Here is a 57948-nt window from a genome sequence, read left to right as displayed (position 1 = left end):
GTTATTAATTTAGAAATATTAATAAGGAGGTATCTCAAAAGATAAAAACATGGAGGGGTTAAAAAAATTAGTTTAAAACATATGCGGTGTTGAGATGACATTCCATGTTGAAAAAGTTAAAAAAGTAGGTACCATGTGGCAAGGACATATATGGAATTTAACAATGATATGAGGCCAAAAATGCCCACAGTTAATCCCTTTAAAAAATTCGGTGTTGAAATGACGTTGATATGCTGAGAAAGTTAAAAAAATAAGTTCCATGTGACAGGGACATATAAGAAATTTAACAATGATATGAGAACAAAAATGCCCACACAGTTCATTTCTTTTCTTACTGGCTTAGTAAATATTTTAAATCTTACTAAGAGTCATTTTACTAAAATGATAATCCACATCAACAATCGAGCACTGCAATAGATCGTAGAAATAGATTCAAAATATAATTTCTTTTGAGTTTGATTTAAAATTTTGAAAATAAAGAATTATCAAATTTTCACGTAACTCTCAAATTTAAAATAAAAATTTAATGATGAAAAATAATTTTTTTAATTTTATTTTTTAAATTGACAGAATTTTGTCCTCTACACCCTTGGAGCCCAAATCATGTTTTTTTTATGTCACAAAGTGAGCCCAATAAGAAATCCTTTCTAACTTTTGGAGGCTAGTTTAACTCTCAAGCTTAGAGCCAAACTTTTGTAACTAACTTTTGAACGTGCCACCTATTAGTTAGTAGGGTGATATAGACATGGCACTTACTTTTTGGTAAATATTTATGAGATCCCTTTGTATTTTCAATTTGATGCCATGCCCCTATATGACATTGGTCAACTCTACAATACTATTTGAAAACAACCTAAATGCCCTTGTATTCAAATCCTAACCAAAGCCTCATGATTTTCTACACCAAAACCCATTTTTAATCCTATTTTCAACCTTAGGAATTAGGATAACATCTCCTTCAACCTTCAATCCTTAATAATAAGATAAGCTTTTCGAGAGGTAAACACAATGAATTTTTACCTTGACCTTTTCTGTTAAATCTGTCATTTAGGGTGTAATTCTTTTCACCCTAATTTTGATTTAGGATTTTCTCCATCAACCTTTAAATCTCAACTGAAGGATAAGATTTTCTAAAAGCAAAAGACAATGGATTTTTAGGTGAAAAATCAAGGATTTTCTAAAATGGATTGGAGAGACAAAAAGTTAAAGATGATGCATGAAAGATGGGATTTAGGTTGTAGAACTTATAGATGACTGACTTCCTGGGGTTTTAAAAATGATTGACTGTTAATAAGAGTCGTTTTAGACTGACTTCGTTTAACATTGCGTTGACGTGGCAGTGTATAGAGAATCATATATTTTTTTCCTCTAGATACAATGAAAAAATTGACGGTTCTCTATGCATTGCCACATTAATGCAGTGTTGAACGCAGTGTCCAATGAAATCAGTTCAGCATTTTCCTTTTAGTAGTTTTAAAATGATTGATTTTTGGCTAGTTTGAGGAAAATGAGGGCATTAAAGATCATTGTATAAAAGTATTATAGAGGAGACCGAGGTCAATGGAGGTATTTCAAAATACAGCGCCAAAACGTGGGGTTATTGTTAATTAACAAAATCTCTCAATCAATCCAAGGTCCAAACAACCGAGATTTGGATTTCGTTCTTACGAGATACGAATTACGAATTACGATCGCTCGTTTCTTCTCTACACGGATCTTTTGCAGAATCTTCGGATCCCAAATGTCCAGAAATCCTTAATTTAAGTCTCAGAGAGATCTGTTTCTTTCTCAAGAAAATTTTCTGAGATGGCGTCCGAGGTTGGAGCAGCAGCTGAGAAGCTCTCACAATTGGGTCTCAATGGAGATTGGGCTGCTTCTGCTCCCAATCTTCAGAAGAATCTCAGCATTCTTTCTCCGGATCAGGTGAGATCTCTAAACCTAATTAAGAGTTGGTTCGTATTCTATGATCATGCTAAGAGTTTATTTGTGACGAAGTATCGATCTTGTTTTTTCAGAAAACGTATTTAGATCCGAACTCCATTTTATGAATTTTTGAAGTCTAGATTCGATGCTAATCGACTAGTTGTGGCTGATCAGTTTCCACTTTTACCATTCTTTTTTATTTTTGTAGAAATCTGATAGTGTTTGCAGATGATCCGTCATAGATTCAATTGGTTACGTGGATGATTGGATTATAATGAAGTTGGTTTTAAGAAATTAACAAATGTTTGAAATTTTTTCGCCATTGCATGTGTGTGTGTGTGTTTGTGTGCATGTTGTGTGTGTATGCCATGGGTGTGAGTTGTGGGTGGGCATGTGTGTGTTCGGCTTGAAAGATTTCTAACAACTGGATTCGTGTGTGTGTGTTCTGCTTGAAAGAGTTTTAACGACTGGGATCATGTGTATGTGTCATAACTTAACCAATAACCAACACTCCTGATATTCTTCCATACAATTTGTTCCTATAAATAGATCTTTTATTTTTTTCCATTCCTTCTCACCGATCATTTTTTTGTCACTTAGAAAAGAGTAATGGATATGATAGTTATGCATGACTAGTGTTGCAAACCTTATTTTCTTTGTTGTTAGTACCCCTGCTATGGTGTTGAAATCTAAACACTATGTGGGTAATTTAGAGTCTATTGGTACTTGTTATATTCTTATAAATTTTTTTTGCCCCCGGTTTCATGATGTGATTTTTTATTACCAGATTGAACTTGCAAAAATGTTGTTGAACATGGGACAAAGCCATCTTTTTGAGCATTGGCCAGAGCCATGTACTGATGATGAAGAGAAGAAGAGCTTCTTTGATCAGGTTTAATTTTGTGTTGTGGTAGTATTATTGGTTGGGATTGTAATGAAAATATTTGCTAATGTTCTCAAATGAAAAATATTTGCTTAAATGCTGAAAAATACAGTAAACAAACAGACCCTTAGTCATCTTGCCTGCTTTAATAGAATTTGCATTTACCTATGATAAAAAAAAGAGGACCAAGGTTTGGGAGTTATTTCAAAGTGAGGTTTAATTAATATTTGGGTTCATATCTTAATTTACTGCTTTCCTTTATGAAATTCTGCTCGTTATTTCTGAGGTGTTTCTTTTCAGGTTAATAGGCTTAACACAAGCTATCCTGGTGGTATGGTTTCATACATTCAGAATGCTAGAAGACTCCTAGCAGATTCAAAAGCTGGGAAAAATCCATTTGATGGCTTTACTCCTTCTGTAAGTGGCTGCATTCTTCTTGTTCTGAAATCTCTGTTTTGGATACATGTTTGCTACCTTTATTTTCACCTCTGAAATTATACTCCTGAAGCCTTATTGCAATATCTCATCTGAATATAAATGCTCTGCTCAATCTTGATTGATTGGGTAGAAGTAGTTTCAACTCGTTTTTATGACGGCTTATGTCAGTGTTTGATGTTGTTGATGCGACACTGAAGAGAAAAATCAACTTCTTTGCTTCTGATAGCTACATTCTGAGAGAAGAACAAATATAATTTAACATTGAATAACTTCATCCTACACGCATGATCTATAGCTCTATGCAAACGATGAGTTTTGTTATTTCTAAAAGTGAACTCTCCAAGTCCATCACTAAAATGAAGTACTTGGCGATCATTTATTATGGGCCAACTGACTATAACAAGTGCAACCTGAATCGTGTTGTTGCTTCTAAGTTTTATCTGGGTTTAATCCATATAAAATTTCCATATTGACATATCTATGACTCAACATCGACAATTATGGGATGAGGTCCAAAGGGATGAGATGAACCATCAGCCTCATTAACGATAATTGAAAAAAAAAGAGGAAACTCGTAAAATACTTGAGGTAATAAAATGTTTTCAAGTTTGACATTTTTTGGTCATTAATTCACACGACCTATAAACCTCTGGAAGTAGGCAAATTATATATGTAATACGTCTTACATGACAATTGAACCCTTATTTGTGTACTTCTTGTTGGACTTATCCAAAGACCTGGACTCGAGCTATAGACTTTCAATGTGATACTTAGGTAGAACTGGATTCAGAATTATTTTCTCATCCCATGAATGCAGCAAATGCTGCTGGTGTTTCAAAAAAATAAAAATAACTCATAGTTTTATAGGATAAGGGATCTTAGTGAAGAACTAAAACATGCTTTACAATTTAAAACTGAGCAGTTTTTGGAGATGCAGTTATGAACACATTTTGATTGCTGTTGGGTTGGTGAAAACAAAAACTCTTTATCTAAATCTCAGATTGCAAATATATTGACTAATACCAGCTGTTGTACATGATGTAGTAGTATCATACCTTATGTTTTCAATCAAAGTTCTGAGCAATCGTTTAGATATAGTCCTGGACCCCAAGTAATTAAGTTGTGAGTCTCTGCTCATGAGAACACCCACGTAGTACGGTTGAGAAGAGCATTAAGTGGTAGGACATCATACCATAATCTGCTCTTGGGAATGATGTCACTTGAAGAAGTTTCTAGAATATGCACTAGGAATTCATCTGTGTCCAAGAAATGGCTTGATCCTTATGGTTATAGTGTCTAGAATGCTATTTTGAGAATACGTATGAAGCTAACATATTTGTTTCAGGTTCTATAAAGAGGGTGGGGTGGGGGTAGGTTTCTGGAGGATAGATGGTGTGGGGAGTCATCTCTAAAGGATAATTTTTGGTACCTCTCTTTCTCCCTCTTATCTAATAGAGAATTAGAGATTGCCCTGTTAAGGAGTTCATGATATGGGATGAGGGTTTAGATTGGAATTTTGGTTTCTGGTGCAATCTGAATGTTTGGGAGTTTAATTTGATCTTGGGCTTACTTTCTTGTATAAAGGCAAAAGCTTGTGGTGTGGGACTGGATGCTCGGTTTACTCCCCTAACCACTGTTCAAATTTTCCAACCTTGGATAATAGGTCCCTTCTTAAGATCACATCCTTTGTTTGGACCTCTTTTTGAACAGAATCCTTATTGTGGAATCTGGGAGGAGAAACAAGAGTTTTTTCCCTTTCCAGGGAAGAAGCTTGACTTATATAATGTTCTTTCCATCGAAGAGCTTATGTTAAAGTCATCAAATCTTACACCATCAAGGATTGCTTTTTGAGGATTTTGTATTTAGATGAGATTTCATTGTTTACGGGAGAGGTACCTTTTATTTTTTGTTTCTTGCTATCAACTCTATGGTCTTGTTTGTACCCTTTCCAAAGGTTCATATCCTTTTCCTTGTTTCCTACAATAATTTTCTATATTGAACTAAAAAAAGTGGCAGTGGATAATATTACATCCCTAGGGGTATAGCGAGGAAATTAGACCAGATATAATACTCCATATAGTCAGTCCTAAGATAGAAGCCAACCCTAGATACGTTCTTATCCATTATGTTTGTAGAACAAAATATCAACCTGGATGCTATAGTGTGCTTTGTGTCAGACCTAGTTGCTTCCTGTTAGAAGATTAGGTTTAAGGAGAGAGAGGAACATAGAGAGGAGAATGAGTAGGTCACTCCCAATAGGGTTCAACCTCTTTTTTATATTAAAAACATGTGGTTGGTTGTGTGGGCTTAAGTATTGGGCCCACACGGCCTTACATTAATGAGAAATAAGACATTGGTCGTGTGGGCTTAAGAATTGGGCCCATACGACATTAAATAAGAATTCTAACACTCCCCCCCTTCAAGTTGGAGTATAGAAATCTGATATGCCTAGCTTGATACAAAAAGTAAGAAAGAAACTCCTAGACAATGCTTTTGTGAGAACCTCTCTTAATTAATTTTCTGACTTGATATAGGGAGTAGATATCTTCTTAGCCATCACTATATCACGAATAAAGTGGCAATGAACCTTAATATGCTTGGTTCTCTCTTGGCATACTGGATTACTAGCTATATAACTAGTAGCCTGATTATCACAATACAAAGGCATAGGAGTAGGAACTTCAATCCCATCTCCTTTAGAAGACTCTGACCCCAAAGCATTTCACATGCAGTATGTGCCATCGCCCTGTATTCTACTTTAACACGAACAGGCTACAACTTGCTGTTTTTTACTATGCCAAGTCACCAAATTACCTCCCACGAAGGTACAATACTCAGAAGTAGATCCACGGTCAGTTCGGCTCCCTACCCAATCAACATCTGAAAAGCCAATAATGGATATAAGGGGTGAAGGTCTGTATAATAATCCTTTGCCTAGTGACCCCTTCAGATACCTTAGTATCTTAAACACAACATCCTAATGAGTTTGTCGCAGAGAATGCATAAATTGGCTAACTACTCTCACAACAAAGGTAATATTTGGGCGAGTGACAATCAAGTAAATTATTTTGATTATTAATCTACGGTAACGTCATGCATTAGGATAAATCTTCCTATGTTCAACATCAAGTTTAGTAGTGGGATCCATAGGAGTATCAAGTGGCTTGGATTCAAAGTACCAATCTCAAATAACAAATCCAGAACATACTTCCTCTGAGACAAACTAATATCTTCTTTGGAGCGAGCTACTTCAATACCCAAGAAATAGTGAAGAAGACTCAATTCTTTAGTGTGAAACTGTTTGGCTAATTGAGTCTTCAAATCTAAAATACCATTAGGATCACTTCTAGTGATGATGATATCGTTTACATAAACTATCAACACAATAATTCCACTAGAAGAGTGCCTCACAAACACTGAATGATCAGAAGTAGACCTAGCAAATCCATAGGCGAGAATAACTGAGCTAAATTATCAAACCAAACTCTAGTTGATTGTTTAAGCTCATAGATTGCCTTTCGTAGGCAACACACTAGTCCAATCTTACTAGAGGCGATAAGTTCAGCTGATTGCTCCATATATACCTCCAGCAAATCTCCATGTAGAAAAACATTTTTGATATCCAACTGATATAGAGGCTAAGCATAACACTGATGTAGATAGGTTTGCCGACAGTTATCTCAATGCCTATGATCGAGTTAAGAAGCGTCGAAGAAAGAAATCAACGGCATTGACCGAGTCAACTCGGCTTGATTAGGTCAATTCAACCCAAGCTTTGACCGGTCCACATGATTTAGTCCAACTTCTCTTAGGACTCTTTCTTTTATTGAGTTTCTATTTTTTAAGTTGCTTAAGTAGTCCTAGTTAGTTTCTAATTTAATTTTAGAAAGTTTCTTTTCCTAATTAGTTTCTAATTAGTTTTATCTTTTAAATTCATTTTTATTCTTTAGGTTATAATTAGAAGTCCTTTTAGATGTCCAAATTGATTTTTAATAGGATTACAAGTATTGGTTCTTAATTTTAGTATTTGCGATTAATTTCCATCAATCACGAACCTAGATTGAAGTTTCTAGTCTGTTTTGCTCAACATAGAGATTATTCATTACTCTTAGTTCTTGGGATTTCACCCTAGAACCATATTTTTAACATAAACTCCAGGTTTGTATGTTCTACCCTACATCAAACACACTGTAACTGAAATAAAAACTCTAACAGAGTTCAGATGAGCCATTGGAGAAAAAATCTCACTATAATCAATCTCATAAGTTTGTGTATAACCCTTGGCTACTAGATGAGCCTTCAACCTTTCAACAGATCCACTACTTGACTGTATACACCTATTTACACCCTACAACCTGCTTCCCAGGTGGAAGCGGAGATAGATCCCAAGTATGATTATGATGAAGTGTTGCAATCTCCTCATCCATTATTAGTTTCCACCCAGAAGAGGATGGTGCTTGCGTATAGGAAGTAAGAACATAAATAGTCGACAAGGAAAATGTAAATTGACGAAATAAAGGTGACATTCGATGGAAATACACAAAATCAGCAATTGGGTGCTTAGTGCAAGATCTAATACCTTTCCGTAAAGCAATAAGAAGATCACTAGAGGTAGAAGTAGATGCTGGTGGATGTGGAGGAACCTTAAGTGAAGCTATTGATGGATTTGGGTTGGCAGAGAAGATGAAGGTGCTCGGAAACGAGTGCGTTGATATACTTTAAGAGACACAATGGAATGATCATCTGCAGGAAGAATTGGAAGACAGGAGATAAGGAAAGTGTAGGAGATAGTTCCCCCTGATGAGAAGACATAAGATCCAAATCAAATGAGGTACTGACAAAAGAAAAATAAGGTGTAGCCTCAAAGAATGTCACATCAACGATTACATAGTAGCGTTGAGTGACAGGACAATAATACTTATACCTTTTTTGTGTACGAGAGTAACCCAGAAAGACACACCTGATGGATCTTGGGGAAAGTTTATCCGACCCAGGCTCAAATGAGTGAAAGAAGCAAATACAACCAAAGACTCTAGAAATAACAACAAAATAATGAACTTGAGGATAAACTAGAGAGAAAGGTCATTGATCATTTAAAATTGATGATGACATGCCATTAATAAGATGACAAGTTGTAAAGACAACATCACACCAATAAGGCTTAAGTACATGCATCTGAAACATAATGGCGCGAGCAACATCAAGTAAATGACGATGTTTTCGCTCAGCAACACCATTCTTTTGAGAAGTATTAACACAATTGGCTTGATGCCATTATTTGAATAAAAAGACTGAATAGAAGTTTGCTAAATTGGATTGGAATTTCTTTATAAAAAGTAAGCAAAACACGAGGAAATTCAGTGCGATCTTTCAATAAGTAGAGCCATATTATACGGGAATAATCATCCACAAACACCACAAAGAAATGAAAACTAGATAAATTTCGTATTTTTGACAGACCCCAAATATCCGTATGAATTTCATAAAAAAGATTTGATTGACGACTCTCAGTACGATTAGGAAGAGAACTATGGTGATGCTTTTCCAATTGGCAAGTCTCACATTCTAAAATTGACACTGAACTCAACTTAGGAATAATATGACGTAAATTAGACAAGGACACATGACCCAACTGACAGTGCCACTGAAGAGGTGAAATGGAAGCACTCAAGGCAGAGGTAGGCACATCGACATTAAATAGTATAATCCATCTTTCTCATGTTCCAAACCAATCATCCTCCTCGTCTTAAGATGTTGAAAGACACAATAAGAAAGGAAGAAGGTTACGGAAGATTGCAATGATTTTGTAAGTTGACTAACAGAAAGTAGATTAAAAGGAAAATCAGGGACTAAAAGAGCAGAAGGTAAGGAAAGAAATGAGTTTGAAAAAACATCACCTTTCCCAACTACATTGCAAGTGGACCCATCAGCTAGTATAATGTGAGAATTAAGAGAATGAAAATTAGAAAAGAAACGAGATATACTAGACATGTGGACACTTACTCCTGAATTGATGACCCAAGATGAAGGAGACTTGGCAACCATAAATGTGGGATTACCTGAAGTAGTCATATTAGCGGTGGATGGAGTAGGTCCTACAGTCAAGGTAGTCAACTTATGATGAATCTCTCCCAACTGTGTGGTAAGATCAGGAACACAACGCTAAATGTAGTCTAAGGAGTGGAATCGGTGGAGCTTTGATGAGGTTCCTCTTGAGCCTGATTAGCCTAAACAAGTTTACCCTATTCATCCCAACAAAATTGTTCAGTGTGGCTAGTGTAGCCACAATAGGTACACTTCAAAGCACCATCACGACTTCCTCCACCACGACCACCACGTCCTTTTCTACCACGACCACGAGGAGAATTAGATGAACCACTAGAAACTAATGCTGATAACTCGTGGGAGTTGTAGCCGAGACACTCCCAAGATAAGCATGTTGAAGACGAGAGAAGGCATTGGCAGGAGTTGGTAAAGACTTACTAGTAAGAATCTGACCCTTCAAAGAAACATACTCTGGATTCAAGTTTGAGAGAAACAGTGCAATATGAAATTCTTCTTACTATCTTTTCTAGGTCTCATGGTCTGTAGTCAAAGGCTGATGCTGATATTGCTGAAGTTCTTCCCTCATATCCTGAAGAGAGCTATAATAGTCATTCAAGGATTTGTCTCCTTGTTTAGTAGTGAACAGGGCATCAAATAGATCATATACCCTAGAAACGTTCTTTTCTTGAGAGTACATCTCTTGAATGACTAGCCAAATTTGTTTTGTTTTATCCAAATATATCACATTGGTGGAAATAGAGACCTTCATACTGTTCCACAACAATGTCATAACCAAGGAACAATCACTTTGCCAATTTTCATACTGTTTGTCATCCCGGGGATGTGCATCCTCAATCAAAAACATTGATTTCTTCTTTGCACAAAGGAATACTCTCACAGAGTGTGACCATGGGAGATAATTAACGTCGTTGAGCTTAACAGAGGTGATCTGAGTACCAACACCATCAGAAATCCCCAAATTTGCCATCCGGGGAGGAGTAAATTGAAAATCCACACAAAGATAAAAAAAATCTCAAACAAATATAGAGTATCCCTTGGGGTATTCTATAATATGCAGCTAGGGTTGAGAGGCCAACTAAACAATGATCAGAATAAAATCGCAAAACTCAAATTGAGATCCGGACAAAATTTCATACTATTGATTGAGAAGTCAAATTTTCTTTTGTAGAAAACATTGTTCATGGAGCATCGTTCACATAGACAACGCTGTTCACGAGCACTATTCACACGACCCTATTTTTCTTTTTTGAAACTGAATTTTAGGCTTCAAAATTGTCCACCAATTCCCCAATCATTCATAAACACCATAAACAAAACACAAACGAAGCCCTAGATAAACATCTAGGTGCAAACAAACAAACCTCAAACACCTAATCTCTTTTTGGAACCAAGGCTTTAGGGTTTGGAAGTGGGTAAAGAAAGGGATTAAGAAAATGGAAGAAAAGAAGAGAAATCAAGCAGATCTAAAGGTAGAAGTGTTCTGATACCATGTTAGAAGATTAGGGTTAAGAAGAGAAGGAGGAATATAGAGAGGAGAATGAGTAGGTCACTCCCAATAGGGTTCAACCTCTCTTTTACATTCAAAACATGTGGTTGGTTGTGTGGGCTTAAGTATTGGGCCCACATGACATTACATAAGAACTCTAACACTTCCAGTTTCCCCTTTTAAAAAATTCAGGCCAAATGTCTAAGCAAAGATGCTAACTTCTCTAGTCTATACTACTGTATAGAATGTAAGCGCATATTTTGAACTTGTTGGGGGCCATCTTTTGTTGCTTTTATATGCCATGGGGCGATTTTCTTACCAACTACTTCTCAATGTGAGAGATGTTCTTCCCAGCATTCTTGTACCTTTGCTCGTAGTGCCTAGCTAGGTCATCTCGATCTTGCAGGCTTGCCCTCTTGATCTTTCTTGTCTTGATTCTTAATAAAATTATACTTGCAGAAAAATGTGAACATGTAAACTTTTTTGGCTTTTATAGACTACAATTTTTCGTATTGAGTAGTTTCAATCGGTAAGATATGGATTGATGCAAGACCTTGGACCATATCTGTTTCCATGGTTAAAGTTTTGTACCATCTTGGAAGTTTTGGTTGAGACTTTCTGATTTCAGCCAAGACCAAAACAAAAAATTGACCATTTAATGTTTCGGAATGTATCAATCAAGACATTCTCTATTTTTCTCCTGACCCAGACATGCGTCGAAACATGATTTTAGACCTTATATATATTATTATTTTTTTTGGTAGGTAAAGGGTTAGTGGTTAGCAAGGTGAAGGTGGGTTTGAACCTAGGACGTGGGAGCATCACTCCACACATCTTACCAACTTAACTATTAGTGGTTGGCACTTCTTGTATATTAGTACATTACCTCGTCATATTTGACTATTTGGTCTCTATATGAATCTTCATTGCTGATCACTCGTATAATGTGCTGTTGTTCTTGGTGTTCTGTGGTAGCTTGCATGAGCATGCATCTATTGTTCATAATATTTGAAGTTCAGAGAAGCTACGTCGTACTTCTCTGTAAATATAATGATTGAAATGATCATAATGTTTTATTTTGAGACATGGAAGTAAATGTTTTGCAGGTTCCATCAGGCGAGATTCTGACATTTGGTGACAATAACTTCGTCATGTTTGAGGAGGCTGGCATTAGGGAAGCACAGCATGCTGCATTTGTTCTTGTCGCAGGTGGGCTTGGGGAGCGTCTTGGGTACAATGGAATAAAGGTAGACTCCATCAGTGTATATGTGCATTTAATTCTTAGGTGGTCCACAATTTTGGATGTTGTGATTTAATATTTTTGCAAAATATGTAATGCCTTTGTTTGCTTATCGTAACTAGCTACTGGATTACTATGTCTTTACATGTATGTATAATATGTATGATTACATCCTTGTTTGTAAATACCCATTATCTGTTTATTGTTTAATTAGAGAAGCTGTATCTTTAACTGTGCGTACTTACATATTGCAGTTGGCTCTTCCTTCAGAGTCCACCACAGGCACTTGCTTCTTACAACATTACATTGAGTCTATTCTGGCCTTGCAAGAGGCTAGCTGTAGATTGGTTAAAGGTTGGTATAATATAAGTTTTCTTTCTTTTTTTTCCTGAAAGATAGTGCTTTCTTAAAAATTAAGTATATTTCTACATTATTTGCCACTTTTGCTGCTTTTCTTCATTCTATTGTTTACAAACAGTGGATGTACATATTTTATGGATATGTGTGACCTACATTATGAGGTGTTTGTCTTAACATATTCACGGGGATCCAGATCAAATGTTAGGATCTTGCCTAGCTAGCCATTTGTAATAGTGTCTTGTGTAAAATTTCTCTTTATCAGAAGCTCCCGTCTCTAATAATAAGAAATCCTACAATTATTTATTTATTTTATTATTATTATTATTATTATTATTTATTTATTTATTTTTTTTATTTTTTATTTTTTTTGGGGGGGGGGGGGGGTGTTCTTGTGATTTCATATTTGTTTACTTTTGTTGCTGAAATTGCAAAAGATTTTCTTCCTCTGAAGTTTTGTCATCTCCTAAGTTTGGAAAACCATGTTTTAAAGTTTCTTATTGTTTCAGAATGTTCTGGCCTAGAGTGAAATGAATAATTGACCGTGAAACATTAATTGTTTCAGGAATGTTTGGGAGTGTTTTGGAATCTCTTAGTTGAGACAGTCTTGTTTTTCTCCTGACTGAGTTATTTCCTTGAGACAAGATTTTAAACCTTGTGGAAAACTATTTGAATTGTTAATATTTGATCATTTTTTTTAATTGGACTATTCTAGTAAGTTTTGCATTCTTTGTATGCCGTCCTAAAGCCTGTTTTTGACTAGCAGAAAGATGAGATTTAGTTTCTTCTTTCTACAATCTACATGATTTTGTACAGAGGCCTGGGTCCTGGACGTATGGTCCCTGCTTCTTTTCTCAACCTACAAGGTTTTTTCATTAGCAGGTGGCCATTGTAGGAGAGTTAGGGTCGTCATAGGTATTTCTATTTTTTTTGGTAAGTTAAAATTTATTGATAAGAGCACAAGGTGTCCTCAAAAAGCAAAATCAGATTACAATCTCCCCCTACTAATAGTTTCCCATCTAAACAATAATTCTTCGAAAAACAAACCCCTAAACTCCTTTAACTGCTTACACCAGAAAAACAACAAACCAAGAATACTACAAATAATCTCCTGCAATGAGCTTTCCCTGCCATTGAAAGTGCATCCATTCCTCTCTTTCCACAAGTCCCAGCAAATCCCAAAGGGAGTAAACTTCCACAAAATCTTCATCCTGCCAGAAAAGGATGGAGACTTCCAATTGAAAAGAAGAGAAGTAACTGAGCTAGAGAGACACGAAGAAACCTTAAACAACGAAAGGAAGTGAGACCAAACACCAAAAGCTAAATCACAATGAAGGAGAAGATGCTTCACAGACTCCTCACTCGTTTTTCACATACAACAATAATCCACCAAAAACAGACCTTTGTGTCTAAGATTATCAACTATTGGAATCTTGTTTAAATCTGCCAACCACATGAAGAATAACACTTTGGTCGACACTCTAGAAGTCCACACAAAAGATGAAGGAAAGCAAGACTCATGATTTCCTTCCAACAAAGAATAGAAGGACTTGACCGAGAAACAACTATCACTAGTACCTTTCCAAATTCGACGATCCTCCCTACCAAGAGAAGAACCCGACGAGGCTAACAAATCAATGATAGAAGTTTCATCCCCCATCTCGTAGTCATTAAGTCTTCTTCTTAGACCAAGATCCCAAGACACACACCTCTCACTTGGAACCAAAAAAGCAGTGACAAGCATTCCTTTCCTCATGGACAATGAGTCCAAACTTGGAAACAAAGTCTGCAGAGGAGTCTCACTGCACCAACAATCCTCCCAAAAACAAATCCGGTCTCCTCTTCCCACCTCATAGCGGATATGCTCACCCAAGGCAGCCCCCACATTAGAAATACTTCTCCAAAAACCACACCCATAGGAAAATCTACTTTGCTTACACTCCCAATCCATAGGGTCCTCTCCAAAACTTGGCTGCAATGACTTTCCTCCAAAGCTCCTCGTTTTCATTTCCAAAACGCTAACACCACTTACCTAGCAAAGCTTTATTCACAGATCTAAATATCCTAATCCCAAGACCACCCAACTTTCAATTCACTAAATGAAATTTACGATTTCCCACTTTATCGTTCAAAAGAAAATTTCTCACCAACTTTTCTAATTGCAACTCAATCTTTCTAGGCAAAGTGAACAACAATAAAAAGTGATTAGGGATGCTTGAAAGAGTGCTCCTGATTAAGATCAACTTCCCACCCTTAGAAAGATACTTGGCTTTCCAGGCGCCCAATCTCTTTCTAACCCTGTCAATCATAGTTTTTCAAACCGATAAGGACCTGAAAGTCGCACCTAAGGGAAGACCCAAATAGGTGCTAGGGAGAGAATTCGTTTGACACCCCAAGAAATCTACCCAAGCATCGATGTTAGGAACATCTCTTATAGCATGAATCTTACTTTCTCAAATTAATGGGAAGGCTTGACACTACCTCAAACCAACACAAGAGGCCCTTGAGAAAGCACACTTGCCCCAAGTTTGCGTCTAGGAAAACAAGGGGGTCTTTCTTGTTTTTATAACCACATTAAGGGCATTAACACACACTCACACCCTCTCTCTCTGTTAAACACACATATAGATATACACGTATATTAGGGAATGCTACCATCCAATGCAAGCATTGGTCACTACCAACCTCCAACTTTTCCCCCATAAAATAAATTTAATATGTCTTTTAGTGTCAAAAAGTAAGGTATCAAAACAAAAATGAGAGTAACAAACTAGGCTAGGCGAGCCATTATAGTGAGTGTTGATGAGATGTAATGTGGAATGCAATCAATGATGAGAATTACTATAACTTTAATTTGCCAGTGGTGAAATTTTCCTAGTCGAGGATAATTGATGGGGACATCAAAGCTTAAAGAGTAGATTTTAGTTTTTATTTAGATTTATGCTTTAGGACTTTATTTTCAGCTTTTTGGATTTATTTTGATGTTTTATTGGCTCATGGTCTTAGTATAATATTTAGGGGCAGTTTAGTAATTTTAGTTTCTCTTTTATTTAAATTTATTAAGGTTTGGAAATTAAGAGAGAGAAAGTTACGAAAATTAAGTTTATTTATTTGGTATTTTAGTTGGACTAGGATTCTTGATTTATTTTCTTTATAGAGATTGTATTAGGATTTTTTTATTAATTAATGAATGATGAATGATGAATGATGAATAAAATTGAGATTGAAGACTTGATATTCCCATTAATGGTGTGGTGTGGTGTGGGACCATTTTGGAGTGAGTCAAATATCTCTTTCTTCTAATTTATTTTTTATTGTTTTATTTTTCTTGATTTTTTTGAATTCTTGATTTTTGAAATCCCTTTCTTGATTTTTTATTTCTTGAAGTCTTGGATTCTTGAAACCTATAAACCTTAATCTTTATCCTTTCTCTTAACCTTTAACCATTCTTTAGTCATTTTCATTGAGATTGTGGTTATATTTGACCAAAAATCCGAAATTAAAGTCCTAAAATATAAATTTAAATAAAAACTAAAATCTACTCTTTAAGATTTGATGTCCCTATCAATTTTCCTCGACTGGGAAGATTTCGCCACTGATGAAATAAAATTGTTGTAATTCTCATCATCGGTTGTGTTTCGCATTATTAAAAATAAAAGAATATAAAATAAAATAAAATAAAGATTAGAAGAAGAAATAGATATTGGCTTCACATCACACCATTAATGGGAATATCAAAGCTTCATTCTCAATTTTATTCATCATTCTTCATTCATTAATTAATAAAAAAATCCTAGTACAATCTATATAAAGAAAATAAATCAAGAATCCTAGTCCAACTAAAATACCAAATAAATAAACCTAATTATCGTAACTTTCTCTCTCCTAATTTTCAAACCCTAATAAACTTAAATAAAAGATAAACTAAAGTTACTAAATTGCCCCTAAATATTATACTAAGTCCGTGGGCCAATAAAACATCAAAATAAGCCCAAAAAACATGAAAATAAAGCCCTAAAACAGATATCTAAATAAAAACTAAAATCTACTCTTTAAAATTTGATGTCCCTGTCAATTGTGCTCATATTTGCCTAAAAATCCGAAATTAAATTATACCCAAATCCTTAACCCAATCTCCAATTAAATTTCCTTAAATCCTTCATTTTTTCCAAAATCAAATTCTATTTTCTTATCTCTCCTATTGTCTCTCAAATCCTTAACCCAATCTTCAACTAGATTTCCCTAAATCCCCTATTTTTCCAAAATCAAATTCCATGTTCTTATCTCCTCTTGTTGGTCCTGCATCAAGATGATAGTGCTGGATGCAGGCAATACAAGGAAAGGTACAATCAGAAACAAATCCATTTGAAAGAGCCTAGGTTATAGCTCCTATAAGTGATAAATAAATTCTAGTTGACCGAGATGGTTTGGCCATAAGAAGCATTCTGGTGTGGGTTGTAGGCTTTAAGAAGACGAAGGAAAGGTTGAGGAGGACATTGGTTTAGGTAGGTAGAAAGCATTTTTTTGTTTGTTTTTGATAAATAAGGTGGGAAGGAAACATTAAACATCGTGTGTTAGTAAAACTTAAATGGCCTTAGACAAAGTTGAATAGTGAAACATGATTTGTGTAGCTAACCTAAACATGTTTTTAGAACTAGGACTTAAAGTTCAGATCATGTGTTTTCAAGATTGGGTTCACTCTAATGATCCAACCAATTTGTTGTGAGCCAAAAATGAGACAGGTTGGATTCAGGTTGATTCACTTAAAGGTCAAGGTTGAGTCGATTTTTGTACCGGGCCGTACAAGAAATTAGTTGATATATGGCCTTTAATGACGATGGAGATAATGACAGTGAAACACATCCATGTAGCACATTATGCTTATGGACATGATTAAGCATAATGCATATGATATATTGTAGTGTTAAATGTATAAATCACAATCTCTACTGTCAAGCCTAGAGTTTTCATAACCCGCCCCCACACACACACACACACACACACACACATAGAAAAAGAAAACATACAAAAAGAGATATGTGATGGAAATTTAACAAATATCACTTTAGATAAATTTTGGAGCTCTTTACTATTGGATTTTCATTACGGAAAGTAATTGTCATGGTAAAGTTAATAGTAGCATTTATTTACTTTGCCTTTTCAACTGATATTGTTATTGAATTTGTAGGTCAGTGTGAAATTCAGATTCCTTTTGTGATAATGACATCGGATGACACACATGCACCTACTTTAAAGCTTTTAGAGTCAAATGCTTACTTTGGAATGAAGCCTACACAAGTGAAACTTCTTAAGCAGGTCCATAATTGATCGATGTTATGTCCCATTTAAGCAACTACTTTGCAATTTCTTGAATGACATTATTTCCTTTGCTTCTTTTAACACTTATTTCAGGAAAAGGTAGCATGCTTAGATGATAATGACGCTAGACTTGCCATAGATCCCCACAACAAATATAGAATTCAGGTACAGTTCTTATTTGATCTTTGTTTAAGACTTATATTTTATGGGTTCCATTTATAACTTCAAGATGTGCAAATGCTCTTACGATTTTGGTATTATCTCTATGCTCAGAGTCTTTTTCCTGTGATATGCTTTTGATAGACAAAACCTCATGGCCATGGTGATGTGCATTCACTTCTTTATTCTAGTGGTCTTCTAAATGTGTGGTATGTATCATTTTTGACCTAGTAGTTGAATTTATCAATTTATGTTTTTTATATTCTAGTTTTGGCTTCTTACTAAGATTTTATGACATTTGATCTTTAATACATTGGTTGGTTCTGTGCTACCATAAAATTTGCTCTAGTGGTTTTAGAGCTTAAAATTTGATGTCCTGACTTTTACGTTGTTAATCATTGTCTCAGGCATGATGCAGGTTTGAAATGGGTTCTGTTTTTCCAAGATACTAATGGACTACTCTTTAAGGTTCAGATGATTTGATGTTGCATGGCTTGATCTTTTGTCTCCGGGAAGAATCTTGTTTGGGGTTAAATTTTCAATAAGCTTACTCTTCCTTCTTTTATTTATATTCAGGCAATTCCAGCATCATTGGGCGTTAGCTCTACCAAACAATACCATGTTAATTCTCTTGCCGTTCCTCGCAAAGCCAAAGAAGCTATTGGAGGAATAGCTAAACTTACTCATTCTGATGGTATTATTATTATTATTATTATATTTAAATAAATGATGATATCATTATGCTACTTTTGCCTCTCTGTTAGCTTGCATCTAGTGAGCTGTGTAATTGTTGGGAAAATAGTTACCTGATCAATACATTTGCTTTATTCTTTCAAGTATAATGCTTCAGAGCACCAAGACCATAAATAAAGCTTTAGTTATATGCATAAACGGCAAATCTGAGAGATGAAAATAGCCAAGTACTTGATTGGATATCTACCATCATTAAGCAAAGAGTAGATGTTGCAGCGCCACTTTCTTCCTCCATCTCTAAATGTCACCTAGGGATTCACATATGTGTGACATCTTCTTTGAATAATACCAGTTGGTCCAAAATTAACTATAATTTTCTGATGCATCACACTAGTACTTGATCAATACAGTTGCTTCTTTTGATTTTTGAATGGAACTGCATTATGAAAATTGTTATGTATGTCAGATGAAGCAATAATTAAGCTTTTGGAGGATGGCTTATCACTGGCAATTAGATACATGAGAGATCAATTTTCACAGGAGTTGAATGATATCCATGGGTTGTTGGATCTGCCTTGGTGTATTGGTTTTTTTTTTTTTTTTTTTGGGGGGGGGGGGGGGTGGGGTGGGGTTTTGACTTCAATGTGATCTGGTTTGCCAACGAAATGAGAGGTGATAAGATCGGGTTTGCCAACGAAATGAGATGTGATAGTGGGATAATTAGAAGTAAGAGGGATTTCTTTGAGTTTGTGGAGAGATGTGAGCAGTTGATCCCCCTCAACGGAGCTTTATTCATTGGATGGAAAACCTATGGTGTACGGACTGGCCCACTTCTCTGATATTTTCCAAATAACTGTTTCAAAGCTTGCATCAGATCATGGTCCCACATTGCTTGATTGTGTTGGTGTTAGTTGTCATTTTTTCCTGTTTCATTTTGAGGTTGTGTGGTTACAAGAACCAAGGCTTGTGGAACATAGCAATCTTTTTAGTTAGAAGGCCGACCCAGTTTTTTGCTATGGAGAAAAATGGAAGCTCTTAAGGAGAAATTTAAGGCATGGAAAATGAATATTTTTGGGATTGTAGTCTTGAACAATAGGGGTTTTTCTTGATGAGATTGGTTGATAAGTACATTTTCTGAGGAGGAAGTTAACATAATAAAAGTGGAGGCCAAGATCGAAATTTTAAAATGAGCAAAATGAAAGTATATTAGTGGAAGAAAAAAATCCTGTGTGTGGAAGCTTGAAGGAAGGGATAAAAATACTAGCTTTTGCCACCATATTTGCAATGCTAGAAAGCGCGGGAATAACATCTCCAGTCTGGTGATTGGTGGGCAATTAGTCAAGGAGGATGAACAAATAAGGGAGTGTGGTAGGGTTTATTAAGAACCTATATACGCATTATTATTAGTCTTTTACTGGGCAGACCCCAAACCAAATTACTATTTACAAATGCTTCCTTCAAATTGAAACAATTCTCTTTAAACCTTATCTCTCTTTACAACCGTTGAGTAAGAAATTATGAAAGGATAATTATAAGGTGCAATGATGCTGGACATAAATGTCCAAAACCATTAATATATTACTTATTTCAAAAGAAAAAAATACCCTTCATTTTTAATTGGATCATTAAGATATGAGTTGTGCTGGAGTAACATTGAAATTGACGTCGTTTCACACATTGGTGTGCACAAAACCATAGATGCTTCTCACTCATATCTCGATGGAAAGCATCTATGGTTCTGTACACACATCCATGTCGGCAATATGTGAAACGATGTCAATTTCAATGTTACTTTATCATTTTCCTTAAGATATAGCTATTTGTATATTATAAACTTGAAGATGATGATAGGCTTCGTTGCTATTATTTCCTTTTTTTTCCTCCCTCATGCTGTAATAACACAAAGAGATCGAAAAAGTTATATTTTACTTAAATTATTTATTTTTAAATAATTAAATATATATATTTTTCAAAAGTGTTAAAAAAAATTCTATGATTTTTTTTTTGTATTTTTGTATTTTTGATTTTTTATTATCTTTGTTTGTTACGAACCTTATCATGAAAAAATGGTAAGGAAACTTGCAATGATTTTATATTTTTAATATACGTATAACATGCTCTTGATGCTGATAGACATTTTTTATGTACAATATTGATGGATATAATAATTTTCCTTTATATTTTATTTATAAAGATGTTGAATCTCATTCATTGTAAACGAGGGGTAATTTCTTCTTCTATAAATAATTAATATTTTAATGATATTGGATATTTTGTGTCCTACATTATTGGACCACATAATTATTCTTTTATAATTTTTATCAATCTTTACATGAGGGGTGATCCTGTCACTTTGAAGTAGATGCTTTAGTGAAGGGGGGAATTTGTAACTAAGTTTAAAAAGTAAGGTTTAGAGGGAGTTTATGTAAATACTACTTGGGTTTGAGGTCTGTCCGACAAAAGACTATTATAATTATTATTTTATACCTACTTTGAATGGTGAGTAAGGTTCAAAAGGAGTACATGGAGAGATCATTTGAAGATTAGGGTTTAAAAGTGACAACAAATTTGGGAGGTGTTAGAGCTCTGGGTTCAAATGGCTTTTTGGTTTTCTTTAAAAGTTTTTCGCACATTGTGGTTGATGATTTGATGAGGGTGATGGGGAAGACCAAGATTGCTTCGTTGCCTAGATGAGCATTTGTACTTCTATCCCTTTGTCCACTGAATCCGATAGATTTAAACCTATCAACCTTGTGTGTCATCTCTTCTTTCATTCTTGGTTAATGGGTCCTTGGATTGATTTTATAAAAGCTTCGAAAGTTTAAGACAGAGATCCATTGTCATTGTTTCTATTCATAGAAATGTTCGGGTCATTAGGACTTATGGCTTGCAGTTGTATTGAGATTGTTGCAGTAATTGGGTTCCAAATTAGGGGAAATAGTTCAATTATTTATCTTCTACAACTTGCAAAAGATGCTAGCCGACACAAAATATTTGGGATAGTAGTTTGCAAATGGTGCTATATTTTTCACAAAGGCCTATCAGGATCGACTGGAATATTTGAGATTTCTTTTGAGGCGTTTTGAAGGGATATTTGATCTTCTCATTAATTTGACGAAGAGGCAATTTTTTGGGATCAAAGAGGATTGTGGATTGGAATAGTTTACAATTTGCAGTTTGATTGGGTGCCAAATGGGTATGTGCTTTTGAATATGAGTAGTTACTTCATCTATAACTAGAGCTAACAAATACAAAAATAAAATTAGAAGTGAATACATTTGAAAAAAGGTTGTAGTAGCTCCTATAGGCGATTAATTGAGAGAAAGACAACCGAGATGGTTTAGGCATGTTCAACGAAATATCAAAAGTTGAATGCAATCATACAAAGAATTCCACTAAGCATGTTTGCTTGGGAAAGACTCCTATGACCAAGATACTCTTTGGGCACACTAGGTAGCAACGATATGCGTTTACAATGACCCCTAGAATGTGACCGTGGCATTTCCTGCACTTATTTCATATACATCCTTGTCGCCTTCTCACTATTTTTTGTGTTTACCAACTAAAACATTAAGGTCTTTGCATATGCCCAACTTGCTTTGGCATCTGGCAAGTCTTTCTTTTTAGTAAATACTCAATGTATAGCTTTTTGTCCAAGGTGCTACTCAACCTTGGCGTTATTGTCACATGAGGAAAATGGTTTAGTGGAAGTGCTTCAAATGGGACCTTCTTGGTTTGCATGGCATTCAAATTGTTGGCATGGAAGACAAGATTGATGTGGTGAACTAGTGTGGTAGCTGAAGCTTGTAGGAGACCTTGCTTATATCGATATGTTATATATGTGTCATAAGGGCTTATATGTAATTTCATTTGTTTTCTAGTTTTATATATACCACGGTTCATAGTGAGAGAGTGAAGTTCGACTTCTCCCACTTTCTCAATTTTTTTCTTCTCTAAACCCTAATATGATCTTCTACATGGTTTTAGAGTGGGTAACTACAGGGATGTAGGAGACGTGTTACACGTGAGGGGGAGTGTGGGCGATAGTCCCATATTGTCTGGGTATCATGACCTTAGGCTATATATAAACCTCGGGCAATCCTCACGTTACAAGCCAATCAACAGAGTGTTCTCCTCCAATTAACAATCAAATACAAAAATATGTTGGTGTAAACCTAACTCATCCTCACAAAACAGGCTTGTAAGATGAGGATTGTCCTCGGTTTATATATAGCCCAAGATCATGATACCCAGGCAATGTGGGACTATTGATCACACTCCCCCTCACATGTAACGGGTCTCCTACATCCCTGTGATTACCCGCTCTAATACCATGTAGAAGATCAGATTAAAGTTTGGAGAAGAAGAAAAGAATGGAAAAGGTGGGAGAAGTCGAACTTGACTCTCTCACTATGAACCGTGGTATATAAAACTAGAAAACGAATGAAATTACACATATCTCCTTATGACAGATATATAAAATACCGATATATCTAACACATATAAACAATGGCACCAACAATGTCTATTCATTTTTCACATGGGCTGTGTTATTCATTCTTGACTCAGTTGCAAATGAAATGTTACAGGGAGGTCGATGGTGATTAATGTGGAATACAATCAACTTGATCCTCTACTTAGAGCAACTGGGTATGTTGATGGAGACGCTAATTGTGAAACAGGCTATTCTCCTTTCCCTGGGAATATAAATCAGGTATGATTTTAACATATTTGGATTTTTTTTTTTAACTTTTGCCTTTGTAATGCAAGATTATGTAAGACTCTTCATGGTCATTTATCCTTGTAGCCATTTAGTTTCTTCATAGATTTGTAGAAAGGTTAGAGAATTATCTGTCATATAGTTATATTTGTCATTTGTGCCATCAAGCGAGATCAGCTATTTAATTCTCACATAAAATTCTATCTATTGACTATGCATCAAGATATGGAGGCGCCTGGAATGTTGACTTCTAATGTCACACATGCTTATGGGCTTATTTTTGGTTAGGATGATCTCCTCTCCAAGGAGATCATTCTCGTAAAAAATCAGCTCATTGTGAAACTTCTAGCCCTATCAAATGTGGCATTCAAGTTAACTTGAAAACAAATGGTCAATTATTGTTCAGTTGGTTTGTTGAGTCTTGAAAGTTGATGTAAAAGCATCACACACATGTTTGGTGCACCAGGAGATAAGTCAAGAGGCTGATTTTCGTGTGAGGATGATTTCCCTTGGAAAATTTCCATGCGGGCCATATGATCTCCCTTGCCCCTTTAGGTCTTGCATTGGACTCTTGCTAGTGTTTGTTCCCCCTTTAAATAGATTATTGGATTCTTGTCCTGAAGACCGCTAAATTGCAAAGTGAGTCACTTTGTGAAACTGAAGTTGACTAGGATGAGATTGAAGCTGAAAATGGACTCATTTCATTACACTGACTTGTGATATGTTGCAAGTTCGCACCAACTGTGTAAAATTTCTGCTGCATTTATATTATATTTACTATGAAACAGGGTTGAATTGATAGCACTCCAAATTATATTGGCTAGCAATTGCCAATAGGATTGGATATTTTTGTTTTTGAAAAACAAACAACCTTTATCCCTACTACATAACGATAACAGACCCTTTGTGACATTTATCACTTTGAACACCCCCCACCCCCCCGCCCTTTTTTTTTCCCCCCAAAAATCGTCCCTCTACTATGAACTCATGGTAATACTGTTATTTAGCAATATTGGAACTAGTGGATGGTGCCTTTATAACCATCCATCCCTAAAGTTGGTTGAGTTTACAATATTGCTAAGCTACTTTATCTACCCATTTTCCTCTTTTGCTGAGAAATTAGTTTTGGTTTTGTTCCAAAATTTTCAAATCCCTAATTTCGAATAAGTTGGATTGTGAAGAAAATAGTTACTACTAGAAAGTTCTCCCAAGATCTTTACAATGATACCAATATTAGCTATTTTATTTAAGTACGAAATTGTCATGGTATTTTGTATAATTCCCTTAGAGACATACACAAAAGTAAGTCGTTAAACTTTATGGACCACACAATGAAACTATGAGAAAGAGTGATTGAACAAGGCAAAACACAATGATGGATCAAAGTACTAATTTGGTTTTATGCTGGGTAGATCAACCATCAAGATAATCTTTTTTACTTGGACAATGATTGAAAAGTATAGAAAAAGGAGGAACAATCATCATATGGTTTTTATTAACTTAGAGAAAGTGTACAACAAAGTAACTAGAGAGCTAATTTGGTGGGTATGGGAAAAATAAGAGTTCAAAATTGATACATCAACATAATTAAGGAGATGTATGTTGTGGGTTGCGACCTGTGTGAAGGTAAATGGAGAGGTGATGAATGCGTTCCTAGTTACAATTGGTCTACATCAGGTATCAACTTTGAGTTTGTATTTATTTGTTGTAGTTATAAATGAAGTAACCATTCATATTCAAGAGCATGTACTTCGGTTTATTGTTATTTGCAGTTGAAGTTGTATTAGTTGATGAGACTCTAAAGGGAGTGAACACAAAACTATAATTATGGAGACATTTGTTGGAGTCCTAGGACTTTAGAATAAGTAAATTCAATATCAAGTATGTGGAGTGTAAATTTAGTACTCACATATAGGAGGAAGAATGTCTAATAAAAATTGATGGTCTAGAAATACCACAGAGCAACCACTTTTTGTATCTCAAGTCTACACGTAAGGATGGAGAGATTGAGGAGGAGTTTGCATATAGAGTCAAAGATGGATAGTTAAAGTGGAGGTGTGATTTTCGAGTGCTATGTGATAGACACCTACCAATCAAATTCAGAGAAAAATTTCATAAGATGGTAGTAAGACCAACTATGTTTTATGGAGCTAGATGGTGGCCAGTCAAGAAGTATCATGAAAGTGTAATAGAAATGAGGAGGTTCTGGTGGATGAGTGAAAAAACTATGAAAGTTAAAATTAGAAATAAATGTATTTGAGAGAATGTAGGAGTAGCTGCAATAGGCAATAAACTTAATGAGTGAGTCATTTGAGATGGTTTGGGCATGTTCAACGAAGGCCCGATTATATCCCTAACTAGAAGAAATATTCAAGTTGAAGATCCTAAAAGAGTGAGAGGAAGGCTAGATAGAATGTGGATGGAGATAGTGACAGTCGATATGAACTCACTTCCAAGAACTAAAGCCTTGGCTCTTGATAGTGGAATGCAGGAACAAGATTCATTTAGCCGACCCCAAATCTTTGGGATAAGGCTTTGTTGTTGTATACAAAAGTAAGACACTCTACCTACTCATTTATCTTTTTTAACAACCTTTCTATTTGTTTTATGCAAGAAACTCTTATTATTTAGAAAACTTTTATCAGTAAAAAATGCTATTACTTAAGAAATGTGCTCTGCACATGCATTTCCCTAGCAAGGGTAAATCCAATAAGAAAAACCTAGTAGTGAAATCTTATCATATGCTATATGTGAGAAGTATAATACCCACATGAGTGTTCTGCTTCCAAAATATATTACTGTGCAATATGTAATATTCCCACCTATCTGTGTACGATTAGATAGAAACACACATTAAAGTTAAAAGATACTTGTGCATATTATACTCAAGTATATTGTATGATTTTGTTTGATGTATGCATTGTTACATACCAAAGAGAAGATAAATTACAAGAAATGGTAAAAGGATTTCCAAAAGAGAAAAAACTATAAAATGGCTAACTTATCAAAAGAAAAAGACAAAAAATAAAAAATGTCAATTTTTTGCACAAGCATTAACCATGATCCAACCTCCTTTAATTATGGACCACCATTTACTTACATATTCCTGGAACCATAATGTGATGCAAAATTTTCAATATACACAATGTAAAATACTCATGTATGATGTGTTTGGATATGCAATATGAGAACTAAAGTGGATAATCTATATATATTTAAGTATTTATCTTGGGGTACTGACATGAGTGCTTGCACATGTGTATGGATATGCATATTTCCATAAATGGAACTGATGTCCATCTCACACAACAATTTTATTTAATATTCGATTAGTGTATGAGTTCAGATATGTTGGGCCTACCAGATTGACATCAAATGCGTTTTTCACTTCTGTGTATGTTCCTTAAAGGATGAAAGCTGGTTTCTGATCTATGGTTTCACATGACCGTGACACCTCATGGATTCAGAGGACATCCATATGTAGCTTACTTATGTAAATCTTTTTTTTTGTTTGAATCTGCGCGTCAAGTGTCTAGAAGGCATAGAAAACTTTCTAATATTTTCTGTATGAAGATGTTTAGAAGAGTACCCTGAGGTTTGTGATCAATTTAAATGGTTGGATGTGGCATCTTTTCTGTATACATTCTGAGAGAAATATTTTTGAGTTTGTTTTTTTCGCTAAGCATAGTTTAGTCTATTCATGATCTGGTTGAGACTGACTCATGGCTATGCATTTTTGATGTAGCTGATTTTGGAGCTTGACTCTTATATCGAAGAGCTCACAAAAACACAAGGTGCCATTCCGGAGTTTGTTAACCCCAAGTAATTCCCATTTCTCAATTCTTGTTACCCTGGATCAGATATTTTCATTCTTCCACTTGATTTTTGGTAGCTTGCATCATTTACTGTATTCTGTAGTCGTGGTTAAAATCCTAGCCATTCACACCTCAAGGTGCCGTTCTGGAGTTTTTTAAATCATTTGTCCCAAGTAATTCCCTTCTCTATATTGTTTGGTACCTTGGATCAAATCCTGTTTTTGTTGTTTTGTTTTGTTACAATGATGCTAGTTTAGTATTTATAGCTTATGGCCATTATTGCCACACGCACATGCATACTCACGCACATGCACGTAATGCTTAAGAAGTAGAATTTCCCTCAGATCCAATGTCTGGAAATCATCAGTCAGGTTAACTTTGGTGTGAAGTTCCACCAAGGGGTGGGCCAACAGTTCATGGGGTCATTATGCAAAAAGTTGTAGCATAAGGAATATTTGGCATGGCCATCATATGGGACATGTATATATGACCAACACATGAGATTTCCTCTTAAGATAAAACGAGCCTATTAGGAAATAAATACAATAATACATGTACTCGGGACTCAAGTCTTATCTTATGGAACATGGGGTTGAACGTTAACGTACTTGTGTTGATACATCACAATAAAAAGGTGTTGCAGAAAGTAAAACAATAATCTTGAAAGTAGCTCAAGCCTGCTTATTTGGTATGAATGCTCCCAAAACTTTTGGTTAATGTCCGTTCTTCATGCACCATATCTTATTAATTGCATGCCATCTTGAGTGTTGGAACTTCAAATCTCCAGATTGTTTTCCTTTCTCTATGCCACTTAAATTTTTTGGCTATGTATGGCATGTTCATGTATAAAACATCCTATATCAAACTTTTGACAAGGCACTTGCATGTATTTTCCTTGGACATCCAACTTCTCAAAGGGATCATTGCATCTGGAATTGGGAATTTTTCTGATTGGAGATCTTAGTGTTTTCCCTTGGAAATTGGTTGTCAGTTATATCCTTTATGGAATGGTTAACCACTTTGTAACTCCAAATTCCTGGATTCATTATACTCCCATCTGTAATAGACAAACCACCCCATGAATTGGCTATTCCTAGACTTGTCTTTCCTTTTTACAAAGGTCATTGATCCATTATGATGTAAGAACTTACTACTATGAATAACGAAAGTATTAAATTTCGATTTCGGTGTCAATTTCGATTACTCTGTAAATGGAAATATTTTGATCAGTGTGGAAATTAATACAATTTTTGGAAATGATAGAAATATTGAAGAAATTTTCATTGACAATGCAGGAAATGATAAAATAGGCATTATAACACTCTAATTAAGTCATCAAAATACAGAAAACAACCATATGAAGTGTGAACATGAAGATCAACAACATTTTGCCACACATACACGCAAGTATTCAAAGTCTGATAGTGAAAAATAATAATACTTTACATATAAATAAGAATAATAATGTTCCGTTAACTACATATAACTTATTATGTAAAACATTGAAATGAAAAAAAGTATTTAGCATTGCATTCATGTGTTACTATATTTCTTTTATTTTCTGAATAAGTTGCTAATGTATCTAACTAATTTAAACATGGTTGATTGTGTGTGTGCTTATATTGTACTAATATGCTTTTAGAATATATTAAAATAAGATAAAATAGATGACTAACTAATCATAATTCATTTATACTAATGGATGAAGGTTATACACAAAAATTTTTAGTAAATATTATGAAGTTTACCATTCATCGAAATATTTACACCGAAATATTTGATTTTTATACCTAAAATTTGTTAATTTCAACTGAAATTCACTTTTCATCGAAATATTTCGTGAAATGAATAGTGATTTCTACTAAAACTATACAAAAAGAAACTGTTGGTTAAATTTTGTGTCGGAACTTGTGGAAACGGAAACATTTCATGGGAATATGTCAAAATTTAATACTATGAGAATAACAACCCATCACCCACAAGCTAAAATGAGACTAGTGTCCATGGGTCTTACCTTCGTTGAGTCTATTCCTTTTTCTTTGTCTCTCACATTACATTTCGTTAGGAGGAAGTAGTAGTTAGATTTCCCTTCCTGCGCACATGTGCTTAGGCTCCCATTTGTCTTTGGTAGTGGTAAATTCTGCTAATTCAACAGACCCACATGGACTGGAAGGCAGAGAATTGAGAATGTATATGGAAAGAAAACAGCCAATGGTTGATCCACCACTTCAAAGGACATTTCCCTCAAGACTTATGTAACAATCTTCCTAAGTTCCTTCATGTGAGTCTGTGGTTGATGACTCTGATTTTCCTAGTGTTATTCATAAAGATACACATGTTTCTACCCAACATCTAATTCCTATTTACCTATCTTTCATAGTTTCTGCTTCTCACGTTCCTTTTTTCCTAGTATTTCATATACTCTCTCAGTCCAAGTGGAGGGATGCAATGTATGAAGAAATGAAACCATGGTCCAATGTCCATTGAGTAGTCTTGGACGAGTCAACTGAACTGCCCCCTTGATTGGATGCTCTTGTTGTTGTATGTTGTACAAGAAAAATATATAGTTCTTTTTATTAAATGATGTTGAAGGGATGCTTCCTTCTTCATCTTCTTCACTATTGAACCCTAGAGGTTTTTTCCCCCCTACTTTGACCCTGTTTTTAGTTCCAAATCATGTGTTTCACAGTTAAATCCTAAGTGTTTTGTTATTAGGAAGGGGTGGGTAAAAAATATGCGATGTGTTCCAATTGTTGGGACAAGAAAGAAAGGGACTGCAACCATATTTTTCTCAGAGGAGGAAGTGGCTTGGTTGGTGGAGGTGTTAAAGGAAGCAATAGGTTTGGTTGCCGACACACCACTCTAGAGAAAGTCGGTTAGTTGGGGACTTGGGGTAGTTTCAAGATAGTGGAGAAATGCCAAAATGCTAATGGATCTGTTTCAAGGGTGGCCGAACTGAGAGATAGGGGTGACACAGTCTCAATATTAATTCTGACTGGGAGAGATTTTGAGGGTTGGTTAGGGAAAGGTGTTAAATTTGGATTTCGGTGTCCTTTTCAGTCAGCCTGGAAATGATATCAATACTTTCAAAGTACTTTTTTCGACAAAAAATACTTTGGTAGAAATTTAGTTGTGATCAAAATATATCCATCAAAATCATGCATTTTTGTACATAAAATTTGATTATTTCAGTCAAAACTATGAATAAAAAAGCACTTCCTCAAGTAGAGTCATTGTTTTTTTTCTTTCTCAAATTTAACACCGGGGTCTCGAAAAATGAACATTTATCTTACAAACAATCTTTGCTTTTGTTGGCATGAAAATACAAAGTGAAGCTTGCTGTCAAGAAAGTTTATTTTTGAGATCAGTAATGTGATTGGGGATAAGGTGGTCGTAATATATTCAATCTAGTTGTGCAATCCATATTTGATTGTCTCTAAAGGCTCGATGAGTTTTCGTCCATTCAGTCACGTACAGAATATCAGGAGATAGCGTCATATATCTTGATTTTGATTTTGCAAAAAATTCAAAGGTTTAAAATCTCATATCGTTCCATTGTTTCAGTTTTTCCAAAAACAGAAATGGAACTGAAATATTTTGAAACATTCGCTTTAAGTCATTAAATTTTCAGAAATGGCTAATTTTGAAGTGTTCAAAATGAAAGCTATAGTTAAAAATGACTTTTTTTTTCTTTTTTTTTCACATTGCCACTCAATAGAAATGCTTCAAAACAATCTGATTCAAAGGAACCTTGAAACATTGCATACTTGGCATATATATTGTTCTAAAAGTAATTTATATTATTTGATTAAATGAGTATTTGAGCCCATAAAAAAAAAAATTAATGAGTATTTGAAGGTACAAATATTTTTTAATTAGTCAAGTATCGAAACTTTGCACTTTTTTGTGGCAAGTGCATACTAACATATCAGCTGTGCAATATGACACTTCGAAAGTTTATTGTAATTAATTTTTGTAATCTTTTTTTTTTTTTAAATCACATGTTGCTCCTCTTTGTTGTAGATACAAGGATTCTAGCAAGACTTCATTTAAATCCTCTACTAGATTGGAATGTATGATGCAAGATTATCCAAAATCGCTGCCTCCATCAGCAAGGGTTGGATTTACAGTAAGTCAAACCTTCTTAAACGTGGCCTCCTATTTCTAGGAATGAGACCTTAGGTTCCTCATTCTTATGCGTCATTCAATTCATGAAATATTTGTTCAATAACAGTAGAGATAATTTTTTCATTTGAGTATCTCCACTAAATGCAAAATTGTCAAACAAAAACCATCACCATATAGCTTGACTGAATACCTTACTCTTCATTTTGTCCTTACATATATTATTGCAGTTTTATTCATTACCATTAGAGTATCTCCACTGGATGCAAAATTGTCAAACAAAAACCATCACCATATAGCTTGACTGAATACCTTACTCCTCATTTTGTCCTTACATATATTGTTTCAGTTTTATTGATTACCATGAATGATTAAATACAAAAATAAGGCATTGCTACTCTTCTCACTTCGAGTATAGTTTCAACATTACAATTATAATTGCCTAGGACTTGGTAACTTTTTGTTTAGTCATAGTTGACTGGAATAAATTAAACAAGTTTGACCCTAAAGAGCTTTTTTACTTGTGTGTTGCATTTGGCTACTGTTTTTAACAAGCCTGGCTTTTTTGGTTACGTAAAAAACAATTGTTCAATTAATTAATTGGATAAGCAATGCAAAAGATGATTTAGTTGTATATTATATGCTTCTTTTACTAGTCAGCAGGTTATGAAATGCATCTCTCTTTCAATAAAAACTAATTTCATATAGTTGGTGTTGTAATAATAGGGACTAGATAGCTAATTTATTATGCTTTTTGGGTTTATTTGTTATTTCCTTCATTAGAAAGAGTAGCTTGTAATTTTCAAAAAAAATTATAAAAGGGATGAGGACATGGACAAGATCTCTTATTTTTTCCTCTTTTCATCCTTTCTACTCTTCTCTCCTTTCTCTTATCTTCCTCTTCTGTCTCCTAAGAAACCCTTGAACAAAGTCAATTTGGTATAAGAGACTTCCAGTAAAATCTTCTAAAGAACAAAGAGGAGTTCTCCTTGAATAATGGCTGTATGACTTGTGTAGGGAACCTATGGCTATGACCCTACAAGTTTGTGTCTCTCCTTGTAAGATGGTAGATGATGTTTTATTAGTTTTATTGAAACTGTTTGGTTAGTTTTGGCGAGGTTTTGGGGCTGGATTAGGAGATTATTCAGAAAAATAGTTGAAAAATCCCTTTTTCAACATTATGGAGTGCATAAATCAAAGAAAGTGTTGGTGTTTTTTATTGGTTGTTTTTTGTGAGTCTCAATTTGTGGCAGCAGCTGAAACTCTCTATTCTCGATTCCGTGGAGAATCGACGGAGAGATTGAAAACATCCCCTGCTAGATCAGCCCCAATTCTCTTTTCTATTTTGGGTGATCTTTTTTTGTGGCTTGTGTGTATCTTGCGTTGTCTTATTTACTTTTCGAGCGTAAACGGCTTCCTTGGGCTTCTTTGAACTCACTTCACATGGGAATTCTCAAGTTTAGAGTTACGACGATAACCCTTTTCTTCAAATTACCACTGTTACGTTGGAGGGCACCAACTATTTAGAGTGGTCTCAATTGGCCAAGAGGTACATTCATGGTCGTGGAAAGGCGGGTACATAAATGTTCTGGTTAAGAATGACACTTGGGAGCTAGTTGGTCTTCTCAAGGATAAAAAAATCAGTTGTTTGCAGATGGGTCTTCTTGTCGCAAAAGGGTACTCACAAACCCATGATCTGTAGATAGATATACCTTGAAACACAAGCCTAATGGATTTGTAGATAGATACAAGGCTCGTCTTGTCACAAAAGGGTACTCACAGACCCATGGGATAAACTACAGTGAGATTTTCACTCCAGTGCCCAAGATGAACTCTATAAGAGTATTGTTATCATTGGCAACAAATCAGTCATGGCAAATATATCAGTTGGATGTGAAAAAGGCCTTCCTACATGAAGATCTCAAGGAAGTGTATATGTCCTCGCTTCCAAGGTTCAGATCAACTCACAGTGAAGGCAAGGTGTGTCGCCTTAAGTGGTCTATTTATGATTTGAAGCAGTATCTTCGTGCATGGTTTGACAAGTTTGGTCAAGTAATGAAGAGGAAGGGATACACTCGGAGTTTTGCCGATCACACCTTGTTTGTAAAAATGGATGATGAATTCATGACAACCCTTATAATGTATGTTGATGACATTGTGGTGGTTAGAAATTGTCTTTTTGGAGGTTCAAGATCTGAAGGCATTTCTAGCACAAGAGTTTGAGATCAAAGATCTGGGATGCTTAAAGTACTTCCTAGGAATAGAGTTTGTTCGTTCAAAATGAAGAATCTTTATCTTTTGAAGGAAGTATGTTCTTGATCTTCTTAAGGATACAAGGAAACTTGGTGTTAAACCTGTCTCTGCTCCTATTGATCTAAATCACAAGCGGAGTAAGGCAAGGGGAGATTTGCTGCTAGATAAAGATAAAGAGATGTACTAGAGACTTTTGGGCCGCCTGTTGTAATTGTTTTTGACAAGACCAGATATTGCTTATGTTGTGAGTGTGATCAGCCAATACATGTATTCTCTTAGAACTCATCACCTTGCAGTAGTAGAACGGGTTTTGTGTTACTTCAAATCTTGTCCGACGAAAGAAATTATGCTTGCTAATCATGGTCACCTCAAGTTGGACGCTTTCTTAGATGCCAATTGGGCTAGATTAGTGGAGGACAGACGGTCCACATCTTGGTATTGTGTCTTTCTTGGAGGTAATCTTGTATTATAGAGGAGTAAGAAGCAATCTTTTGTTGTTAGATCGAGCACTGTCGAATAAAGGGCCATGGCTCAAAGTGTAGCAGAGCTCCTGTGGTTGAGATCTCTCCTACAGGATCTTGGAGTTGTGGCTCCCCATCCTATGAAGTTGTATTGAGATAACAAAGATGCCATAAGCATTGTTCATAATCCAGGTCAGCACGATCACACCAAGCACATTGAGGTTGACAGACACTTTGTTCATGAACGAGTTGCTAATGGGGAGATTTGTCTTCCTTTTGTGCCTACAAGGGATCAACTTGCAAATTTCCTTACAAATGGCTTAGCTTCGAGTCCATTCTGTACCATTCTTGCAAGCTAGGCATGTGCGACAACTATGCCCCGCTTGAGGGGCAGTGTTGTAATAATAAGGACTAGATAACTAGTTTATTACGCCTTCTGGGTTTATTTGTTATTTCCTTTATTAGGAGTGGCTTGTATTTCCAAAAGTTTTATAATAAAACGGATGAGGACATGAGGATAAGATCTCTCATTTTTTCCTCTTTTCATCTTTTCTCATCTCTCCTCTCTCTTCTCTTCCCTCTCCGAAGAAACCCTAGAACAAAGTCAATTGTTGGAACTAATATTTAAGGTCTGATCACGGTATTAGTGAAGTTGATATTTGACGTAGATGATAAGATATCATGAATAAACTTAAATTGTAATGGTTCCTCTTCTTGCGTGGGTTTAATTGTTGGGACTTTACACTAATCCAGAAAATAAAATTTTGGGACTTCGTTCAGTAGTGGGTTGCTTGCATTTTGGTTTTAAGGCTCATTTTGTTATTGATAATAAATTAGAAATGCATTTCATTTTGATCTACTTGCTAAAATGAAGATAATTCACACCATTGCTATTTTGGATTTTGTGAAAAGAATAACTATAGAAGAATATCAAGTAAAAGACTTCCCGATAAAATTTGTAATCCGTAAATGATGTCATTTTGTCCCATGATGGAAAAATTCTTTGTATCTTTTGACTGAAAATGGGTAAAGATTTGATTAGTAGAACGATCTAGAGACCAAAGTGAAACCCTTAGTAATTTTTCCGCCATACTGAAAAAAGAAGAAAGATAGCTAGAGAGGGTACAATATCAACTATGGGGTTCAAAATCTTATTATTCATGTTGCTGTTCATGGGGTGCCTTGAGGTTCGTATCAATGAGTTGGGAAGCTTCATTTTAGCCTATCAAGAAGTGGCATGGCACCTCAACCTACCATTATAGTCAAGGTGAAACCGAGGTTGTTCCCTGATAACCAAATGACACCTTGGCACAGAATATAGTTTAAACACAATTAGTTGGATTGCAAACAAGTTTTTTTATTTGTGCGTGTGCTTATCGTGGGTGTTCCCACCCTTCGGGTGAGACTAATCCCACGGTTACATGCACCGCTCCCTTGGAAAGTCCTACATGCAACCGGTTGAGTCGAGGGTCAACTGGACCCTGGAGAGTGGCCCCAAGTAATTCATCAGACAGCACCATTAAACAGTTCACTGGATAGATTGCCAAACGCCGATAGTAGAATCCCAACTGATGTGGAAGCTTGGCCTGATTGGTCAATGCCAAATCATGCAAGATCTGAGGTGGTATGAGAAAACAGATTGATTTATAAACCAAAGGACAACTTTCAATTTTATTTCTTTTATCCCTTTCCAAGAATATCCCTCCAACTTTATTGCGTTTTCTCTTCTGCCCCCTCTTTCCAAGAATACCCTTCAACTTTATATATTGCCTTTGCTCTTGTCCTCCCTTTTCCAATAATACCCCATGCGGATAGGTATAGGCAAACTCTAGTATACACATATATGAGATAGGGTTATATGGACCAAAAGGCCACCTAATCTACATGGACCACATATTCATGTGGCACAAATCGAGTGCCACATGGATGTAAAGCATAAAATTTCATGAATTGCCAAAAAGACAATTGAAAAAAGAAATATTTTCACTGTTGGATTTAATTTTTGAAATTGGGAGTTCAGTGACCATCCATTTCATAGCCAACATCTGGCTGAAAAAAACATGGAACTTTTTTTTTTTCAAACCCAATCTGGACCACGACATCTAGATGACCAAGGTGCCATTTGGACAAATGTGACAGTCTACATGGCCTAAATGATGAACTTGGTCCAGGCTCTACATGGTCCTTTGGTCCGTGCAACCTTTTCCATATATATATATATATAAGAAATAGGTCCTCCTTGCCACTATTTACTTGGGATGGTGAATCAATCATAAGATGACAGATGACCTAGAATAAGTCAACTCTTGTTGCATTGTAATAGTTGAATATTGAATAAGGCTGAAGTGACCTTAGGCCTCATATCGCACTTCTTGACGTGAAAGTGTATGGGAACCATAGATGCTTTTCATCGAGATACGAGTGGAAAAGCATCTATGGTTCCTATCCACTTTCAAGTCAAGAAGTGCGATATGAGGTTCCAGCTTGAGGTCACTCCAGCACGACTCTTGAGTATTATATGTATCATAGATGTTTGTAGGTAGCTTCTGCTTTAGTTTTTTAAATTCCCCTGCAGTTCAGTCATCCCCATCTATCTGGAAGTCATTCATAACTCAGAGCTATTATTTGTCCCCTTTAGGTGATGGATACATGGCTGGCTTATGCACCTGTGAAAAACAACCCTGAAGATGCTGCTAAGGTACATATTTCTCCATTTGAATTTTGAGAAAAACTATTACCATTTAGAGTTCTATTTATACTGTTTAACAAGCTTCTTTAGCAAAGGTGTTTGAAGATCTTTCAATCAATTATATTTAGCTGGTACAGTAGATGATCCACTTTATTTTCTGGAAAACCAGATGATCAGTCCTTAAACATGATTATTAATGTTTAAATGAATAAATTCGAATATGTGTTCGGCACGAATTGAACAGTCTTACTCCAAATCATTGTTGATTGTAGGTTAGTCCTGAGTATGCTTCTTTGCTTGTTTTATCATTTTCAAAAGTTAGAAAGCCTATTTCAATATTGCAATGAACCCTATAATATTTCCATAATTTCTGAAACTCTTAGTATTTCCACTCATCAAAATCTTTCTATTTCCAAGCTGATGAAATATTAACTGAGATTGAATTTAAAACCCATCATCATCATCAAAACCTTATCCTGAATGTTGGGGGTTGTCCGAATTTAAAACTTTACATGGATAATCAGTTTGTAGAGGAAAATGTTGAAGCAGATCTCGCTTAACTTACAATGGATAGATTGTAATCATTCCTTACCAAAATCAAGGAAATGGAGCCAAGGTAGGTTTGGACGATAGCAATTTTCTGTCTACAAAATTTCTTAAGATCATCCATTTTATGCCCTGATTGTCAAAGTGCCATTCTTCTGACTTCATTCTAGTTTAACACGGGATCTAAACATTTTGACAGGTTATCATATGAAGCCAAACAATGCTGATTTCCCTGACAGTTTCTTGATGCATGTGGAGAGAATAATAAACATTCTTTCAAGCAAATATAACTAATGTCAACATTTCATTCTGGCTAGAGAGGCTATAAAGTTCATTACTTTTTAGTGATATTTCTTCGTGCAAGGGGTATATTGAGCATTCTAATTTTGTGAGGGGGTCATATGTCGGAAGTCAATTCAATATACATATGCACCAACACATGAATGCTGTAATTCAGATTTTCAGCTTTCTAAAATATATTTTTTTATAGCTGTGTCACTTATGTCTCATTCTCTTCTTGAATATAATTATATATATAAAAAAGGTTTTGGATTGCCTAGTATTCCACCAATTATTATTATTATTATTCAATTTTCTCAACTTTTAGCACCTATTAACCTGGCATGAATAACCTAATCTTCTTGGAACTTTTCCTTGGGCTTTTCCTATCGCTCGGAGGTTTAAGATTTGAATTAGTTTTCCTGTGTTGTAATTTCTAACAGTTAACCTATCACTTTAAGGTACCAAAAGGAAATCCATACCACAGTGCAACTTCTGGAGAAATGTTCATCTATCGGGCAAACAGCCTCATTCTCAGAAAGGTAATGACTTCAATCTGTCTCTTCTCTTCCTCCCTACGTTGACAATGCAGACGTCTTTGATTCTCAATGCGAGATAATTCTTCCTTTTATAAAATATTAATTGAACATTTCATTACTAATTATATTAGGCTAATTTGTAATTTGTATTATATATGTGAACACACACACACACATGTATGGTCATCAAGATCAAGTCATGGGAAGCTGATAGATCTTGACTGTTTTAACAGAACCAGGATAACATGAAAAATTAATATACATGGCACACCCTAAGTAGAAGGTTTTGTGAAATTATCAAATCCTTCAGCGAACTTTATCCTGGTCCATAATCTTAAATACATGCAATTTTATGGTTCTATTTCTTTTCTCTTTGAATACATCCATCTGCTTTAAACTTAAACTTGCATATTTCTCATTCATCATGTTTGTTACCAGGCTGGTTTCAAGATAGCAGATCCTGTACTTAAGGAGTTCAATGGACAAGAGGTGGAAGTGTGGCCACGTGTCACATGGAAACCAAAATGGGCATTAGCTTTTTCAGAAGTGAAAAGCAAAGTGGGTGGGAACTGCTCCATCTCACAGAGGTCTACGTTTGTCATCAAAGGAAAGAACGTGTTTGTTGAGGATCTCACCTTGGATGGAGCTCTAATTGTTAACTCGATTGAAGATGCTGAGGTATAGCACGACTCTGATCTAAATGGACAATAAAGTCAACAAAAACGGTTAAAGTTTCATAACGGAACATTAACCCAGAACGTTGTAACCCTGGTTTAACGTTTCATAGTGTCCCAAAATGTTTCAATTGAGACATTCCAGTTTTGGCTGAGACAGGAATGAAACATCAGCCCTGAAACATTGAATTTTGTGATTGTCTTGAAATGTCTTGGCCTAGACAGGTTTGATTTTTGTCCGGGTTGAGACATTGTCTGAAGATGAGATTTTAATCTTGTTTGTCATACCCAGAGTAACATAGGCATGCGATGTTTGGGAAGAGTTGGACAGAAAATATGAGACATTTTTTTAATTATTTTTTTTTCTCCATATTTTGTACAGGTAAAAGTGGGTGGTTCAGTGCAAAACAAGGGATGGATCCTTGAACAAGTTGATCATAAAGACACCTCAATCCCTGAAGAAGTGAGGATTAGGGGTTTCAGTATCCAAAAGGTTGATCAGTCGGAAGTGAATTATACCGAACCTGGGAAGCACTGCTTTAAGCCTTGAATGCAAATTTACTCTAAGATGGACTCTCATTGAGTGGGTCTGATTTGATACTGAGCGATGTTGGAACAATATTCTTTTTCACTGCCTCAAATAAAGAACATTTTTGGTTCATTCAACTTGAGTGGCGAAACAATGTAGTAGGAGCAATAAAATATGTTTTAAAGTTCTGTTATGAAAATTGTGATGAGAATATGTCACCCTTATTTGATGTTTTGTCATACATATCTCGAAACATTCACAGCAAATGTTTTGTCCTACTTGGTTTTCAAAATTTTGAATGAACACTCTCCATTGGATTACATGTGTCATTTCCAAGGAGGTGTTTCAAATTTTGGCATAAATGTAGGGGGATGAAATGAATTCAAAACACCATATGTCTTGAATCGAAGAGGGTTCGTTCCTTCAAAGTCGGGACTCGGTTTTAAAGGTCACATGATGCTTCGAAAGCCACTATTACACTAATTCTACTGACAACAGTCTCCCCGATCTTTACATCCTTGTGAATAATAAGACCCCAAGGTAACAGTATTTTTAAGTAATCTGTCAATTACACAAATTTTACAAACTCCTTGAAAAAATTTCGATGCATACAGGCCACTGCATGGTCTGAAACGTCTCTAAATTCTAATTCCAATTCATATACAATGACCAATTCTCCTCCTCTGTTTCTGATCCAACTGAGTCAAGAAGCAGCGGACAAGGTATTTTTGACAATTGCATATGTGGGTGAACAGAAATAACATGAACATATTTGACAAGAAAAGAAAATTGATTATGGAGATTCCTCATGTTTGGGGCACATTAGTCATCAATCACACATTCTTGTTTAAGATATTGGCATTATTGCAGAAATAAACAGTAGTATACCATATCAGCCAATTCGATGGGGTGGATCAGAAATGAAATTGCTTGGATGTTGATTCGCTCAAAAGCCCATTCCTCCCGACTTAAATGTTAGAACTCCTTGCCTCATTGGTGAAATCACCCTAAATGACGGACAGACTCACCCTTTGAGGCACTGTTCTGGTTCTACACCTTACCTACACTGACGACCTTGCTGCCTTTTAATAAGACCCCCGTCTTTTGGATGAAAAGTGGACGCCAACACCAACCAAACCCTAGCCTAACCTGATGGAACTAAGTTGCTTGTTTATCTGTCTGAATTTCACCTTGAGTCTCTGTATCTGCAAAACCCAGAGAACTAGATTGATCAACAAAATACGTCACCCAATATAACTGTTCTTTTAGGGGGGTAGGGTAAAGGAGACAATAGAATTACCCGTTTCAATTCAACCTCCATGTCTCGCTTCCGCTGCCCCAATGAGTGTCGTAAGTGGTTAATGTCAAAGGCATCATCCAAGCCATTTTCAAACACATACTCCAAGTCTTCACGTAGGCGTACTGGTAACTTGTCAACCACCGGCATTAAAAGAAAGCAGTTGAACTGTAACAGAAACAGAACTTTATATGGAAAATGATATACATAGTAAGAAGAGCTCCTACCTTATAATAGTTGAGCTGGATTTAAAAATGTGAACCATAATAACATCAAATCAAGCTCTGGGCTCTAACCCACTTATGCCGGCCAGTCACTACTTAGCATGGTTTCAAATCTCGTCCAAGACCACGATGACACGCCCGAGTCATCTACGTATCCTTCACCAACAAGACAGATTCACATGGTGACTCATGCTTCATAATAGATGACTCAGACGATCTTTTGAAAATCTTGGCCAAGTCAGTAAAACTAAGCCAAGTCTACCGGGATTTTGTATATTTTGATTAAAATAACTTTAAAAATTAGAATTTTAAATATCTATTATCTAAATAAAATATGATTGTATGACTAAATATCTTCTAATGTACCTTATTTTATAATAAAAAATAAAAAATTATAATTATTTTCATATAAATAATTGTAAACCTAGTTAAATGATTTATCTCGTCCAAGATAACTTGGTCTCGTCCATGAACAAGACAAGAAATTTGAAACCATGGTCACTAGCTACTTGGGGTATGTTAGGTAATAGGGTACTCAATAGAAATTTCAAGTATTTTGGGATTTTCAAAGAATTTTCTAAGCTTCCATATATAGCATGATCCATGCAAAGAGATTATACAAATGTTGTTTCCATTTTAAGGTAGAAATGGCAGATAATCAGTCGGTTTTGTCATGAAATATCCAAAAAATGAAAATGAATTCAATAGACCAGACTGATATCATACCAAGGCCAGTGGCCACGGCTCTAAAATATATAAGGATGATAAGGAAAATCATTGAGGAGAATATAAATACGAACCTTTAATTCTGCAGAGGCCAAGAAATATTCTCTTATGCCATGGAATATCTGTTGTACAAGAGCATAAACAATCCTCTCAGATGAAGGAGCGAGTCTTCTGTTCCAAAGTGTGGTATCTAAAAGATCAACCAGCCTTGTCTCTGTTGTCTGAATAGACGGGCTTGAGTCAATGCCTGAAGCCAAATGACTAAGCTTCACATCTGCCCTTGGCTTAACATCATTCACAACTGCCCCTAAGGATGACTCTTGAGATGGAGCAGCAATAGTAGAATTGACATTTGCCGATTGTTCTGATCCCGTAAATGAGTCAAAGAATTGCCGTAATCCAGCCCGATTCTGCAAATTCGATTATATAAAAGAATCATCGTCAAGAGAAAGTAGGGCCCTAACAGAATACACAATAAAGAGCATGCTTGTCTGGTCCACAAAATATGTTAAACCTTATTGTGGAGAGACCAAGTGACATAACGTGTTGTGCTCACTAAATCCTCCATGCATCTGCAAAAAATAAAAATTATATAGAACAAAGAAGAGATAAATTTCCCAATGCCATCATTGGGTCTTTATAGGGGTGCAACTTGGTCTGGTTCAAACCAATAGCTTTGGGCTGGTTTGATTCTGGGTTAAGAAAATGAAGAATCGATCAATTCAGTCCGGTTCTCGGTTCAAGGCTTGTATAGAACCAAACCAAACCGAGAACAAAACCCTTATATAATAAATAAATATGTATATTAATTTATTATGAATTATTGACGGAGTTACAACATATATTAATGCTTTTTTTTTGTGGATAAATTAATGACTTTTTATGGATAGATTAATGACTTATTATATGAAATTTCATGTTTATTATTTATTTGTTTTTTTTTTTTCTCAATAAAACTATGTTGTTTCCAAGTAAAGTTTATAGAATATTGACAACCCATAGAACAGAACCAAACCAAATTGACCTTATTGTTTGGTACGGTTCTATTGGCATTTCAATTTGGTTCTGGATCTTATTTAGTGGAACAAACCTATGTCAGTTTGGTTCCGATTTGGTCCCAAACCAAACCAAGTTGCACCCCTAGCCTTTAGTACCCAGATTGCAACCCCATGGAGAATAAAAGGGAGTCACTTTAATTAGGATAACTGACGTGACGTGACATCATATTGATGGTTGACTGGAACTAGAGCCCATGTAAATAAATTGAAAATCAATTACAAATGGATTGCAATAGAGACAGATGATTAACTTTTCATGGCAAGCTTTTTCAGTAGATTCTGCAAAATTATTGAAGGCAGATGCAACACGCCTGAGAAAAACTTCATGTCCACTTAAATATTCACCATCTTTCTGTTCAAAAATTGGCTAAATATAGTTAAATTATTTCAGGGGAAAGGAGAGGGAAAGTTAATTTCCCAATGGTAAAGAATTTCTGCATAGAAAGACCACCGATTCACAAGAAGAGAAAACCCATACCTGAAGAAGATAAAAGGAGATTGGAAGCAATCTCTTTAAAACGTGTAAGAGCCTAAAGCCCAGCTGTAGCAAGAAAAATGAAACATTAGCTATATGGTACACAATAATTAACAAACTTGATATATTTCATATTAGTGGGCAGAGAATTTCGTTAATTTTATTAATAATTTGTTATTTATTTAACTATGGACTATGGGGAAAATAAAATAAAACTCTTTAAGCTACTGCATCCTTCCACCACCAACGTATGCATACAACATGCACACTTCTGATTTGAGTAATTAAAAAAGTTGTAGAATGTTAGTCATCTTCCCTTTTTCAAAGCCTTGGTGCATGATCTATATGCGTCATGAGCTTGCAATTTAATATTGGCAGCCATGCTGTCCTAGCTTACTTTAGTGCCATAGGCGTGGCACAGGATTGAATGGAGGAACAACGGGGATGAATTCATCAACAACAAAAGACATGGTGCTAATTGAATGGAGGAACAGGATTCATTCTGCGGACCCAAATTTTTGGATAACAGTCTAATGATGATGAACTGGGACGGATTCATCCAAGTGCCACATATCATCAGCTCCTACAGTTCATTTGCATAATCCAAAATATATTGAACACTAACAAGTTGAAAAGAAGATGAGAATTAATTATTTTAGTATGTTAATACCACTTAAAGCTCCAGCATCAACTAGAGACGAACAAGCAACATCACAAGTTTTAATGCATAGAACCTTAGTTCCCAATGAGGTACTAGTAAAAAAATTATTGGCACTCCATGAGTTGAATAGAAGTCAATATGCATAAAAAGCAATAGTGGATAAAGTTGAACCTTTTACCTGATGAAGAAAAGGTTCAAATGTATCACGAGCCTTTGCAACAGCAATCACACAAGCAGTCCTATATGAATAAAGTTCAAAAACATGTTACAACAACTAAGAAACAAATAATGGTACAGCGTTTGGAATGAAAGGGAACTTTTTTTTCTCTTGGAATGTGTGGATACCTGGAATAGTTTGTTCCATCGTGAATATCTTCAACTCCACATGCATTTACAATCTCTTCCCGAGTAATTGGAGGACACTTGGTTGCCCCCACCACAAAACGGAATTCAGCCATGGCACGATGATACTGAGCACCTCCATAGAGACGCATTCCAGCATTCTAAAAACACACGCATATAACACCAAAATAATAGGTAATAAAAAAATCCAGTAATTATGTGCAAGTTAATGAACTAATAATTACTTGGATATATATAAGTTTGATCTCAATAAGCATTTAAAATAGGAAACAACATGGGTTTATGGACAATGGTCTACTATGCCAGCATTGCTGAAAATCATGTGTAAGGTAAGAAATCTAAAATAGGACATAGTGAAAGACATGTATATGGGTCATGAAATTCAAATGTTGTGCAGTTATCTGTGGGTCTGCCACTCTTATAGCTTACAGGTATTAGCTTGTATGGGAACTGGAGACCATCAGTGCCAGTGAATGCTCCTCCATTGACTCTCTCATCTTGTAGTGTTTCCCCTGCGACCAAAAGCATTGGAGGATGGTCTGGATTACCAAAGGTTTGACCAAATAAATTGAAAATAAAAAAATGGTCAACATTGGCTACATGTACAACGACGGGATTAACGGATATGTGCCATTTGTTAACAACATTAAGTTAATATTACCAAACTTATCAGGAGGTGCAACTACTGTCCCTTTCAATAGCAATGACAACTGAGAAAAGCAGAACACTATAGTCAGCAAAAAAAGTCAACAAAACCTAATTCAAATTAAAGTAACAGCATTTTAAGACTTCTATCATATCATGGAAACATGGAAGTATAAAAACTCTATCCAAGAATGAAATTCAAGTATCATATTGACTTCAAAGAATTAGAAATATTTGGTTCTCAAACAAAAATGCCCCAATCAATAAAAACCTTGGTCAGGAAGGAATCATGAAATACTCGTCCTTGTTCCTTTAATTTTACTTCATCCAAGTTGCTGCACATAAATAAATCAACAACATATAATCAAATATTGTACCTTTCTTCCTTATTGATAATTTATTATACCAATTTAAATCAAATACTCAAGCTTCAAATATAATATAGTTAAAAAAAAAAACTGAAATACTGACCTGAGTTCCTGATTTAAATCATTTAGCTTTCTAGTTGTGCTCCGATGCTCCTTTTCAAGGAGGGGAATGATTAATGGAACATTGTCCATATACCTGCAGAATGATATTGCACACTAAAGATTTAGTTTTAAAGATTATATGACTGAACTAGTAGTATCCTTGTTAGATTGCACATGTTTTGTACCTTTTCTGTAGCAATTCTTCCAAAAATAACCTAAGCCTGCTTACACCAATTCTACTTCTTTCTTCCTTCGACAGAGGCCTGCCTAACTTCTCCTCCAAAGATGCAACATCTTCCATCTCTCTTAAGGAAATAGTCTTTTTTGAGAAAAACAATTCATTAGTAACTTTAGGAGTACTTTGGAGAACTACAAAAAAGCTTATATATGTGAACTCCCAGCAGAAAATTTGATGCCGGCAAACTAAAACATTCTAGGAATCATCTTAATATAGAAACAGATAAACAAAATGCTTCCAATTAAATTTAGAGAGCCCCAACTTTTGCTTATTACACCTCAGTTAAAAATAAAGAAAATAAGTGAATGGTTGAGAATAAGTAAAAGTTGGGGTGCCAATAAATGCTTTCATTTTTTTTTTCTACATTTCTATATTTTGGGTTTAGGAATTTATATGAGCCTAATCATAATTGTAAACAACTACAGAAATTGTTTGAACGAGTGTTATAATGTTTTGTAATGTTGAGATTATAATTTGAACCAAAACTTTGTAATGTTTGAAGAGTGTGTTTTAATCTTTAACTGGGTGGTAAATAACTTAAGAAATTGGGGTGCAATAAGTAAAATTTGGGGTTCCAATAGCAGCTCTCTAAATTTAACATCTTTGTAGAGTTACAAGATTCATTAAGGCAGCCACCCCAAATCCAAATATTCGTTTCTATGTGCATAGAGCGTAGTGTAGTTAGCTCCGCCAGTGTTAAAATAGGTATACCACATTGGGAACATCAGATGTAAGTGTATCACATAACTTTTACAAGGTGAGCCAAGACAAACAATCAAAATGTAAAAGATGAAAAGAAAACAAAGCCAATCATATCTTCTTAATCATGATGAACCAGGTATATCTTCTTAATCATGATGGAATAACATATGAACCAGGTATATCTTCTTAATCATGATGGAATAACATAACTATATGAAACCAAAATAGAACTCAAAATTGAAGAAGAATAGTAGAAAACTGAACCTGTTTAAACTCATCATTTGACCTGTAAACAGATTCATGTCCAGAACCGACTCTTCCAGATGGAACAGACGTAAAAAAGGGAGAGTCACCTAACATGCAACCATCAAGTGTACAAGCAGGCGGCCTAAGGAAAACTTCCACATCCGAAGAACGTGCAAATTGGGGTATTTTCGTGTCAAGCTTTGTCGAGACAATTACAGTTCTTGACAACTCAGGATCAATCTGTATGCAATCGATGAAAAGATTTTCAAGCTTTTAAATCTAACGTGATTTCATCATATTTCTTAAAACTGTAAGACGAGATAGTATCAATTTGACATAATGAATAACTATAAATAAAAAAGTCGAGAAGACTGCCAAATAGGAAGACACCCCCACCTGCATCACTACCCTTCGTGTAGTAGCATTACTCCAATCACTGCAATCTTCAAGGCATAATATGATGAACTCTTTGTGCTGCATTTTAGCTCGCACAAGAGACTCTACTGAACGAGCTTGGCCCTGCAAAGCCAACGGGTTTAAAGCCAAGTAAGAGGTGCCACTATTACCACAACTTGGGATAAATTTGAAATTGGGATAAGGCCTTTGATCACATAAGAAGAGAAGTCTGATCACATAAGAAGAGAAGTTTTGCAACTCACCTGTGATGCCCGATTTTTGCGACCAGGCGTTGGAGCAGTGAGGCCAGGTGTGTCTATTATGGTAAGGTTCGGACAGTATTTATATTCTACCCTTATTATTATTTCTTTAGCCGAGAATTGACATGATTCACGCTCCAATCTCATGTTTTCAGCTTCAATGTAAGCCTACACAAGATTGCAAAAGTTGTGAGCTTATAGGAAAAAATAACCACAATAAATTGGTTCCATTCACTTGTAGAGCAGAGAAACAGGTGATGAATAAATATAACATCAAGATTTTAAAAAACCAGGGGGAAAAAATCAAAATCTACTTTATAACCCCTAAAGAATTTTTTTATTTATTTCTAAAAACAACTTAATGAAGTGGTTGATGCAGCTCAAGGGCCATGGGAGGAATCCAAAGATCCCCAAAGGAAGTGATGAGGAAAGTTAGAAAAATAGAAAGACAAAGGTACTTGACCATGTTACTAGCTGGCTATGGCAGAGAAAATAAAAGAAACTATATCAAAACTTAGATTTCTAAGAGTCAAAAACAGGAGCCCAAATAGAAAGTAACTAATATCTTAAATCATAAAATAACTTAAATGTATGACTTCTATAAAAGGATAAATAGTAAACCAAAGTTTGTAATTTGAAGTGGGGGATTGTGGGCCAAACTGACCATAAGTATTCAAGACCATATTTTTATTTTTATTTTTGATAAAGAAGCGGGTTAGTGATTTGTAATTAGTAGGTTAAGGCAAGTTTTGAACTCAGGTTGTGGTATCAACAGTCATACAAACTTTAACCAACTTAGAAAGCCAGTACCTTCAATTCAAGACATATTATTAAACCAAAGAATTGAACTTCAATTAGAAAATCTGAGGAATCATTTCTATTCAATTAGCACGTTCCATATCAGATTTCTGTAAATTTATACCCCAATTCGGAAAAATGGCAACTTGGAACAGAAACTACAAATAAGTGAATAAATCAAGGCCAATTCAAGACATAACAAGGTTATAACTTATGTGCCATTAGAACTACTTTCATGCTAACTATGAATAGAGGGCCTCCCAAGGCAAAAGGGAGAGAACAACTTACCTTCCCAAAATTCTATCAAATTCACTCCTTAAGACCTCCCTAAGTCCAAAACTCTATCGAAATACCCTCTCAAACACTCGAGTCTTAACTTTAGGAGATCCAAAAAGGAGAAGGAGAACCGAAAGAAGAAGACCAAGGTAGGATTGCTTTTAATTTCAGTTTTTTTTTTTTTTTTAAACTTTACCTGCATTCCCCCAATCCCTCTTCTACTTCCGTCACTCTATCCTCTTTTGCATTTAGTTCTTACTTCATTTCAATATCACGTAGAGTAAATTTTCCCAATGGCAAGATAAGAGTGAAGTATACTCCCTTCATGGGATGATCCTCAGAATCTCTAAGTCCATAATAAGCTTCTTGGAAGCCTTTGCATAATCATCATCTCAATCATGTAGTATAAGCATTCTTGATGGTAAGATAAGGGTTGAGAGTATACTCCCTCCATGGGATGGTCACCCCCATCTTTAAGCCCATAATAAGCTTCTTGGAAGCCTTTACATGTATCATCTAGCATAGCCATACCAACATCCATATAGTGTAAGCATTCCTAATGGCAAAAACAAGGTCGAGGAATATACCCTTTCTATGAGGTGATCCCTCACATTTATAAGTCCATAATAAGTTCCTTGGGAACATTTAGCATGCATACATTCATACTTCATGCATCCATTTAGTTTAAGTATAAAATAGGTGATACTTTCAAAAAATATTCCCAACCATGCAATGTTTCTTAGAACTTTACCCACACAAAGACAGAGTTGAGCTTAACCTTGAGCACATTTCAATGCCATGCATCATCATTAAAATGCTAGAGTATTCAAGAGTGTAATCTTTATGGATTCATGCTCTCAACCCTAAGCAAACATAAAAATCCCAACTAGAGGGGACATTCCATCACACTCACACACACTTGCACTTAGTTTCGCATGCATATACATACATACATGCATCATCATTACCTCAAAACTTTTTTAAAAACAGTCTTAGTCTTAACATTTGGCCATAGCTTTGGTAACCACCACCTTGGTGGATAGGATGGGGTGCCTAACACCTTCCCCATCTTACAACCCAACCTTTTGGTTAGACCAGTTTTGAGTCACTAAATTCATCAAAAATGAATTTATAAAATCTGTTTTTTAGGTGGCCATTCACACTCTAAACTCTTTGAATGGTGGCAACTCCCAAACCCCCGTAGTGTTGAGGTCTAGGAGAACTAAAACCTCTACGTATACTACATGAGGCTTGTGCAAAACCAAAAATTATAAAAAAATGCTTCTAAAAAACAAATTGGGTATTCGCTTAAACTACAAATTATTTAGAAAATACTCAAATTGACTTGAACTAAATTATCATTTTTTGACAAATTTCTAGTTTGTTGTCAAAGTAAGGCTTGTGCAAGACTAAAAATTATAAAAAAAAATGCCTCTAAAAAACAAATTAGGTATAAAATTAAGCTACATATTATTCAAAAAATATTTGAATTGAATTATTTGTTTTAGAAAACTTTCTAGTTTCTTGTTAGAGTGAGGTTTGTGCGAAACTACAAATCATCATAAATGCTTCTAAGAAAACCAACTTGGATATTCACTTAAACAACAAATAAAGCAAAACAAATAAAATGAATCCTTGATCTGAATTTAATTGAACCTTACTTAATTGGATATCTTAGATTTTTTGGACAAATTTCTAGTTTTTTGTTAGAGTGAGGCTTTTGCAAAACTAAAAATTATCAAAAATGCTTCCAAAAACCAAATTGGTTATTTAGTGTCTTTGGTAACACTTCTAAAGTTTGAATGGAGGTGGTCCACCTTTAAAATTCAAACTTTAGAAGCTTTATTTCCGTTTGTTTTAGTTCAGATTTTAGACTTCAGAACCAAAATTCATAAGTTTTGAACCAAAGATAGCAGGATGCTGGACGAAACTTCTGAAATCTGAATTTTTTTATTCCTAAAATACCCTCCTCAAAACTCTGATTTCTATCACTTATCATTTCTTTATACAAACCTTAAAATCCTTATTTTTAACTTTTCTACCTCTCCTTCCTCTACAACTGTGTTGTCAAAGTCTCTCATTTCGTGTTCGAAAACCCTATATTTTTATACGAACCCTAAAACCCTATATTTTTCAAATAGAAAATGAATAATTATTTATTATTTGAGTATTACCTTGTTGGAATATAATTTCTCAAATATGAATTCAAATTGAAAACAATACTTTTGGGGTGTTTGATGTGTTAGAAATCGAAATTAAATGTGTGGATGGTTTCATTATGTATAACATGTTATGTTTTTCGGTTAACAATTTATTAAATATACAAAAGGGTATTATTGTTAAAATGTTTTAAAATTATATTTGTAACGAGAAGCTTTTAAAAATGATAAACAAACAACTTCTCCAGAATAAGATTTTAGAAAACAGACTTCAGACTCCAGACTCCAGACTCCAGACTCCAGACTTCAAAAGTGTTACCAAAATATAAAAACTACCAAAATAATAATAATAAAAGGAACCCTTGATTTGAATTGAAATTGAACTGTTCTTACTTGGATTTCTGGGAGAGATTTCTCTTCAGCAATGGTGGGGTCAGTGTCTGAGACGAGACGACAGAGGGGAACCTCACAATCAGGATCGTACGTCATGTGGATGGTGATGGGTCTTCTGGTTTTGGTTCCTCCTCCAACGTGGTTGAATTGGAACCCCATTAGAGCTTCAACCAATGCGCTCTTGCCATCTGTCTGGTGACCCACAACAAGAACCGCTGGTGCATCGAAAGGTGTCTCAAATTCCTGAGCCAGTCCATGGAGATCGTTGTAGGCTTCGTATAAGCTCGATTTGTCCTCCATTTCGGCTCGAATCGACTCTTTGTTGGTCTCCATTTGCACGGACAACGGAGGAGCAGAGGCGAGAGAGTGAAGTAGAGAGAGATGTTGAGATGGCAAATGAACGGCATCAAGCTAAGGGTTTGAAACTCGACTCGGGTAGATTCCGAATCGACTCGAACTTTCAGCGAGTCCATACAAAGATATTTACCTATGTCACCCGATTCATGGGTTCGCTTAGTTCGAATTGGGGTTCATGGTTTGTGGTTCGTGGGTCAAGAATGAACCGGTTCGTAGGGGTAGACGGAGACGATGATATTTGAAATAATTTTTTAAAAAAATTTTTTTTTTTTTTAATATTAATATTTTCATGAAATCTAAAAGTTTGTATTGTTGGATTATAATGTGATAATCAATGTGGGCCCAAAACCTTTTTTAAGATTTGAAATCTAAAAAAATAAATATGTGAACCGGTAAGAGAGAGAATCCCTCTATTGTTAATGTCATTCATGCCACATGTCATATGTTTGTTGGGCTGTGAGCAAACTCGTCAAGGGCGTGCATCAAAACCGTTTCATATTATCAACACTCTATTTGAAAGTTGAAGTGATTTGAGTTAGGGTAAACAAGATATTGCATATACTTGATTTTCGAAATAAAAACTTAGAATTTTTTATTTACAAGTTGAAGATGGGGGTATTAAGTCATTTTCTACTAGTCAACCAATAAAGATAAGGGTCAAAGAGGTATGCTACAACTTTTAAAATTTAGGAGATATCTTATATATTAGGGAATATAAAAATATTAACATAATACTAACATGACTCAAATATAAGAAACTCAAATCCACTCAACTGACGTGGAATGTGTTGAACGAATTTAAGTATCGTCTTTTCTGAGTTAGGTTGGCACAACTCTACATAATAACTAATTTGCTTGGTTAATGTCTCCACATAAAAATACCAATTCGCTATATATTACGAACCAATAGCGAATCGTACCACGAACAAGTTCAAATCGGTTCGTAGTTTAATACTACCGTAGCAAATTAGGTAACCCTGATATATACACCCATATTTTCAAATTGATGACATGGACCTCAGTCTTCTACTTAGAATTTGCCCGTGTGATAGGACATCCTCTTTGTGCACTTGAAACGTCAATCGCGTATGTTTTAACATGTCAATTTATCACGATTCTTCTTGAAAATGCAAGTAGAAGATTAGAGACAATAGAGTTGAAAGGGCGTTTTTGAAAATGAAGATAAGAGGATAGACAATAGTATTAAGATAGTCCTCAAGCTTTATAAGGAAATTAGATCTTAAACACTCTTTATGTTGAGAATAAAGTGTGGGGTCTACCCTCGTGCATTATGATATAAACTAGAGTTTGCTTATGCCTATAGCATTGGCATCCTTTTTGTGGTAAAGGGATAAAAATGAGAAATAATTAAGTTAGAGAGATATTATTGAAAAGGGGAAAGAAGATGAAAAACAATGAAATTAAAGAGGTATTCTTTAAAAAAGAAGTAGATGATGAAAACCAATCGAGTTGGAAAGGCATTTTTGAAAAGAAAGAGAAGGAAAAACTATAAAGTTAAAAAAAAAAAAATTCGAGATTCATAATGACATTCAATCCTAACCCTTTTTCATGTAGGGAATAAAAGGAGTGAGGTCCACAATTAAGTTTTATTATATAGACTAAAGTTCGCCTATGCCTACAACACGGGCATCCACTTTGAGGTTAAGGGGATTAAAATGAAAATAAAAAGTTGGAGGATATTATTAAAAAAAAAATTGAAATTAAAAGGGTAAAAGATGAAAAACTATAAAATTGATTAAGATGGTAAAAGATGAAATATAATAAAGTCAAAGGGGTAGAGTAAAGGAAATAAAATGATTCCCACAAACCGTAACTTGATGGGAGGTTTATCCCCCCCAACCCCCCCAACTCAAAAAAAAAAAAAATGTGTTTTATCAACAATAAAAAAATAAGAAAAAAAGATTCGCAAGAGATTTCTTAATGGTTACCAAGCAACTATAAATCTTTCATTCTAAATCATTTGCATCGCAAATGATTTGTAGTGTACCAAATAGGACTTTAATGTCAAAATGTTAAAAAAAAAAAAAAAAAATTTGATTTTACCCTTTTAAATGTACTCTTTGCACTAATAACCTACCAATCAAAAAAACTTACTTATTTTTCTTCTTCCTCCTCCTCCTCCTCTCTCTCTCTCTCTCTCCATATTCATCTTCTTTTGAGTTTTGTAAAAAGTTAAATAAATGGAGATTATGTTTTTAGTTTTTTTTTTCAAAAATTATCTTATTTCTTTAAAATTTCTCTTGTGGTGGTTGTTGGTTTTTTTTTTTGGCATTTAATCATCAAGGAAAAAAAAAAAACCACTATTAGAATTTAAAACCTTCAAGCTGACTATTTTAGATCGAAGAACTTGAAGATTTTTTAATTTTTTTAATAGATTTTGTTCGATAGATTCAAGCTAAACATGAAAGTGATTAGTTGATTCGGAAGATATCTATCAAACTTTACAAAAATTATTCTGTAGGTACTTACGAAATATTACAAAACAGATTCGATAAGTACCTACAGAACACAACTTTCTCATGTAAATCTTTGCGTTCGATATACCAATATTGAATCTCTCTAGATAAAATTAATAGGTACTAAACATTGCAAAAATGTTTTTCACACACAATTTTTCTCATATGAATGACTTTGATTTAATTGAATTTTGAGTGCTACGCAAAAAAAAAAAAAAAAAAAGGTAAAATCAAAACTTAAAAGTTAAAATCCTTATTGAAATTTTTTTAGATATAAAGAAGAAGAAGAACGTGCCTTGAGAGAGAGAGAGAGAGAAAAGGTGAAGGAGGAGGAGGTTCCATAAATTTTTGGCTGTGTGCATAGAGAACATAAAAAAAATGTTAGGTTAAGTGTGTGCAACAAGCAAGAGGGTACATTGAACATTTAAGGTGTGTGCAAATAGCGCCACCCCGCGTTAAAGTATCGAGTTTATTTGAAATGTCCACCGAGGCGAGTCGAGTTGACTCGACTCCTCAAGATTTAATTTTAAATTAATAACTTATAAGGTTAAAAGTTAGACGCTGATCACGGGAAAGCTACCTTTTAAGCCAAGTTGCTGTCCTTTGGAGGAGGATCCAAAGACATCGAACGGTGTAGATTTCTTAAAAGTGATTTGATGGACATCTAAAATGCCACATCAGTTGACGAAATAGTGTGTCACGTGACCCTTTTTAACGTCTTTATCAAAATTTTCAAAAAGCTCCCTGCCCTAATGTCTACCACACCTTCCCATTGTCCAAAAGTTTAATGAGTTACTATTGCCACATCATCTTTTACTAACGCCACATCAACTGTGTGCACTTCTTTGATGGTTAATCTTAGGGCTGTCAACGGATAGGTATCCGATCGGATAATGCTATATCCGAATTCGAATCCGAAAATATTTAATGATATCCGAATTCGAATTCGAATCCGATCGGATATCACTGACCAATATTCGAATTCGAATTCGAAAAGCATATTGAATATTCGAATATCCGATAATATCCGATAAAAATCCTGCGAAATTTAGATTCAATCTCTACAATCTCTTCAGTCTGTAAAAAAACCCTTTTTAAAATCCAAAACATCATCGAGTCGCATACAAACCCTTATTGAGAGAGAGAGAGAGAGAGAGAGAGAGGGAGATGAAATATGTACCTGGAATCATAGACACTCGGTAAACGGAGAAGATGGTGGTCATGGAGTTCGTCGGGCGGAGAAGATGGTGGTCATGGAGTTCGGACAGTGAAAAAAAAATGGGTTTGGCTTTAAGAGAGAGAGAGAGAGAGGAACTATCACCTGGATGTGCTAACCGGCCGGAGAAGACAATGGTGATGGAGATCGTCCGGTCGAAACCACGAAAACCAGAACGGAGGTCTGGTTCTTGCGTTTAAGTTTAGAGAAGATAAGGGTGAAAAGTAAAACTTCGTTGTATAACACGAATACATAAGACTATATATATATATATATATATATAGATGAGTTTTGTTATATAACATGAATATATAACATACGTATTCAAATCGGAGCGGATATTATCGAATCAGATTTCGTAACATCCGAATTCGTATCCGAAACTCATTCGAATGTTATAATAACATCCGAATCCGAATCCGATATCCGAAAATTTCGGATAATATCCGATTTTTCGAATTCGAATTCGAATTCGGATTCGGATTTCGACTATCCATTGACACCCTTAGTTAATCTAGAATTGGTGTGGCACCAATAGAAGTTGATGTGACAATAACAGCTCTCATTAAAAATAGAATAAGATTAATTTTTTACTAAGAACTTTTAAAATTATGTTTTAAACTTTTTAAATAGATAATATTATTTATATTATATTTTAAAATTTAATATATTGTCAAGAAGTTGTAATTTAAAATATTAAGTAAGGTGATTTTGAAATATGAGGTAGTAGAAGGAATTTTTTTTTATTTGATATAAATTTAAAAACAAAAACACTAAAGTTGTTATTGGGTTCATTGGATTGTAGATAACATGATAAAATGTCAAGTTATAATTTTAAAAAACTAACTAACTAGATTGTACATGTCCTAGATTGCAATTTAATTTATTCATTTTGACAAATAACGATCTTAATAATAGTAGGGAACTTGAGTTAAACTCAACACGACCATCGGATTAGAGCTCATTAACCCAAGTTCAACACGAGATTGAGCTTCTAAAATCGGGTTGAGCTTGAATTAGTCAAAATTGGGTAATTTTAGATGGGTTGAACAAGCCTAATTTTATTTTGATCAACACATAAATTTTATTTTATATCTAAAAAAAAAAAATACAATATAAAAAATAAAATCACTAGTACATAAATTTGCTCACAACCTCCAAATTAATAAATTTTTATATCATAATTTTTTTCGTTAGTTTTACAAATATATTTAAGAAAAAAAATTAATATATTTTTTTTAAATAAATAAAAATATTTGTATGTAAATATATAGCATCGGGTTTAGGTTGAGTCGGGTTGCCCGGAGCCTCAATCTGAGTTCAACCCAAATTCAATTCGGGTTGAGATTTCCTAGCTTAGGCTCAACTCATTTTTCATATAACCGAACCCAGGCTTGCCCATTAATCAAGTTGAGCTTGGGTTGAGTTCGGGTTAGCCCACCCAAGTTGCAACCCTAAATAATAGTAAGGTTAAATGCAAATGTGGGGGCATTTTGATCTTCCAAACTTTGAGAAGCATTTTCCTTATAAACTTAGTAAAGAAGTTAAGCCTTACTAAAGGTTGTTTTGTTCAAATGGATTACCACATTGGCAATTCAACACCACAACCTTATAGATTTCATGGAAAAACTCATATCCAAGAAAAATTACAAAAACAATCATTTAGTCTTGATCTAGGGTTTTGAAAATGGATGACTACCGAACTTCCACATCACTCCCAAATTTAAAATTAAAATTCAAATATGCCACAAGTTGAGCACAAAGCCCCTTAGTAGGGATGAAATCCTTACTAACTTAGTAAGTCTAGTAGGACTCTTTGACTCTCTCCTTATAATAATAAAGATTTGTCCAAAAATCAATCATAATTTAAATGTTCTTCTTTATAGTTGAATAATGTTCTCCTATAACCTTATCTTTTAAAATTTTGTTAAAATTCATCTTGCACAAAATCTTTCATTTTAAATAGCACTAGTAGGTGATATGTGCAAATGCTTATGTATTATAAAAATAAAGATTTATTTAAGAGTCGTGATGAATGCACCCGATGAAAAAGATATATGATTCTGTGCCCTTGCCACGTCATCCGCATACCCAATCACGTGCATTCATCATTATTCTTTATTTAATACTTATATGGCCCTATTGTAATTTAAAATATTAATTAAGAAAATTTTGAATATAATATAATAAGAGGATGTTTTTTTGTAGATTTTGAAAACTAACTAACAAGATTAGGACCGTGGGATCGGAATTTTATCAAGAGTCGTGCTATAGTAACATTTGTTGGGGGGGGGGGGGGGGGGGGGGTTATGACACACATCCATGTTAGAAATGTCCCCCACAATGGTACTTCAGCATTATCCTTTCATCAATTTTGAGAAAAACGACCTTTATAAATTTTTAGGGTTAAATTGAAATATGGGGGCATTCTTAGTCTTTCAAATTTTGGTGTCAAACCAATTTACTTTACCTTAAAATATTTTTTTTTTTTCAAAAAAGATAAAACCAGTGAATACTTGTCTATCGGGTCATTAAGATTGTGTTATTAGAACGAGTACATATTTGTTGTTAACAAATTTCTGTGTTAAGTTGATGAACCAATGGCATGACGCCATGTGTATGGCAAAAGCATGTGTGATTGGTTGGTGGAGGGAAAATTTCTGAAAGATTAAAAGTTTTCATTGTAGGTGATTTTAAATAAACATGGCATCATGTCATTGGTGCATTAGCTTAGCAAAGAAATTTGCTAATAGTAACAAAATCATGGCTGACTTCCAATAATGTTTTTTTCCCTCCTCATTGTTTTCTTTTTTTAAACATGTACGCAAACTATCAAATTCTTTGTGATATTTTTTGTACTTTTGTTTTTGTTACTTGAGAATAGTTATGAAAAATAAAATGTAAAGGGGTCTTCCATGATTTTAATTTTTTATATACAAATGGCACAATAACGATAATGACGTAGTGTTCTTTAGGGGTGCAACCTGGGCCGGTTCAAATCAAGAATCAAACCAAACCGATAGCTTGGTTCAAACTAAGAATCGAACCAAATCGATAGCTTTTGAACAAGATGCAGTTTAGTTTTGGGTTAAGAAAATAGAGAACCGATCGATTTGATTTTATTTTCGATTCAAGGCTTGTATAGAACCGAACCAAACCAAACCAAACCTTTATATAAAATATAAATAAATAATATATATTATGAATTACTTTAAGTCACTACAAAATAAATGGTCTTTCCCGGCATTTTCAAATCACCTCAATTAACAATTTGTACCTTTATCTAAAACAACGTGGTTTGATCGAATCCGATTTAT

The 57948-nt window shown here is 34.9% G+C and overlaps 2 protein-coding genes across 3 annotated transcripts; one reads left to right on the top strand and one right to left on the bottom strand.

The window, feature by feature from the left end:
* The first annotated feature begins 1684 nt into the window (after positions 1-1684).
* USP (UDP-sugar pyrophosphorylase) lies at positions 1685-39418 on the top strand. Its single transcript, XM_086434816.1, has 17 exons — positions 1685-1923; positions 2711-2815; positions 3107-3223; positions 11903-12043; positions 12291-12390; positions 17582-17709; positions 17806-17877; positions 18016-18080; positions 18279-18339; positions 18448-18565; positions 23154-23278; positions 27030-27106; positions 31123-31228; positions 36577-36636; positions 37914-37994; positions 38430-38669; positions 39048-39418. The coding sequence occupies exons 1-17, from the start codon at positions 1807-1809 to the stop codon at positions 39213-39215; spliced, it is 1881 nt and encodes a 626-aa protein (XP_086290942.1). The 5' UTR covers positions 1685-1806; the 3' UTR covers positions 39216-39418.
* Positions 39419-39965: 547 nt separating this feature from the next.
* On the bottom strand, positions 39966-51053 carry ARC5 (P-loop containing nucleoside triphosphate hydrolases superfamily protein). Of its 2 annotated transcripts, XM_086434814.1 has the most exons (17): positions 50582-51005; positions 46959-47123; positions 46696-46818; positions 46318-46539; positions 45299-45432; positions 45115-45207; positions 44915-44978; positions 44660-44708; positions 44428-44510; positions 43981-44138; positions 43814-43874; positions 42978-43040; positions 42751-42851; positions 41956-42013; positions 41516-41851; positions 40495-40659; positions 39966-40399 (listed from the first exon to the last, which is right to left on the bottom strand). In XM_086434814.1, exons 1-17 carry the CDS (start codon positions 50912-50914, stop codon positions 40334-40336), a joined length of 2274 nt encoding a protein of 757 aa, XP_086290940.1. In that variant the 5' UTR covers positions 50915-51005; the 3' UTR covers positions 39966-40333. The 2 variants fall into 2 exon arrangements, with proteins under 2 accessions (XP_086290940.1, XP_086290941.1); XM_086434815.1 differs by lacking the exons at positions 39966-40399; positions 40495-40659 and adding an exon at positions 40745-40871 and having other exon boundaries at positions 50582-51053.
* Between the last annotated feature and the right edge of the window lie 6895 nt (positions 51054-57948).

This window comes from Akebia trifoliata, chromosome 3, assembly GCF_017979445.1.
Source record: "Akebia trifoliata isolate Shusen 1 chromosome 3, ASM1797944v1, whole genome shotgun sequence".
Lineage (NCBI taxonomy): Eukaryota > Viridiplantae > Streptophyta > Magnoliopsida > Ranunculales > Lardizabalaceae > Akebia > Akebia trifoliata.
This window is presented reverse-complemented; position numbering and strand designations above follow the sequence as displayed.

Bases quoted from the DNA above. Each gene is read 5' to 3' on its own strand.
- ARC5 (XM_086434814.1), bottom strand. From the start codon at position 50,914: ATGGAGACCAACAAAGAGTCGATTCGAGCCGAAATGGAGGACAAATCG. The intron at 46,819-46,958 runs GTGAGTTGCAAA...TTGGCTTTGCAG, and splicing joins GCAAAAATCGGGCATCACAG to GGCCAAGCTCGTTCAGTAGA. The intron at 40,660-41,515 runs GTTCGTATTTAT...TTTCTGTTACAG, and splicing joins TGGCCTCTGCAGAATTAAAG to TTCAACTGCTTTCTTTTAAT.
- USP (XM_086434816.1), top strand. From the start codon at position 1,807: ATGGCGTCCGAGGTTGGAGCAGCAGCTGAGAAGCTCTCACAATTGGGT. The intron at 12,391-17,581 runs GTTGGTATAATA...TTGAATTTGTAG, and splicing joins TAGCTGTAGATTGGTTAAAG to GTCAGTGTGAAATTCAGATT. The intron at 36,637-37,913 runs GTACATATTTCT...TATCACTTTAAG, and splicing joins ACCCTGAAGATGCTGCTAAG to GTACCAAAAGGAAATCCATA.